The sequence below is a fragment of the Catharus ustulatus genome, chromosome 5 (genome assembly GCF_009819885.2).
Source record: "Catharus ustulatus isolate bCatUst1 chromosome 5, bCatUst1.pri.v2, whole genome shotgun sequence".
In the NCBI taxonomy this organism is placed as follows: domain Eukaryota; kingdom Metazoa; phylum Chordata; class Aves; order Passeriformes; family Turdidae; genus Catharus; species Catharus ustulatus.
Window position 1 is genome coordinate 69,501,762 of NC_046225.1, and position 70,072 is coordinate 69,571,833.

The 70,072-nt window shown below is 41.7% G+C and overlaps 4 protein-coding genes across 7 annotated transcripts; 3 read left to right on the plus strand and 1 right to left on the minus strand.

The window, feature by feature from the left end:
• Positions 1-7,416: 7,416 nt before the first annotated feature.
• Positions 7,417-26,944, minus strand: TACC3 (transforming acidic coiled-coil containing protein 3). Of its 2 annotated transcripts, XM_033061279.1 has the most exons (16): positions 26,890-26,944; positions 23,169-23,349; positions 22,884-23,029; positions 19,461-20,540; positions 18,255-18,354; positions 17,625-17,817; positions 16,614-16,660; positions 15,639-15,772; positions 14,920-15,031; positions 14,093-14,245; positions 11,768-11,844; positions 11,634-11,677; positions 10,544-10,704; positions 9,116-9,222; positions 8,812-8,932; positions 7,417-7,585 (listed from the first exon to the last, which is right to left on the minus strand). In XM_033061279.1, exons 2-16 carry the CDS (start codon positions 23,346-23,348, stop codon positions 7,520-7,522), a joined length of 2,721 nt encoding a protein of 906 aa, XP_032917170.1. In that variant the 5' UTR covers position 23,349; positions 26,890-26,944; the 3' UTR covers positions 7,417-7,519. The 2 variants fall into 2 exon arrangements, with proteins under 2 accessions (XP_032917170.1, XP_042635270.1); XM_042779336.1 differs by lacking the exons at positions 22,884-23,029; positions 23,169-23,349; positions 26,890-26,944 and adding an exon at positions 21,478-21,567.
• A 1,433-nt stretch (positions 26,945-28,377) lies between these two features.
• Positions 28,378-35,913, plus strand: TMEM129 (transmembrane protein 129, E3 ubiquitin ligase). The gene is made up of 4 exons (XM_033061130.2): positions 28,378-28,878; positions 29,878-30,352; positions 32,615-32,774; positions 35,280-35,913. Exons 1-4 carry the CDS (start codon positions 28,674-28,676, stop codon positions 35,526-35,528), a joined length of 1,089 nt encoding a protein of 362 aa, XP_032917021.1. The 5' UTR covers positions 28,378-28,673; the 3' UTR covers positions 35,529-35,913.
• A 5,247-nt stretch (positions 35,914-41,160) lies between these two features.
• LOC116997005 (histone RNA hairpin-binding protein-like) lies at positions 41,161-52,391 on the plus strand. 3 transcript variants are annotated; one of them, XM_033061185.1, is made up of 12 exons: positions 41,161-41,219; positions 42,762-42,878; positions 44,064-44,168; positions 44,523-44,654; positions 45,394-45,543; positions 46,357-46,494; positions 47,095-47,211; positions 47,607-47,714; positions 48,789-48,902; positions 49,213-49,326; positions 50,070-50,253; positions 51,103-52,391. In XM_033061185.1, exons 1-10 carry the CDS (start codon positions 41,167-41,169, stop codon positions 49,316-49,318), a joined length of 1,140 nt encoding a protein of 379 aa, XP_032917076.1. In that variant the 5' UTR covers positions 41,161-41,166; the 3' UTR covers positions 49,319-49,326; positions 50,070-50,253; positions 51,103-52,391. The 3 variants fall into 3 exon arrangements, with proteins under 3 accessions (XP_032917076.1, XP_032917077.1, XP_032917078.1); XM_033061186.1 differs by having other exon boundaries at positions 50,087-50,253; XM_033061187.1 differs by having other exon boundaries at positions 44,535-44,654.
• A 2,767-nt stretch (positions 52,392-55,158) lies between these two features.
• LOC116996646 (histone RNA hairpin-binding protein-like) lies at positions 55,159-62,410 on the plus strand. The gene is made up of 8 exons (XM_033060520.1): positions 55,159-55,223; positions 55,434-55,565; positions 57,670-57,774; positions 58,300-58,359; positions 58,610-58,741; positions 59,268-59,417; positions 60,648-60,732; positions 61,441-62,410. Exons 1-8 carry the CDS (start codon positions 55,180-55,182, stop codon positions 61,555-61,557), a joined length of 825 nt encoding a protein of 274 aa, XP_032916411.1. The 5' UTR covers positions 55,159-55,179; the 3' UTR covers positions 61,558-62,410.
• The last annotated feature ends 7,662 nt before the right edge of the window (positions 62,411-70,072 follow it).

Below are 70,072 nucleotides of genomic sequence, written 5' to 3' on the forward strand. Positions count from 1 at the left end.
CCCTTAGTGTGATGGAGCCTGGCTGTCCTGGGGATGGCTGAACACCTGCCTGGGGAAGGGGTGAATTTATTCCTTGTGCTGCTTTGTTTGTTTGGAGCTTTTGCTTTACCCATTAAACTGGCAGCATCCCAGCCATGAATTGTCTCTCTTTCACTCTTCTGAATCTGAGGGAACAGCTGCACAGGGCAGAGTAGCCAGTTGGGGTTAAACATCACATCAGGATTTCTGGGAGCTGGTGAGCCCCAGTGGGGCTGTGAGGGACACTTCACATCCCTGCAATGCAGGGTGAGAGCAGCCTGCCTGCCAAGACCACTGCTGGTTTGTAGTGGGATCTCTGAGATAAACTTGTCATCACCTGTCTGTGAACTGCTCCACAGCACATGGAGATTTTGGGATATCACTTGTAGGGTCAAGAACCTTGGCTATTTGTACTCAGGAGACAGTTAGACCCTGACTAAAAGTTGCACACCTAGTTTTTGCAGAGGGCTGTGAAGCTCTCCTCTTGTGGAAGTGGGGAGTAGTGAATTCTCTGCAGCCAGACTCACCCTCAGAGATCCCCCAATAACACCACCAGAGAGCAGCAGCTCCAGCTCTGATTACACTCACCACAAGTGGCATCTTGCCCAGCCAGTGCTGGGATAAAAATTAATAGATGGATTTTGAAAACATGCTTAACTTCCTAGTAGACAGATGCACACATCATCAGCTTCTGATGCCCTAGGAAGCTTTGGTAAAACAGTAAGGAGTGACACCTAGATACAAGTGTGCACATAGGGACATATATACATGTATATGTGTACATAGATGAGCAGAAAAAAAAGGCAAATATGCTGCCAATATTTCCAGCTGCAGTTCTTTTCCTGACCAGATTATCATAGATGCTCAGATTAGATCTAATCCTGGAAATTAGGATGAAGTACTCCTAACTCCAAAGTTCTCTGGGAGACTTGTGTCTTTCCAGATGGGACTCTTCCTCTCTCAGGAGCCAGCCAAACACAACCAATGTTTACTCTCCAGTGTACACAGATACTTCCTAATTTATTTTTGTGTGTGTGTGTGTGTGGTCTGAATGGACACAATCCTCTCAGTCCATACCAAGGACAGCTCATGGTATGTTCACACCTGGTACAGCTATTTATCAGCCACACACATTTCTTTGTCACCTCATCCCCAGCACCAGCTGCTGTCACCACCAGTGTCCTCCTTCCGCCTCTGAGCTCTGTCATTATCCAAGTGCTTTCCCCAGGCTCCTCGAATGGTCTTTATGGTAAAACAGGACAACAGCACTTGGAAGAATGAATTACAGATCCCTGCCAGACAAACAGACTCCAGGCTGCACTTTGCATAATTGTCACTGCAGGGACCAGAAGGAGGTTAATAACTCTCACTGCTTGTGAAGAGTCACTCCAAGCACTGAAATATCCTGAGCTGGATTTGTCAGTGCCAGCAGCTCTGGGCTCTGCAAAGGGATGTCCATGAGATTATTCTGCCTAGCTTGGGGTCCTAACAGCAGCCACACCTCACAAACTCCTCAAAAGCAAGCAGATTACAGAAAACATGGAGCTGTTTCCACTTTTATTTTGAAACATCACATTTTGCTCATTATAAATATGTGATATTTTACCACATGCTCTAAGAACAGACACAGCTCCTACACTGCTTGGCACAGGTAATGCAAAAATTTAGATCAGGTGTCTCTTTGGAAGGGGGAGTTCTGGGCATCACCTACATTAAAGAGTTACATCCACAGCAAATCAACAGCCCTGCTGTCCCAGATTCCAGTGATACCAGATCTGGTCTGGAGACTTCAGATTTAGGACCCAGATATGAGTTCTATTGTTTGGAAACCAAGTGCTGATCAAAACACTGTTTTGGAAAGGATTTTATTTATTTACAGAAATCACCATAGAAACTACAGCAGCGATTTTTCAACCAGATGTGGTTTCATTGTTAATTAGTTCATCTATTGGAGCAACAGCTTTCCTATTGTGAGATCTGGGCAGCTAAAATTTGAAGTGTTAGCTCCAGGCTGCCCCTCAGATGGAAAATATTAGCAACACACTCAGCTTTTGGGACTGAAAACCTCAGGTGTGTGGTGTAAAAGCAGCAGCATTGTTAATCTCCAGACACCTCCATGGAAAAGAGAGGTGCAGAGCACCAAAGTGGTTTCTCCAAGAGCATGTTACTACTCAGCCCTCAGATCCCTATGCTCAAATTCACCTCATAGCACCTAGGTCATTACACCCTAAAATGAACTAAACCCCATCTCTACTGGAACATCCAATAAACAACATTATTTACTGATATTATGGATTATACCCAGTGACTTTTTGCATCTAAACTCAGGGGGCCAGGGTGAATACCAGGAAAAAAATCAGAGCAGCAGCAGATGATGCTGTGACTGGGAAAACAAAGCAGTCAGTGCATCCCAGTCTCCTCAGTTTAGGAGCCAGGCTGGATGTATTTTTAGACCTCTCTTCCAACCCAAGCATAATTCTCCCCTGTAACACCAACAATGCCTCCAAACAGAACAGTGAAGCGTGATGCCACGATCATAAATATAACTATCAACTGTCAGGCACAGGCTCTCACAAAACTCCTCAGAGTAAGCCAGGGTAGCACTTGTCACTTGGTCCCCAAGCACAGGCCAGTTGGCTTTGCTAATGGAAAGAAAGGGAGGAATGGTCTTTAAAATAACAAGACAGGTAACCAATGGAACTTCCTGCATATTGAAATGTTGCATAAGTAACTTTCCCAGAAGTGTTCAATTCCTGGATCTGCCATCAATTATTGGTTTGCTCCATTGTTTTTGTTTCTTTAATGCTACCTGTCCATTAGATTGTAGACAAATCTCAGACACAAAATTCATAGGAAACATTTGGATTTGCCCTCCACCTGAGCTTGACTGGCACCTTCCTGAACTCCAGGAAGCACAGCCTGTTCTCACTGCCTAATATGGGCTCCTTGATCCCCAGTTAGCTTTATTCTCTTTTTAGCTGGTGCATTCCTCAGAGGAAATAATAGATAACTGATTTGAAGAACTTATTCAAAAGGAAATGAATTCATTGAATTTGACACACACATTTACTTGTGTTGGGAGGGGGTGATGTAGGCTCTTGATTTAGAGAAAAAAATTATATATGGCACTGAAGAAAAGGTATTGGAAGAAATGAAAAAGTAAAAAGTAATTAATTGGGCTCCAGGATGCAATGTTGCTTAGCAGGTTTGGAAACAGAGATAAAAGAAAAAGATTAAATTACTCATTAGCTAATTCTGTGCCATCCTGCACTGTTTCCTCCAGAAGAATCTGAGGCTGACCCTGGCATTATACACAATCAAGATTGGGACTGAGGTGATACAGGAGTTAATACTGGAAGGGCTTGAAGTTCTTCCCCACACAGTCTTGTGCTGCAAGTCTAAGTGGATATAAAGAGAAGGAGGGAGGAAGATGCACCACATTTGTGTCCCCAGTGGCTCTTTCCTCCAGCCAAACAACACTGGTGAGCACACTTGGTGCCACAACAGGTGTCAGGCACTGAACAGCCCCAGCTGCTCCTGGGCCACTGGGACCTGTCACACACAGGTCAGGCAAGCTGGTCCCCAGCTCCAGCAGCTCCTGCAGTGCTCTGATGGGGGGGCACTACCCTGGGATTGTCCCCTTACGCACCCAGAGCCAGCAGAGACTCCAGGGAGATGAATAAAGTTACACCACAAACCTCTGGAGGGCAGCAGAACTTCATTGTGAAACTCTCAGAAAACAAATCAGAGTTTGACACAGGTTCTGTCTGCAAACAATGAAGACATCACCATCAAAAACCTGCCAGCAGGAGCTGAAGAGCAAACAGCTGATGTAAATTGCTGTTAATTTTACATGTATTATCATCAAAAATAGAATAAAACTCATAAGGAACTTCCTTCCCCATGACCAGTACAGAGGATTTAGTTTGTCTGTATTAGATGTGCTGGACAGGAAAAGAAATCTGTAAGAAAGGAGATGCTGTGACTGATCCATTTGTCAAAGTCAAACCACACAGATCTCTCAAAACCATAAAATTATTAGTCATGTCATGATCTAATGACTTTTAAAGAGATGGAGAGCTCATACAGCCAAAAACAGCACGCTGAAATTAAATGCTTTTACTGTTTGTTTTCTAATGGAAAACTAGTACCAATTTCCCTTTTATGCTTTAAGATATTCTGTTGGTTTTGTTCAGGTAATAAATCCATCCTCCAAAATGAGTAAAAAAAGGAGACTGATCATTATTTCTCTGGTTTTCTTCTGTATTTCAATTTTTACAACAGGGAGGAGAAAAATACTTGCTTTAGAGGTGTAACTTGCAACCTAAGAAGTAAAGCTGTATGTCTAGAAGCCCAGCTGAAGTCAGAGTTTGATTCAGCCCTTGCCTGGCTTCAGAGTCACACCAAGGTGACTCCTGAAATTCCCTCACATGACACAGTGTCATTTCCTTACATACTCTGTTCTGCCAGAGCAGCACAATAGGACTGGGAAATTGGTCAACATACAACCCACTGACTCTAGAATCAGTCTGGAGAGACTCCCTGACTCCAAAGAGGTTTAAGCCACAATTTCTGAACAGCAGTTCAGAATTTAATTGAATTTTAACTCTTCAATTGTGCAAGAAACTAAAGTCTTTGCTTAGACTATGATGAACGTTCTGTTGAAAATTGGTTTTGGTGGAACAGGAGTGGAAATGGCTGGGAAGAAAGTTCAGCACCTTTGCTCCACTTCAAATACATCCTCCCAAGTACTTCAGCTGGAAACAGGTTGTCTGGAAAAGGAACTGTCATCCTCTGTACAGCACCTGACAATTTTTCATACAAATAATAAATAAAATTAAGTGGGCAGAGGCACCAAGTAATATCACTTTTCTGTCCCAGGCAGCTCACATCAGTAAGTAAATTACAATAATGCAAAAAACAAGACAGCTTAATTCTTATCTTAGTAAGCAAACATGAACTAATCCTACTGAAACCCATGTGTATTTTCCACACAACAGTTCACACAAATTGACTAATAAGTACTTAGGCACCTCCATTGTATACTGGAGAGGTGAGTTCTGAGGGGACTGTCCAGCACTAGGATAGTAATAAGAACAATTCTTTAAATAAGAAAGGTAACACTTAAATTATGCTTTCAGGTAGGAATTACAAAATACCAAATTCTTACAAATGGTGTGAGTTAAGTTGGAAGTGCACATTGCACCTGCAGAGAAAAATCAACATCCTTTCTGAGCAGTTTAAAATGCAGAGGTTTTCCCAGCCTTTGGCAAGGAAAATAGTTATCCAAGGCAATGCACTGAAGTTAAGCCTCAGGGACTCAGCCAAAAGCTGCTCACCCACCCTGCTCAGTGCCCTAGCATTTTGTAGCCATCTCCTTTCAAGTATTGGTTCCCATATACTGCCAGTTTTCTTGCAGGTACTGACACAAGCAGCAAACAAGAGAGCCCCAGGCAGGAGTCACAGATCCCAGCAGGAATGTGGCAATTTCCAGTATTTAATATCAACAGACAGTAACTGGACATATAAGGTGTAATTCTTATTAAAACTTTTGATACCAGATGAGAATTTTCATGCACCAACACAACCCTTGCACCTGTATCTGGCATGCTGGTCTCCACTGGCCTTCTGTATTCACCTCCATCAACACACCAGGGGTGGTGGTGTCTGTACAGCTGTTACCTTCAACAACAAAATATGGTTTAAGTCCCTCCTCACTTCACCCAGAAAACTGGACCAGAGGTATTCTGCATAAATAACAGAAAAACAGGGGAAAGAGTAAAAAGTAATTTTACCCTGAAAGAACACAGGAAGGCAAGGAGGAGCCCAGTGCTCCCTGATGCAGCAGTTTCCTAAAAGTGCACGCAGAGGTGTAATGCTTTGGCATCTGTAACACAAAACCTCCAGAGAGCATTGTCACTATTTACATTTCACTGTTTATCATACATTGCTGTGCAGCTCTTTATCCATTCCAACAGAAATCCATAAAAACAATTGTCCTTTAACATTAAGTACAACTTGAAAAGAGGGACAACCTCCAGCTCCGAAATGTGCTGAAGGAACACCCCATAAAGCCCCTATTCCAAAGAGCAGCAGCTACATCTTGTGGAAATATTTAGGATTGCAGGTTTACCCTTAATAAATATCCCTTTACTCCCAAAAACCTCTGCCCTTTGTTGCCCCTCTTTTTATGCACAATGTACAAAGTGAACCTGCACAACACATTCTATTCTAGAACAGCAGCTTCCCAAATTAAACCAATTACAAGATTTCTCCTCAGTATGGTTGTCCATTTACAAATGAACAGCCCAAGAGATTCTACAAGCTGAAGTTGAGGCAGGAGATAATGACCTGTGGGTTTGTACATTCTTGTATGGTTATTTCTCCTTTTACATCTGCCACTTTCCTAAACTATAAATTAAGAAGTACACTACTACTTCTACCAGAGCCAGGCATTTAATATCAGTGCCACTGCTGTCACCTTCTGACATTAGTGCAGAAATCACAAAGAAAACCCCACAAATCACAAACCTGAAGCATATTAACTAGCTTTGATCTACAGGGTGTTCCTGCTACCTACACTGAGCAGTAGCTGCCTCACAGAGTGGACTCTGGAGTTCAAGTGCAGCTCAGCACACTCAGCAGCAACACCCTTCTGAGGAAGATGCATCTACAAGTCAGGGTAGTGAGGGAGTAGCCTCCCAAGTAATTTTAGAAATCAAAAGTTGTAGCTTGCACTGAGACAATCCTGCTGCTGTCAGGTAATAACAGCTTATCCAAGTGTCTGCCATTGCATAGGGCTGACTGCAACATAACCTGTGACCTGCAGCCCACAGCTCCCAGGGATCTCCATTACAGGCAGGGCCAGGGAGACTGGCTGAAGATTTTAAAGTCAATAGTGTCAGACAGACTAATGACATGGAAAACCCCAGAGCAGGAGAGCAGCAATCAGTCCCTGCCATTAACCTCTCTGCTTAGCTTACCTGCAAAAGCAAAATCACTCCAGCTCCTCATAATAAATAATAATAATAATCCAAACCCACAAACCAAAGCCAAAGTTAAGTCCCAAAACTTTTTACATTACTAAATACTTTATAGCATTTGTGCAGGTTCAGTTTTACAGCATTCTTGTAACTCTGGAACGTCCTGAGTTAAGTGAGAGAGCAGCAAGTGTAAAACACAGAATGCCCATGGCAACCCTCCCCAGCAAAGCCAGGTCAGGAGTACAGAACTTTGAAGTTCTGACACATGGAACAGACTGAAGGTACACTGATTAAAAGTTTTTCCTTTGAGTAATGTGTGAAAATGTTAGGAAAGACATTGTTACTTTCTGGAAGCAGCAATTGAACTTAATAGATGTTTCATATAAAAGATACAACAAATAATGTGGAAGACAAGTGTGAATCAAGAATTTTATTTTTTCCCCACATACATAAAAAAGTGATTGAAGACACAAGACAGAAAGTCAGAAAATAAACATATTTACAAGACAGTTAAGATATCAATTTTTTTCCATCTTCAAGATCAAGTCATCACAGATTTTCGTTAATTCATCATTTTCTTTAGTCTGTGGAAGAAAAAAAAAAAAAACCAGCGAGTTTCAGGTATGTCCCCAACTAGGTTACAACCTTGCAGCAAGCTAAGTTGCAATTCAGTCCTGTTTGCCAGTATATGCAACATAAAGTCCATTAACATAGTGGTTCATGCAAATTTAATGTAAAGGACAGTCTACTATGCCAAAGGTCACATGGCATCCTTAGGAGCCTCAGGACATGAGCTAGAATCCACTACACTGTTTAGCTTTTCCACAGACATTCCCAGAACACATGAAAGACCAATTGATCCAGGGAAACAAGACTTTCAGGGCTCAGCCTTTGCTAAGTACATCAAAATTCAAGACATGGAAGTTTAGATTTTAACCTTCACAAGACAGACTCTGTAAAGTGATGCCTTGATACTGTTACTGACATGTGACCATTTCCAGTTTGTAGAATTCCTTATGGAACAGTTAAACAATTTTAATAAAAACTCAAAGTGTTACTGTCTTTATGACAAGACCAAACCTAGTTCTATGTTAAATGGCTTCTCTCATCTCTCCAGGTACAGCCTACTGCTATGCAAACTTCAGCCATAAACCTGAAGACTCACAAACAAGGTTTTTTCCATAGTAGGAAATATCAATTTTTGAGTCTTCAATACTGGCAGCCACAACAATGATGCAGTAAAACTAACAGCATGGACTTCCAGCAGTGACCTCTAATCTTCAAAAAACTCATTCCTTTGAAGGGTTCCAACAAAGGATATGCCTTTAACAAAACATTCTAGGAATTTACCTAGGCAAATATGAAACAATATGAAGTACAAGGATTAATGGCATGAACAATACTGAAAACTTGAGTTACACACAGTTAAATGTATATTTGTGCTAACAGCTTACAAGTTATATTCATGAACAAGCTGAGCCAGACAGTCACTCAAAATTTACTCCTAGATTCTGTTCTGGATCATGTCTAACTGCTAATCACCACCTCCTTCAGTAATTCTGGTAACCTCCTAACACAGGAGCCCAGACTGGTTTGGAAACAAACCTTGTGCTCAAAAAAAAAATCTAAATATACAGACAAGTCCTGACATGACAGCTGTGCCTTAGGTGTCAAGGCCAATTTGCTAAAGCCTGCCAGGACAGCAGCCATCACAACCAGCACAGGTAGCAAGGTTCCTTCCAGCCCTGGTACAAGGGAGCTCTTGACCAAGTCTAAGGCAACAGAACTCACCCATGGCATTGTGACTGACCTTTTGTTCAAGGCTCCTCTCTAAAGACTGGATCCTCATCTGTTCTTTGCGCAGAGTGGCTTGAAGTGCTGCAGTCTCTGATTTTGCTTTGCTGCGAACCTGGGCAATTTCCTCATTGGCTCTGAAATAGGTGCAAGATGGTGTTTACATCCCCCTCAGACAGCACAGCAAAACTCACAGAATCCCACTAGATACCTGTACTTTGGATTAACCACCAAATGAAATATATTTAAGCCAAGTTTTGGCACTATTGCCACAGCTGTGAAAACATTCCTGGTACCTGGCTTCTTGACATGGTACTTACTGTTGCAGCTTTTCTTCAGCATGTGCTTTGAGTGCCTGATATCTCTGCTCCTCTTTTTTAATTCTAGCCAAGTAATCTTCTGCACATTTCTTCAGAACTTCTTCATTCTGTCCCAAAACCCAAAGAAGTTCAGTTAACCGTTTAAGCTAGTAGATGGAACAGTCTCCCCACTTGACAAATGGGCTATCTGACTACACCCCAGTGGCAGCATTTACTCACTGGAGTAACAGGAACAACTATGAAATCCCACAGGCCTATATGAACTAAACTGCCACCTTTCAGCTATCTTAACTCTACAAACATTTATTCACTACCTTTCCCCCCAATGCATTATTTAGTAGCAAACTCTAGATTTAGTGACTTTCTTTACTACAGTCACTAATTGGTTTTGCTTTGCTCTGGCTCTTTTAAAAATCAGCTGTGTATTAAGTTCCACTGCCACAAGAACAGCTAGAAATCCAACTTCTCCAAAGAATCCACAAAAAGACTCAGGTTTTGGACCCTTATGTAAACAAATCCAAACACTAACAGGAAGAAAATTACCTTGGTAGTCACACTATGAACAAATTTTATTACCTATTGTAGGAAGTTGGAGTTGTTGGAAACAATTGCTAAGACTCTACTAGTTGTAGGTCTTGAATTTAGTAACTGTGTTTCCAAGTGATGTTTATCTCTGCGCTAAGGAAAAGTCTTCTAAATTTAGGGTGGAGATGGAAGGGACACAAGATGAAGGAAGCCTGACATGTTAGCAGAGAAGAAGCTGAAGTTTAACAGACACTGTGTCTGTTTTTAAAACCTAGACTACCATGAAACTTCTAACAGGCTAGTTTCTGAGTTTTGGTAAACAGGGATATTAAAGGATAACTGAAAAAATCTGAAGGCACTTTTTTAAAGCACCAACTGAATCAATTTTAATGCATTTCATGGAATAAGAACCCATAGTTTATATTCTTCATTAGCTTCCTTCCTCCAGCCTCTGAAGAAGCTGCAGAACAAAGGCTTGACTTCAGCTTTAGAGAAAAGCCACAAGCATCTTAGTAGGGAGCACCTAATAACTCATTGTTCTGGCTTGAGATAGAACATTCTCTTCAGCATCCATTCAATATGATGGAGGGGAAACAAGCTGCTCTCTCATGCAGCAGTTGCCACATGAGTGCCTCTATGATTAAAAAAGATGTGTTGCAGCAAGAAACAGCTCACTTCTGTTTGAAGAAACTTTGCCTTCTAAGATATTATCTTACTTGAAGTCAGTCACTAAATACAACAAATTAGTAGTTTTTTATAATTTTTAAATAAGCAACTTACCACCTCTTTTTACAGGTAGTCCCTGTACTACCTAATTAATGGCAGCTCTAGAAATTTCACCATTTCTTCTCCACTAAATCTCATTGACTTTGGAAGGGTATTATTTGCATTAAATCATCTTACTCTGTGGTAACCCTCTAATGCATCTTTCTGTTTTTCAAGTCGTTTGAAGAGATCAGAGAAGGACTTCTCCATAGAGTTCAGATCTGAAAGAGCTTGCTGCTTCTCTTCCACCAGCTTCTGTATTTCTTTCCTTGAGATTTCCTTCTGCTTCTGAGCATCCTCTAGAGAAAGTGGAATTAACCCATGATAGTTATTGCTTTAGCATAAAGCCAGTCCCATAGTACAGACAGCTAACCCCCCCACACCTTCAATTCTTCCTTTTGCACAAGTTTCATAACATAGCCTATCACCTTTAAAGACACCATGTCTGTGCTTTTAAGTCTCTCTATCTTTGTTACATATTATCTCACACCAAACTTAAGGCCATTAAACATCATGACAACATGCTTGCCAAAAGCATTTTTTTCTCCTGCACTGTAGTCAAAATACTCCATTCAAGTTTACCATAACAGGAGCCTTGAATGTTGTGATAGAAGCAAGGAACACAAAAATGTTTTTCATTAAACATAAACAGCTGGAAGATCTGGAGGAGACAGGGATAACAAGTCAGACCAGCACAGCAGACTTTCAGAAGAGGTTTGGATTAGCACACCCAAGCTGTGTTTCCCATGGCCTCAAGAGGAGAACTGGCACAGATGTGCCTAATTCAGCTTTGAGCTAAGAAAGTAACTATGCAACAAGAGCACTGGATGGCTGCTAGTTTTGAAGCCACAAACTTGACTACAGCAGAAGACCAGGTCTGTCCAGCAAGAACTTCTAGTGATACCTTGCCATTTAAATTATACCAGATAATAAACAATTAAACACAAAGTGCTGACAACTGGATCTGCCAGTTTTAATAAACCAACAGTTCACACTCCAGTGGAGAATAAGAAAAAATTGTGTTCATGCCTGATTGAAAAAGTCATTCATCAAGTGATATCATGTCTATATGAATATGCATGAAATTGTTAGTCTATCCTGTCTTAACCTTACAGTTATCCTGGAAGCACCTGAAATATTGATGTCAGAGGTGAAAAAGTACTAACCCCATTTAAGGTTAGCATGCCCCAGCCCCCCAAGGCACTCAACATGTAAATACAGAACTTACCCATAATTTGTGTTATTGTCTGTTCAAATTCAGCAACTATTTTTCTAAAAACCATGAAAAAGAAAAGTTAAGCATAAGTTAGAAAAAGCATCTGGAATAATTAGGTAGATATAGAAGTGAGGACATATTCATACCCCATTTCCTTGTATTCCATATGAAGCTTATTATACTTCTCATTCCACTTCTGAATCTCCAGTTCTTTCTCTTGAACCTTTGAGGGTGAAAAGGTAAGCCTTTACTTTTTGCACAAAAAGAGACAAAAGATTTGTTACTAAAAACAGTCTGAAGGGCAGCTTGGGTATACTTTTAACTTAATACAGAGAGAGAAATAAGTTCTAATTGCTTATCAAAATTGTTTAATTACAAACTTGACTCAAAATTCAGACTCATTTTGCATGTATGGTTCTCAGCACATTGCCAGCATCTCTTCAAGTGGCAAGATCAGAGCCAACTCAGCCAACCAACCTCTTGGCTGTTCTCACTCAGTGTCTGTGTTGATAACTAACCTCTGAGAGAACACAATGGGCCAGGGAACATTCTCTCAAGTGACACACATTTCCCTCTTATTTACAGGGCAGAACAAAAAAAAAACCACTTCACACATCTGCTAATATTAACACACAAGAGAAAAAATACCAGAAGCCTGTTCAAGACCAAATTGCTGTTTGCAGTAACTTATATTCAGCACTAACTAAGGGAACATGGAAGGGGGATGATTAAAAGATGCCTCAATTCATTTGAGACTAATGATACCTATTTCACAGCAGCTAAACTACAGCAGAGCTCACAGTAACAGAATTAAGCAGCACAAATACTCTTTGTTAAACACTTTGTGCAAATCCCATAACAAAGACCTCAGGACAAAGTTATGTTTAAGAACTGTAACACCTGACCACACTGTGGGAGGTCTTCAAAGACAAGAGGTTCAAAGCACATAAAATAATCTAGACTTCAAAAAACAAGAAAGTAAAAGCACATGATTACTGCTAGTTTTGTCACAAAACTACATAGTAAACTGCAGTAAGGAGATTTTTCAGCATTTATTGTTGAGCAATCTAATACACTGCAATATTTCAGGTGACAGGAATCAGGACATTGGTGAAAAAAACATACAAACTACTAAGTAATGACAGCTAAACTAGAAAAAATGTTACAACAGCAAAAGTATGTGAAAATGGAAACAAGTTAGAAACTTGCACTTACAAACTCAAAAAAGGGTTCAGTAGAGAGGAAAGCTCGCTTTTTTGGGGTCTAAGGGCTGTATTTGCTCAGAAGGAAGACAGGTTTTCACTTTCTTCCTACTACTAAGCAGTTTCACAGACAAAAAAAAATTTAAAAATGAAGATTTAGTCTGCCTTCCTTTCAGGTTGTTATTGTAACTCCAGGCCTTTTTATTTGTGGCACAGCTGGAGTCAGTGTTTGCTCGTTTAAAATAGTTCTTTCCAACATGAAAGAGCAGCACTTTTAAGATATTAAAAGCCTTACCCCCTGCTATTATATAGATTTAGCTTTACATCAATGCAGTAAAAGCTGCCCCCTGTTAAAGCCACATTTGTTTTCCTGTCCTAGACAATATGCTGGGTGAAAGTCACCTCCTAAATGACAGAAAGTAAAGCTTATTCCCAGAAAAGCCACTATCTCTGTACTCTAAAACAAAATATCTTAAGCAGCAAATAATCATAGGTCATCTTTGTTTGGTGTCCCTAGTGCTTGCAGTGCAGCAGTCTGGGATTTTTAAAGTTCCATTTTTTGAAGTGATATTATTTGCTTTAAGGCATTTATACTCCTCTTAAATTATTTAGTGTTTGTAAGCTTACATAACTCAGCAGTCATAATAAGCCAAGCACTCAAGTTTTTGAGATAAGTGCATATATAAGTCTTCTTGCATCAGTCAGAAGATGGGCTTTTAAAGGCAATTTCTGCAATTACAGAACAGGCTTAAAATCTTACCAACTACTTCTTCCCTCCTTCACTAATGTCCTTCTCCTCTGGAGTGAGCACAGATGTCACCTTCATTTTATGAGCTGGACACACTGTTGTGCATTCACATCCCACAAGAACTGATCCTAGCACTGAACTGGCACTACAGTTTTATCTTGTTTTAGGGAAATTACACAAGTCACTCTCTTCCATTGGCATGACAATGCATTTCCTGCCTGTTGAATTAACTATCCAGATCACAGATATTAAGCCTAACCATAACATGTGCCTTTTAATAGTGATCAAATCTAAGGCAGAACCTGACTAATAATGAAGTTTATCCTATTCCCTTAAGTGTTAGCTCTAAGGAGTTCTATACCTACAGCACCTATCAAATCCACAGTTGGCCTTTTATAAAAGATACTTATGTCAAGTCTGATCAAAAAAACCTGCCAAGTAGAGATTTATCCCAGATAATCCAAAAAAAAGGACATTTCAAGGCTATGCCAAGTTCCACTTTGGAAGTGGTTCCACCATACCTCTCTCTTCGCCACTTCAACAGCTGCATCCATGTCTTTTTGGCTATATTTTAGCACATCTATAATAGCATCCACTGCAGTGGTTGTAGAAGTGTCAAAAGGGACTGGAGGAACATCACTGCTCAGGGTGTCTGGAATCAGGGGACCAGCATCCTGTAAAGAAAAACAAAGTTTAAAGATTCCTGTCGTCATACCATTGATTAGGTGTACACACATTCAATGCCAAGTTTGGTACCTCAAACAAGATACCTCCAGAACTCTTACTTTGAATTTTCTTACTTTACATAGCTCTAAGAAATACCTACAAGGTAGAACCAGAACTGCTATCCACCAATTACAGCTGTCAGAAACAAAGCAGGTGACACCATGCTGCTCCTCACAAATGAAAGAGACCATTTCAGGATGAGTTGCTGTGGACAGATCTGTTCAAACTATAAACCATAGCTGCAAGAGCATCCAGTTTAACCTTTCATCCAGCTTTTCATCCCATCAATGCAGTTACAGTACAAAGCTTGCCTTTTGTAGCTTGACTTGCATAAAAAAAGACTGCTTGACTAGAGCATTCTTAAAGACAGCTCAAATTCCCTTCAACCATGTGCAATAGCATCACCTTCCACAAAATATACTTTTAATATTTAAGAATGTTCAAAGCTGATCTTTGATGTAAATTTATGAGTATCCAACCTGGTTTATAACAGCTGTTTAAATAAACATTCATCACATTCTGCAATCCCTAAAATATCTGCATAAGTCTTAAATCCAGAACCCAGGCTACCCCCTTGCCAAACAATCAACATGAAACCTGACAGCATTCAAGACACCCTTACAGAAGTTGTAAATGTCCCCAGAAGATCTAGTCCTTTTGGTTTTTCTTCACTCTCAAGACTCACTAGAGGCTTTCCAGCTTCCTCAAGTAAGTTACTTAAATCAGCAACAGGACTAAAAATGAACAAACATAATATTAAATTCAAGTGCTGTCTTTCCTTGCAAAGCTATTGTACCAGCAACAGTCTGTCCAGCAAGGCCAGGGCAGTGATTGTCCCCCTGTACCCAGTACTGGTGAAGCCACACCTTGAATCCTGTGCTCCATTTCAGGCATCTCATTATAAGGACATTAAGGGGCTGGAGCATGTCCAGAGAAGGGAAGGAGCTGGGGAAGGGTCTGGAGCACAAATCTGATGAGGGGCAACTGAGGGGCTCAGCCTGGAAAAAAGGAGGCTCAGGGGCCTTCTCACTCCCTACAGCTTCCTGAGAGGAGTTTGTAGTGACATGGGGGCTGGTCTCCCAAGGAACAGGTCTGGATGAAGCAGTCTCAAATTGCACCAGGGAGGTTTAGATTGGATATTAGGGGAAATTTCTTCACTGAAAGGGTGGTCAAGCATTGGAACAGGGAAGTCACCAGACCTGGAGGTATTTAAAAAATGTGTGGATGTGGCACTTAGGGACATGGTTTAGTGGTGGACTCCTCAGTGCTGGGTAACTTACAATCTGAAAGGTCTTTTCCAAACTAAGCAACTCTGATTTTATGTACTAAGTCAATACCTACCCAGGCTGAGATGGAGCTGCCGTGATACTCTCACTTGATTCAATAGTAACACAAACTGGTCTTCTTGGACTGTCTCTCAACAGAGGGTCAAACTTCAAATACAGTGACTGTTTTCTCAAGGCTGATTCTTTGAACTGAAGGGAAAGAGGCATAAACTGGCAGATCTGCTTCAGAGCACAACACACATCCCACCCACACACAAATAATCCTCTGAAGAGTGGGTGATCCTATTCTTCAGTGGCCAGAGCACTGTTCTCAGGAGGAAAATTACATAAGAGAACTCTGTGCCCACATGCTTGTGTCCTTATGTAATATGAAGTGGTCTCAATCTGGTCACAGACAGAATCAAAAGGAAAAACATTAATGAACTACTCCAAACCAGAAGACACTGAGAAGGAAGGATGGTATTATAAGCAGAAAAAGCAGTGTATGCCATTTTCTCTTTGGTCATAAAAGAAGGACAAACACAGCATGACCAAAATAGTTTCAATACAGTGCATTCACTGAGATACTCATTCTGAACCCAAGCAGGAGAAAGACTAACTAAGATGAAGTGATTAAAACATGACAAGCCCCACTTAGAGACAGATTTCCTGAAACTAGTCACAAAAGCAAAAGAGCTTAGAAAAAAAATGGTTTTGAAACAATGATCCTGCAACTTTAAGGCATTGCATTCTAGCAGTTCTGGCCAGAAGTGAAACATCATTCACCTCAGTTTCACTGCTATTAAAGAAAAAGGCACCTCTGCACACTGACAGCCAGAGACTTTTGATTTTCAGTTGAATTGCTTATTTTACATTTCCTACCATCATCCCCCATCCAGCCTCATCATCACATTCCTTTGGAATGGATGACAATTTCTGTGGACAATTCTAAGTGAAGGTAATTCATGAAAACATTTAAGGCTTGACACTTTAATCTTTGCTTTCCTCTCCACACTGCTAAGGCAAACAAAAAACTTAATGTCCTACTTACTGAGGAAGACCCAAACTGTTCCAGATAGTCTATGCCCATTCCAAAAACTGGAAAAAGAGGAAACAATATAATGAGGACGCAATACTGTCAGATTGTCCCACCACAGACAGAAACAAACGCGCATAAAGCAAGTAAATCCCTGCTCTCATTCTCATGACTTCTAGCTCTTCTTTTGTTCAAAATACTGTCTTTCTATCCAGACCTGAAAAAAAAGCAAGATTTCTAAGCTACACAAACTCACAACTTCCATTTGCTCCCAAATACTTGTAAGAATACATAGGATTTAACACACAGTTGAACTTCTGTTGTTCTGTGATTAAAGCAACAAGCACACTCAGATGTTCTGTTACAACAGGGGCCCATGAAAGAGCAAGATTATCAATCTGACCATTAAAATTAGCACAGCTCAGATGTGAAGAATGAAGTTAGAATGATTTCACTCCAGTATGAAGTTAAGTGACAGGCTGTACTACAGCCAAACCATTTGCTCATCCCTCCACACAACACTAACCAGGAATAACCTTCCCAAGTGGTTAAGTTCACAGCTACGTAGGAAGTTCTCAAACAAGCAGGCTCGTCAGGAAGGTCACTCACACTGCAGTATGAAATCACTAGGGCTAAGGCCTGCAGTACCTACAGGACTCAAACAGCTGTACAAGTCTCAATTCACAAAGTCTTTAACACCAGAAACTATTTTAAGGGAGCAATTTTTTAGCACAGAAACTGCCACTGAAACTCTAAAAAGATAGTTTCGGTACCAGCCCAAATTCCATCCTCACAGGCTGCTGAATTCTAATAGCCAGCTTTCTGAGCTTAACTTAAACCAGAGGAAGTTAGAAACAGGTTTAGATACATTTCCCAGCACTGCTAGTCATTGCAGGCTTTGGAGGCCTTTCAGAAGGGCAGAATGAGAGAAAAAAACCTAGAATCCATAATAAAACTTAAGTAGAAAAATATATATACATTATTGAAACAATACATTTTTAGCCTGTTGAAAAGAAACACCTTTACCTTCTGATGATGGTCTGAAGAACTCTTCAGGTTCAGCATTAGCTGGTTCATCTGCTGTTACTTCAGTTCTGGGGGAACTAGGTTTAACTTCTTCTGCAGACATTGACTTTTTTACACTGTCAGTGGAAACCAAATTATCTTGAGAAGGGGCAACATCAGCTGGAGACACTTTAGGTGGGCTCATTTGCTTCTCCTGAAGAGAAAAACAAAATCCTTTTAATTGTTAAAATTCTTTAGAAATGAAATGAAAATAATTTTAATGATCAAACTAGTTTGACATTAACTGGACAGCCAATATAATAAAATAAGAATTCACAGGTATAAAAATTAAAATACCAACACTGAGCACAGCTCAGGAACTACTCTTTTAGAGTTCACACCCTTATGTCTGTCCTTAGATGGAATTGCTGATCAAAAAAGATACTAGGTACCAATTTGGCTGTCTCTGATGTTACCTTCAAAACACAGGTCTGCATAGTTGACATTCCTTCTAGAGCTGCTGAAGATGCATAAACCCACTAATTCTTAGACAAAATATCAAAAATAGGTTTCACAAGATTAAGCCATTAAGTCAGAGAGCTGTCTCATGGAACAACTTGGCAAGAACTGGCTATTTTTGCTATACTTTACCACGTCACTTTTTCCTGGAAGTTCAGCTTCTGCTTGAACTCCTGGTTTCTCTTCTTGAGCTTTTGGCATGTCTTCTACCACACTCTGCTCAACAATTTCCCTAAAGAAAACAAACAGAATAAAAAAGGAAAACAAAAAAATCAGTATTTACATCACACAGTTCAGATTCTGTATTATCAGATGAACTGAACAAAGGCAGCTTCTTTGAGAGATTCTACAGCCATAGCACAAGAAGCTTTACAGAGGGTGGGGATGTAAATTTACTGTCTCGCCTGGTGACAACTTATGTGACAGAAAGCTCTCCCTCCATTGGAAGCAATGTTTCCTGGGAAGCAGAAAGTCACAACAGCATCACTTCTTTCTATACCCTTAACACTGCTCTCTTATTTCCATTTGTTAGGTACATTGCTTTTTTAAAGATAGGCTCTTTTTTAATTAAGAACAGAATTACAAGCAGTCTGCCCCTCTTTCCAAGGCAGTGCTGTGATTATTGGTGTGAATTTCATTAGAGAAGTCCTGTACTCCACTTGTGTTGTCAGCAGTAAGTAAATTTTCACCTTGGTATCACAGTAACTGATCATGTTACACAGGGAGTGCAAACATTTCTGTCAAATGAACAATTTGCACCAGGCTAGTTCTGGCAAGCACCTGACATTAATAACTAGACTTTCTAGGAAAGGTAACAACATATTCCATCCTCAAATAAAAAGTCTGTGTGCTGCCAAAAAAACAAAAGAAAACCAGTGGCTTCAGAGCCAGGTCTTTTTATTGGAGATGGCATTTAGATATCAAGGACATGCAGGGAAGAACCAGCACCTCAGAGTTAAGCAGAGAGCAAAACTGCCTGATCCCTTCCCATGCTGCACTCTGTGCAACACTGCTGCCTACTTCCCTGTTTTATTTAAAGACAGCAGCAGTCACCTGATTCTCCCCACTTTCATCTTGGAGGAGTGGGGAAAGCACCACTTGAACAATGCTCTTTCCATCTAAGCCTGTATTCTCCCAGACTTAAGAGCACCTTTGCCTAAAGTTAGACATCTCAGGAGTTTCCCCAATGAAGATCTTGGCTGTTGTGTTATAGGTTACAACAGCTGTGCCAGCCTGGGAGGGATGTAGTCTAAGAAGTAGGAATGGATTACTTTGGGATGCTATCTAACTCTCATATGAATTCAAAGTGCTTCTGCATTCAGCTACAGATTCACTTACAGACTTTTGGGTTCTTCTTTCTCAAGAGTTTCACTGGTACTTGGCCTGTTATCTTGCTCCATGGAAAGAGGTTCCCTTCTTGGTGAGGAACTCTCCTGTTCCTCTGGCAGGTGAGCTTTCTGAGGGCTGGCTTTAGAACGCTTGGGTGACGTGGAAATTTTAGAGCCTCCTCCAAATGGATTAAAGTTCGGATCATCAAGTTTGTCCCAGTCAACCTTATAAGATGCTTTAGGAAGAGGGATTTCATCTTCCACATTACTTTTATTTTGCACTTCAGTGTTCTCCGGTTTTGTTTTGGTAATAGGAATTTTTTTGGAAGGTGGTTTAAGTCCAGGTCTTTTACCTAGTTTCTTAGGAGGTGGTTTTCTAGCAGTGGCATTATCAAAGTCAAATTCCAGTTTTACTGCTCCAGCCTTGGTGACATCTGGCTTTTCTGCAGGTTTCCCTTTGGAGACACTCAGCTCTTCATCAGGCTTTGACTCTTGTGCAGAGACTTCTACTACTGAAACATTCTGAAGCTTTGATTCCTCAGTTTTAAAAGAGTTACTTACACCAGAACTACCGGGACCTAAGCTGCCAGGTGACTGTACAGGAGGTGTAGGTGCCTCTGCTGATACCACTGCATTATCAGTTTGGCTTGCATCTGGGGAAGCAGACTGCACACCCTGCTCAGAGTCACCAATTGCTTGCTTAGGGGACAGCTTGGATTTGTTAGACTCCAGCTCACTCAGTGCTGATTCTTTTTCAGAGATGAGAGCCTTGTCTTCACTTAAACACTCTGTACTTGCTGTGGTTGGAGCGAAAGGAACTGCATGATCGCACAGAAGTAAATCATTACTCTTTTCAATAGTTTTCTCAGGGCTGCTGGATACTTTTACAGGAGATTTCTGCAGATTTTCAGGAGAATGAGGCAACTGAACTGAACTTTGAAAAGGATTGATGTCATTTAAGTTGTCAAAATCAAGATTGTAGGAACCTCGACTCTTCACTGGCATCTCATCATCTGGGTAAGGAGCCACGCTGACCTTCTCTGGCATTTGTGTATTGTTTGTTTCAGCTTCAGTCTTTTGTTGACATGTGCTGCATTTTAAAAAAAGAAAAAAGATGACATAGTTACTTTGCAGGCATAGTTTGAGATTACCTTTAGAAATATTTGCACAAGTAGTTTTGCATAATTAGAATAAGCTGATTTTTTTTTTTTGCAATAAGACAGTTGACAACAAATATAACAGCAAGAATTCAGTTGTCACCTAAACAGCCAAGGCTTATGAGCTCTGGTACACATGAAACATAGATCAACCCTTGAAGTTAGTCAATGCTCTACACATCCTTGCTACCTTATGCCAGTCATCCCTGGAGACTGTTCTATTCACCACAGCATTTGGACATGGCCATTTGAACACTGCCCTTTCACTAGGCAGTGAAACACATTGCTTAGGAGGAGTTACTGACAGCCAGCAGCTCAAACACAAGCACAGCTTGTGGTACCATCTTTATGCAGATTCATCTGAGTCATGACAGACTCAAGTCTGGGACCAAACCAAGTCATGATTCAGGTTCTCCCACACTAGTCATTACTTTGTCCGGGAATTCCAGCAAATATTTCTCCCTCCACTGAAAGTATGTACCAGCATTTTATTTTTGAGGGCTCACATACGAAAATAGAACCTAGACTTCAGGCACTAGATCTAAATTCTGTACAAAAGCAGATCTGAGGAGCAGAGTGATACACAAGAAAACACTTCTCCAGCAAGAGAAAGGTAAGATTTTCTAGCAAAAGACACAGTTAAAGAGTTTGTGTACTTGCTACTGCTGTGCATTCTACAAGTTATTGCTCTCCACTTTATTTCCCCAAACTCTACACAACTTCTGAAAGCTTAGCCTCAGACCACAGAGAGTTAAGCCATTACTTCCTGAAAGAGGATTTCCTCCCATTGTTTTGTCCCTCTATAAAGTTATTATTTCTGTGTGCCCTCCTTATCTGCTGCAGAACACAACATGATTAAAAGCCACTCACTAAAAACGCCACTTTGATCAACTGGAAAGCAGAGGCGGGAGATAAGAGCTGAAGAAGTTCTTCTCACCCGGTTTGAGCGCCTCTTCCCAGCAATAGCTCAGCCCCAGGCTGCGACTACTCGGGTCCCTCCCACTCTCCTTCCGTGTTTAACCTAATAAATGCCAGTCGAGAGCGAGACACCTGCTTGGAACCTCAACCACTTGAGACGAGTCAAAAGTGACCCTGCTCAGCAACACGGAGCCCTTCCACTTATTTGCTACAAACAAATCCTCACTTTTAAAACTAGAGAGGACATGTTCAGCAGAAGCAGTGCATTGATACAATCACACTTTAACTAAAACAATTCAGCACTGATCCTTTAAACTCACTTGAACTTTATAAATACTAAATCTTTGTTCATCTGTGCAAGCAATGAGTTTGGGGCATAAATACCATTATATTATTAAATTGTGGTTGTTAGTTCAGTTTTCAGAACTAGACTCTACATGGAAATAAACAGCTGAAGAAAATTCATACACTTAAAGAACATTTAAGTATTGCCACCTTTTTCCCTTTCTTCCTCTCCAACAACAAAAAAGAGGGATCAAATGAAAGTAGTGAGTAGTTAAAAACAAGCAAAAGGGTGTATTTGCTTGCAGAAGACAAAGCTAAGACCTGAGACCTCTTGCTGGCAGGAATTACAGGTGTCAGATGTCTGTGCCAGTTTAAAGGGGGGACTAAAAGTCAGTAACAAAAACTTGCATTTAATATTGTCACAACACCCACAAACTGAAACATTACAGATTTTATGCTCTTCTCCAAGCAGTTACTGTGAGCCACTTTGAGACTCAGGCTGCTAGACTATAAAGGCACATAAACATGTTTACACTTGTGACTGATGTTATATTCACTTTGTGTTGCTAGATTAAAGAAAACTTTAATACTCCCTGACTCAAGGTGTCAACTCAAGCTAACCCTTCAGAAGACTTAGCTCTTTAGATTTTACTCCTGAAGATACAACAGTACTTAACACACAAGGTAAGATATTTTAAGGTTTAGCTTCAGAACAGCTGCATTCTCACACAAAAACCTTACACCTTACATTAAGTAGAGAATACAAAACTGTTTCTTACACAGTATCTCTTCAAGCTATTTATCCATACCATAAATTATCTTAATGAAATCAGTTGCAGAGGAGTTAGCAATAAAGTTCAATAATTAATATTACAATCAAGATAACATTACTTTTGAGAAAATTGTATCTTTGAAAAAGTTCATACATCAGACAGTATTAATTTTGGTCCTCTGGCACAGTTTACATCTTGTTATAGAAAATTATATTCTCACTATACAGGTTAAAAATAGGAAAAGTCAGCTTGAGCATGTCCCACACGGGTAACACAGCAAGTGGTGGATTCACTACTCACTCAGCATCAGAGGGTGCAAGTAAAACATCATCCGCCACACCTTCACGGCAATCGTCAAGCGCAAAAGCAGTCTGAAGTTTGTCTGTCATAGCAGGACTCAGGATTTTTCGAGTGTGAGGATCTCTTTGAGGAGTTTGAAAGGTGACCTTTAAGAAAGGGGTAGGGGTGGAAAAAAAAAGGAAGAACATGAGCACAGTATCTTTCAAGCACCAAGTAGAACATGCATTCAGTAGCAGAGATAATAAAAGGAGAAAGAACAAAAATAATACAAAACCAAAAGTTTACCTTCATGGCTTTGCCCACATTTTTTGGTGGCAAGTTTTCTTTCTGGGACAGGCGAAGAATAGAAGGTCTCCCTGTAGGTTCCGGCAGCGCAAAGAAAAAGCCACAGTCTTCCGCTGCTAAATCATCCTTAATGCTTCCTCCATTTTCTCCATTTTCTGCATTTAAAATCTGCAGACTCATTCTAGAACATCAACACACACAGCACCGCAGCATGAATGAGAGGGTGTGGTCAGCCAGATGCACTTTGAGATAATGGAAGAAGTTGGCAGCCTGGCACTGGTAAGCCAAGACTAACAGCTTCACAGGGAAAGTTGGAAGCATGGAAAGCCTTCACAGAGAAAAGTCCATCTCAGAAGTACCTAAAAGCAGCAGTGCACAGCCCCTCTGCTTTTGGTAGGGGATTGAGAAGCCAGTTGTTGATATTATGCCTTCCACAGCTCACATTCTAGCCTTACTAACCAAGCTGCCTGTCCTTAAAGGGAGCTCAGTCACCTGCAGTCTCCTCATTCCCACCCCTTTCGGCAGGGAGGTGGAGCCGTGTCTCTGGTAGCAGGACATCCAGCTAAGCAACACAACTGCTTCTGCGGGCAGATGAGACAGATGACAATCATCTGTTTACTCACATGGTCTCATGACTACACTGCACACCAGCAAACAGCAGAAACAAATTTGGTTAGTTAGGGTGTGTTTGGGATCAGAGTCCTGGATCAAATTAACCTTTTCCTGCCCTGTCTGAGTACATGCTGCTCTTGTAAAGCACAGAGTACTAAGGATTCCTTTGCAGCATAGACATTACTGGTATGGAAATCTGAGAAAAATCATCATTACAAAGCTATTTCTGAAATACTGTTCTTACACTGGACACATACAAGCTTTAATAAAAGTGTGAAGGACTTTAAACTAAAGCCTGGGCTGTAACTAAGATCAAGGATTAAAATAAATTAGAGAAAAAGCACTTTTAAAATACACCAGGTAAGGCACCATGCTGTATGTATTGGAGCTCTGCCTGCTTTATATTCCCATTGGAGCCTCTTCTGTTCTTAAAGAAGAACACTCAGTGATGCACAGCTGCTTAAAAAACAAAAAAGAAAAAGAAAAAAGAAGGTAAGGCAAGGAAGAGCTAAGCATAACCTCTGTCCATGAAGGATGACACCTGGGAAGCACAGTTATTTTATCTAAAAAACTGCTATCAAAGCAATTTATTTCATAAGAGCTGGTGCATTATCTTTTATCACCTGTACAAGATAAACAGTATCAATCAGGAGACTGCCTTTCTGCCACGTGTAACCATTCTAAGTGATCTCAAATGCTTGATTTGACCAAACATGTAATCCTTAGCCTGTTTTTCCATCATATATTCAGGATTAATCTAGAAAATCAGCTGAGGAAGATATACATGATTGTTTTCAATGTCAAAGAGGCAACAAGAAATTTTCAGTCATGTTTTCAATCTCCTAACCCCTAATGTATTTAGATTTCTGTACATAAACATGCTAGCATTTCTCGACTCCTACATTAATCCTTATGGGAAAATTTGCTTCCTGCTCTCCACAGAACTCAGCTGCTTTGTCTGCAAGCCTGACAGCAGCACTTTTAATCAGCAATGGAATGCAAACAATAGCTGCAGAAGCAGTGGTATGCAAAGCATGCCAGTATTAGCTATTTCTTCATTCCTTCATATTAATATTGCAGTTCAGGTTATTTTTTGTATTAAGTATTGTTACATTAACCACTTGTAGAACTTGAAGTTAACTTCTTTGCTTTCCTTTATTCCAAACTAAAATTGAGACAATGGATTAAGTGAATCTTTACAAACTGTATTTTTGACTGTTATTACTTTAGAAACAAGCCTGGGACAAGCCAAAGTTGTCAACACCTTCTAAAACAAGCTCTATAAGCAGGGAGGTTTGTTTGGAGACTTTTTCAGCTTTTCACCACTGCTAAGCCAAATCTAAACCAAATAAACTGACACCATACACATATACCACTTAATATATTAAATCTAAAAGTCATATCTTTCCTAGGATTAAAATATAAAAAGTAATTAATAATTTTATTTTAAAGATTTGCAGTCAAGATTTGATCTAAATTATATTCCATACGTTCATTAGCTAGTAGCTGTAATAAAGTGAAAGGGAAAGGGCAGCCTTATTCATATCTTTGTTTAAAGTGGTCAGCATCCAAGGCACACAAGTATTTGATTTTCCACTACAGCAAAACAAAGCTCAAGGCCAGGCTGGATGGGGCTTGGAACAATCTGGTCTATTGGAAGGTGTCCATGTCCCTGGGAGGGAGGTTGGAACTAGATGGTATTCAAGGTCCCTTTCAACCCAAACTTTTTCATGGATCTATCAAAGTTCACAAAAATTAAAATGCTCCTTGTTTTAGAAGAATATTTATGTTGGCACATGCAGGAACCTGTCATTCTGCAGTTAAGAATAAACTTAAATTCAATGGCATGACATCAGATAATTAATCCTCAGTTACCCATAATTTGTAAAGTGCTTCAGGTAACCTGTTTAACAAATACTGGGACATGGTATCCAAAACACCAACATGGTCTCAAATGCCTGAAAAGCCACTGAACATGCAGGGCAGAGATGGAATTTTTCTACTTAATTATCCTTCTATTCTTTCTGCTTAATTATCCTTCTGTTTTTCTACTTCATTATCCTTCTGAACTCCAGCAGCAGAGAAGCAGAGCACTTGTTCATGGCAAAGCAAGCTGGTACGTGCTGTGAATATTTCCATACAAACTGACACATAGCTGACTGATACATACTTATTTATTTCAGTGCAAATATCTCACTTCAGAACAACTAAACACTCTCCAGAGACGCAACTCTCTCATAATTATCTTCTCCTGACTGCAGGGGAGCAGCAGCAAGGCCAGGGAAGGCTTTTCATGAACTCATCCCTGCCCACAAAAACTCCAAAAAAAAAAAAAAAAAAGCCAACTCCAACTCTGCCTCAGTCTCTCTTTATTCCTGACTCATCCCAGGATCCCCATTAACCCCACATCCTCCTCAAAACACAGAGATGCTCCCAAGAGCCTCACCTCACCCCCGACTTCAGTGGGGCCGAGCACCTGAGCTGCTGCCATTACCCCCACGTTCCTGCCTTCTCTTCATCCTTAAACTGACAGAAATAACCCCCAAGTGTATTAATCTAAAGCTCACAGAAGTGCCCCTGACACCCCTAAACAAAGAGGCACCCCCGGTCCCACAGCACCCCAAGCACGAATTTCACAAAGGGCTCGCTAAAATCCCCGAGCACCACCCCACCCCGAGCTTACAGGGGGTCCTCCAGCTGTCCCACCCAGTGCCCCATCAAACTCAAACCATCTTAAGCTCAGAGAGATCCCCAAGGCTCCCCCCAAGCTCACAGAACAGCCCCAGAGCTCCCCTGCCCCAGCAGCCGAGCGCTACAGAAAGGCCCCCAAACCCAAGCTCCCTAAGGGCCCCTCAGCTCACCCCGCAGCACCCCAAGCTCCCAGGGCGGCCCCCGAGCCCTCCAATCTCACAAAGAGCTCCCGACACAGCCCCGCCCAGCCCCGCACCCTCAACCCTACAGAGCCCGAACTTCCCTGAACCTGTCCCCTCCCCCCTCGCTCACAGAGAGGCCACCAAGCCCACCGCAGCACCCAATCTCACAAAGGGACACCTAAACACTCCGCCCCAGCCCCACACCTCCTTGCAGGGGGTCCCCAAGCCCCCCGTACCTGCCGGACAAGCCCTGAGGGCGCTCAGCTGAGGCGGCGCGCGCTGCTCCCAGCACCGGCCACAGCCCCTCCTCCGCCGCCACACGATTTCAAACCCAACGGAAGCCCCGGCCCGCCAATCAGCGAGCGGCGTTCGGGGCGCGCCCGCCAATCAGAAGGGCGCCCTGCGGGAGGGGGGCGGGGACAGAGCCGCGCGTGACCGTTGCGCACCCTCGCCCCCGAGTGCGCCCCCGCGCGGGGCAGAGCGGGCAGTGCAGGGCTGCACAAATGTCCCCGTGTCCCCAGCAATGTCCCCAACAATGTCCCCGTGTCCCCAGCAATGTCCCCAGCAATGTCGCCGTGTCCCCCAGTACAGCCGCGACTGCGGTGGCTGCCCCATCCCTGGCCGCGTTCCGGATGGGGCTCTGAGCCATCTGGGCTAGTGGAAGGTGTCGCTGCCCATGACGGGGATTGGAATGAGATGAGATTTAAGGTTCGTTCCAACCCAAATGTTTCTACGATTCTACAGTCCCAGCTGTTCTGCTCCAACATGGTTCTGCATGAAATCACAGAAATAAAACTTGCTGCTTCACAACCCGGTTTTTATTACTGAACTTCACAGTTCATTCAGCACATTAAAACAGTCCGTACTGTTGAGTCACCAGACAGCAACAGCGAAATGATTGTTAAACAATAAACTTGCTAACAAGGGTGTCTTTCAGAATGAAGTAAGATGCGTGATTTTACTGACGTAACCATCCTCAAGAGTCACTCAACAACCATGAATTCCCGATCTCCACCACAGCAGGAACACATCAGCCACCTGCCAGCGTTAGGATGTCACATTCCACGGGTGGCATTTACTATTGACTTGGTTTCCCATCAGTAGTACAATTACAACACCGCATGCAGCTTTCTCTGCCGTGCTTTTCCCAGTTATACAATCTCCCCTTTCTCCAAAAGAGGTTTTCCTACATTCCCTGAGAAACAGCAAATCTTGCGGCTATTAGCTATTATTTGCACTTCAAGAGTAACAAGATATTCCAGTCAGGCCTCTCCCTTTACTCTGTTCGGGAGTGTGCGAAGATACTTCAAAATATACCTCACTTCAAGGCATTTTAAGATCCTATATCCCCGTCTTATTAGAAAATATAAGAAAACATTACATAAAATACACAAGGAGAAACAAAGAGAAGCTTTTCCCGACGTTTAACAGGCCATTTCCCTGCTTCAGAAAAACGCTGCCCTCATCCAACAGAGCTCTTTTTAACGTTCATAAAGAACTGGAATCGGTTTTTTTCTGCCAAGCCTGCGGAGCGTGACCTGGAGCGCGGACAGTGCCGGGGCCGGGCGGGAGCGGGGAGCGAGCCAGGCTCCCGCTGGAGCGGGGACGTGGCTCGGGACTCACGGACAGGAGGGCGGGGATGGACGGAGGGGAGGGAGGAGATGGATGGAGGGGAGGGAGGAGATGGATGGAGGGGCGGGGACCGTCAGCGCCCGGGGAGGCGGATCGCGCATCCGGGGGTGCGGCGGGAACTGCCGCCGGAGCGGGGGGAATTGCTGCTGGAACATCCGGGGGGAACTGCCGCTGGAATATCCGGGGGGAACAGCTGCTGGAACACGGAGAACTGCCGCTGGAGCGGGGGGAACTGCTGCTGGAACATCCGGAGGGAATTACCGCTGGAGCGGGGGGTACTGCTGCTGGAACACCGAGGGGAGCTGCCACTGCCGGAGCGGCGGGAGGCGCCGCTCCCCGCTGGAGCATCCGGGGGTGCGGCGCTGCCCCGGCGCCCACGGGGCGCAGCATGGAGAGCCCCGCGGTCACCTTCACGCTGGCCTACCTGGTGTTCGCCGTGTGCTTCGTGTTCCCTCCCGACGAGGTGCGCTCGGCGGGGCTGACGGTGCAGAGCCTGCTGTCCGCCTGGCTGGGCAGCGAGGACGCGGCCTTCGTGCAGTACCACCTGCGGCGCAGCACCGGCACGCTGCTGGCGCACTCCCTGCTGCCCCTGGGTGAGTGCGAGCACCCCGAGCTGTGTGACCAGCCGGACCTGGGCTCCTGTCAGTGGCAAGCTGAACATGAGCCAGCAGTGCCCTGGCAGCCAGGAGGGACAGCCCTGTCCTGGGGACATCAGGGACAGCAGCACAGCCGGGCAAGGGAGGGATTGTCCCGCTCTGCTCGGGGCTGGGGCGGCCTCACCTCAGTGCTGGGACAGCTCTGGACACCACAGCATAAAAATGACATTAAACAGTTCGAGAGTGCCCAAAGGAGGGCACAAAGATGGGGAAGGGCCTGGAGGAGAAGCTGTGTGGGGACAGGCTGAGGGCACTTGGCCTGTTCAGCCTGGAGGAGGCTGAGGGGAGACCTCAGTGCAGTTACAAATTCCTGCTGAGGGGAAGAGGAGGGACAGGCCCTGATCTCTGCTCTGTGCTGACAGGGACAGCACTGAGGGAATGGCCTGAGGGGTCAGGGCAGGTTTGGGTTGGAGATCAGAAAAGGTTCTTCCCCCAGAGGGTGGCTGGGCACTGACCAGGCTCCCCAGGGCAGTGCTCACAGCCCAGCCTGGCAGAGCTCCAGGAGTGTTTGGACAATGATCTCACGCCATGGTGTGACCCAAGGGTGTCCTGTGCAGGGCTAAGCGTTTCATTTGTTGATTCTTGTGAGTCCCATCCAGCTCATCATCTTCTGTGATTCTGTGATTTAACCAAGGAATGCAAATTGGCTTCCTTTAGCCATATAATTGTCCTAAAACTAAGCAGCATCTCGCAGATAATTTTATTCAACAACGAAATCCAGATCACTTTCCTTTAGGTATATAATTTCGATAAAAATCAGTGATGCCTAAGAATTTACCTCAGCTTGCTTAAGATGAAAGGCTTGAATTTGAAGTCATCCAGAAGTACAGTACATCTCTTGGGGGTGAACTCACTGGTTAGATAACCATATGATTCTGGGGTTTTTTGCAGGTATTTAATTGTTTTGTGACAGTAAGTTTTTTTTTTTCCTTGCAGGTTATTACCTTGGTATGTGCTTTGCTGCACCTGAAAAACATCTTTGTTTTTTCTACCTGGCTTCAAAAGAGTGGAAAACTTTCTTCTTCTTTGCCGTTCTCCTCCCGGCAATCACCAGTGCCCTGGCATATTACTGGTCACGGAAAGGTTGGAATAATCACCCGCTAGCCCGGACACTCGCTGTTCACGCTCTCCCACAGTCAGGTTGGAGGGCAGTAGCTTCTTCCATCAACACAGAATTTAGGAGAATTGACAAATTCGCTACGGGAGCGCCAGGAGCCAGGGTGATCGTTACGGACACGTGGGTGATTAAAGTGACCACCTACTGTTTACATGTTGCCCAGCAGCAGGACATTCACTTGACGGTGACAGACTCCAGACAGCACGAGCTCACACCAGACTCCAACGTGCCTGTGCAGTTCCTCACCATCCGAGTTGCCAGCGTTAATCCCTACGTCAAGGCGTTCGATATCCGGTAAAACAACTGCTAAACCTGTTATGTTACATGTGTGCTGTTTGATGGTGCTGAGGGAGCACGTTTGTGCCCAACCTGGAGACTCCCTGGTCTCATCCCTTCCTTTCTGGTCCCTGCCTGGTGCTCAGGGCTGCTGTGGGTGCAGTTCTGCCATGCAGTGCAGGGAAGGTTGTTTGGAATGCTTCATACATGTGCAACACTGAATACACAATGGATAAACAAAGGGATTTGCCTCTTTGATCCATTCTTAGGGAGAGGATTGTGCTGGATGCAGAAAGAAATAACTGGATAAAATTAGGTGAGAGATGGAGAACAGAAATGAAAGGTAGAATTTTTGGTCTTCTAAATTTTGGGTGAGGAGAAATAGCTATTTGTCTAAAACTGTTGTTCATCCACTACTTTGGATTTTTTCCTTTTTGCTTAAGGCTCATAATTTCGTCACTGCTCAGAAGAGTTCTCACTGAACTACTTCAAGCCTAAAACAAGGAAGAAATTTTGGTCCCTTTCTGATTAATGTTCTCATAGCAGTAAATCATAACAATTGTGAACTGTTAGGGCTTGTTTTGCGAGGGCCCATGCTGTTTATCTCAGCAGTCTGTGTAACCAGGCTAAAGTACAAGTTCAGCAGAAACCTCTCAGTAGAAGGGTGCTGAAGTCTTTGTTGTTGTGTTATTAAGAGCTATTGCAGTGCTCCTAAAACTGTATTTATAAAGGTATTTGAGTGTCTTTTTGCTGTAAATTTGCATGTTAGGAGCATTTATTAGGTAATCAATTAATTAAAAGCAGGCAGATCCCCAGACTTGTAGGTCTGCAGTGGGGCAAGCACGAGAAAGGCAAAGAGGTGATTATAGTGAAAAAACAGGTGAACAGAACTCAGAACAAGAGGTTAGTTAAGGTAAGCATGACAATGCTAACAAAATGGTCTTTTATAGACCTGTGACAGTGGTGACCAAATTAGTATTAAACAACTAATTTTCTTTTGCAAGCACTTCAGTGCCAGAGTGGTAAAACTACATCCCCAGCTGAGAAAATCATGACTTGTTTGACAATTCCTTTTAGGGAAAAAAGTCCTAGGCCCAAACTGTATTTTGTGACTAAATAGAACAGCATGAAGAAGTGTGTTTAAAAGCTGTTCTAATAAGATGTCAGTAATAGTAAATCTCTGCTAGAATGTAGCAGAATCATACAGGATCATTGTATATATCCAGAATCAGAATTAAGTACAGTGAGATGTTTCTGGAGAAAAAATGCTTTTGTGCAGGTGGGCCACATTTCCCTGCGTTCAGTGTGAATTGTTCCTCTGGATATAAATGTCTCAGCGTCTGTTAAATTGCATTATCCTGTAGCAGTAAAAACATTGGAGACCACTGAGAGCTAGAGCTCAGCCAGCCTTGCATTGTGCTGGGCTCTGGGAGCTCAGTGAACGATAGGAAAACTAGGGCAGTCTTCCCAGGACTTCTTCATGAAAGCTGTTTAATGAGTGGAAGCATTGAGCTGGACAGTTCTGACACTACAATTCAGAACTCTTACGGTAAAAAGGGATGACAACAGGGATGTGTCACTGTAGGATCTGTGTGAGGTCTCAGGTGCCACTTGAGTGCTGTGGGCATCACTAAAATTTAATTTACAGAAGCAGCTGGTGTGAAACACAGCTTGCTGCAGCCTTAAATCAGCAGTGGTTTGTCACCTTTGTGAAATTTCTGGGATTATGTTATGATACGATCTAAAATTGTATCATAAAATCACAGAACCTGACAGATTGACATTCTTCTGCTACTTATGTAGTACTACATCACCTTGTGATGCCCACTGCATGATGTAACTGATTTTCCTAACTAAACTCCTCAGGAGTTTATAATTAAGGATTTAGATATCATCTAGGTAAATAGGCATGAAAAAGATGACAGAAATGGTGCCAGCAGCACTTTGCAGATAAATGCATGATTTATGTACCTGTGTTGCTTTTGTTCATGCTGATTACTTCAAAAGCCTTTATTTTTGTATGATGTTTTAGCTGATCTCTGACATACCCTGCAGCAATCTTACACAGATATGAATGAGGACAGCATGTTCTGTTGACCAAGTTGTGCCAAAACCAATAACTAAACTGCAGAAGAAAACAAGAAAACACAATGCTGTGTATTTATTCTGACTAATAAGCACCAGCTTTTCTGTGGATTCACTTCCTTGATGTTAATCTCTGCAAGGTGCTATTTGGGTGGATAATCATGGTAATATTTTGCTCCATCTTTTCTTCTTCAGGTTGAACTCCACAGAGTATGGGGAGCTCCGGGAGAAGCTCCGTGCTCCTATCAGCAATGCAGCTAATGTTGTGATCCATCAAAGCCTTAGTGATTTATTTTTAGAAACCTTTACATCTCTGGTGGAAATAAACCAGACATACCATGTTCCAAGCACTCAGGTGAAATTTTCTATCTATGTGAGACTGTAATAATTATACTTTCAATATAGATGAGTCTGTGATTACTGTGTAAATGATAAATGTTTACCTAGGGCTATCTCTGGTGAATTATTAAGAGAATTAATTGTTGTGGGGTTAACAAAAAGGTTTTATTAAAAATATGGATTAAATTATAAATTAGGATTAAATTATAACTATTGTGTGATTACTGCTTAATAATCCCCATTTAATAATTAAGCAGTATTCAGTCAGTAATTAAATGGTAATTGCACAGCAGTTAAATGCTCTACTACTTTTAATAATTCAGCTATCTTGCATACAATATGTTTTAGCTCTAATACAAACTGTTACTTACCTTGCTGTAGATAACAGAGACCAAGTAAGGGATCTCTTGATCTCAAGAAATCCTTTGGGAGTTCTCCTGCCTACCTGAGGCTGCCCTGCAGGAGAGCTCCATGGGCTTGGGGGCTGCAGTCACTTACTGCGAGAGTGACTGGTGGTTAAAGTGCCCCTCCATGTGGGTGTACAGCTGTAGGATTTACAGTTTCATCTCATTGGCCCCTGATAAGACATGGCCTAGATTCCTTAACTTCCTGAGAAGATACAGCCAAGCACAATTTCTTAGGGTCTGCACAGCCAAGGCTGACTCCAGTCAGTAATGCCAGAAACTCAAGTGCTCTTTGCTCAGTCAGGGTGATGCTTCCCTCACAAATACTCACCTGCTGTGTCAGTAAACTCAGCATAAACATAACTCTGGCTGCTGCTTCTGTTCCTGCTATGAGGAACAAACTATTGAGAGCATTAGTGTTTTGAGACATGAGAAATAACATAGTGAAATAAAGTCTCCTGTAATAACTGCTACGAAAATGTTACGTGGACACATTTGGAAATAATGATGTTGCACTTGCAGAAAGTTTATGGGGAGCCAGAGCCACAGCTGTTGTTGCTGTCCTTTAGGCAGTTTGTTCCAATACAGCTTGCTTTTCTAGACAGCCAGGTTTTGCTGGATCTTCTGCTGAAATAAACTAATGATTCTTAATTGGGGTTTGCTTTAGTTATAATGATTATGGCTATTACTATATGGTGTTAATTATAACAGCACAGAGTCCTACCTCCAGTAATACTCACAGAGACCTGATCATTAATATACTTGTGCAGCAGTTGGAAGTGTGACTGGAGCACTGTCCAGAGGGAACCAATTAAACCAGTTCTTGTGACCCTGCAGGGAGTCCTTGTCCAGTGGTTCAGCTAATGGAGTGAAGGGTTGATATCTTTGGTAGTGCTGTGCAGCTAATATAGTTTGTGAGCTAGCTAAAATAAAACTGGATCAGCTGTGTCTGCACATTATTTTGTGTTCTGATTGCACTGCTAGTGAAAAGAGACGGCCATAATAAAGAGAAGACATTAAAGCTGCTTTCTTGCAGAGCATTTAATTTGTGACACATTTAAGTGGCAGCTGAGCTACTGAACTTGGGTGATAAATGAGTGATAAATGATAAATGACATCATAGATGATGATAAGGATGTTAAAAATGCAACATTGAATCTTTTCCAATTCTGAAGCTCCATTAATATGTTAAAAAATGTTAGTTAATCTTTCTATGCTAGAATTTTTCTTGCTTAAAAGTCAAGACCTAATTTCACAAGTTAAAGCTGAGTATAGCTTGTGTTCATCTGGATCTGCTCTGCAGCCCAGCTGACAGTGCAGCTGAGCAGACACTTGAGCTGACAAGGAAAGAGTCACTGGAGTTGGGAATTAGAGACCACAGAGAGAGCTGGGTTTTGTTCCACCAGGTGCATTTTGAACAGATTCAGGTCTCTGTGCCTATTCCATGTGCTGTCTTTTGAGCTTTGTCAAGTTCTTAGACAGTTGGAAATGTGGGAAATACTAATTATTATTTACTAATTGTAAAACACTTCATAACAAGATGTTGTCCCCATATGCAAGTTCAGGTGGCATAATTAACTATGGGCAAAATCAGTTATTTCAATTTTATCCTAGAAAAATTAAGTAAGTTTCTGGACCCTCAGGATGAGCATCCTTGTGTTCAGTACAGCCCTGGTTTCCTCATTTATATCTCTTACTTAGAAAGATGGAAGATAAAAACAGCCATTTTCTATTTTAAGTGGTAAGAACTGTTTGCTTGGTTTGTTTTCCTTACTTTATACTGGTATGTTTTATGAAAAATAGTTTGAATGAAAAAGCTGGCTGCTTGCTTACCTTGCTGTGGCTGCTGGAAGCTCTTCAGAGAGTGAAGGAACATTTATTTTTCAGTCATTTTTGTTTAATCATTAGTCTCATGCAGCAGTTCTGGGTTTTCTGTTCAAAGAGAAGCTTTGCTGTCATTTGTTAGAGAGTGTTCTAATACAACCATTTGATATCCTTTGGTGGGGCACTTTTGCCTTGATTATTCTGGCATAGATGATTTTCTAAAAGCCTTTGAGGAGCAATAACAGCAACATTCTGTGCAGTTCACAGTTCTGATGGTTTTTCTCCTCCCTCAGGAGCTGGAGCCATGCATAGGGTGTATGCAGACCATTGCCAACATCAAGCTCATCAAGAACTGCCAGGAGCCCAACGAGGGGGAATGCCAGCAGTGCTACTGCCGGCCCATGTGGTGCCTCACCTGCATGGGCAAGTGGTTTGCCAGCAGACAGGACCAGCAGCACCCAGAGACCTGGCTGTCGAGCCAAGTGCCTTGCCCAACTTGCCGAGCCAAATTTTGCATTCTAGATGTTTGCCTAATACGATGAGTAGTAACTGGGGTATGTTTGAACTTTTTAAATTTGACTGTGTTTCATAGTGGGTTCGGTTAAAGACCTGCTAGATCTGCTTCTGAGACTGCATATTCTACCAGGGTACAAACTCTAAAGGTTTCTTTTACAGTGTTGAAAACAGATGTAAATATTTTCAGTTCCTTTCCACTTCTACCTGTATCTGGATTTTACTCACCTGATGTCAGCTTCTGGATTTTAATTTTGTTTAAACTCCTGTTTTCCTTTCTTACATTTTGGATTGGAATAAGGTTATCGTTCTATATTTGAAGTACTGTTGTTTTTTCAAGTTTTAATGTAGGTTAAATTCTTTACATTTTTAAATTTAACTTGGGTTTTGATTGTTTAATAAAGGGCTAAGTGACAAAATTGCTTTGGTTAGACTTCATTGATACTTCTGTTATTCTGTAATCCAGTTGTAAAGTTACTATTCATCTTTGCAGTTCTCAGACAAATGCACCAGTTGTGTTTCTTCATTTGGAAGGAGCTACTTCCACTACAGCTACTCACAAATGGTTGCAGTAGGCTAAGAAATGTAATCCCTGAAGATTTACAAGGCCTGTAAGGACATTCTATTCCATTAATTTGCCTCTAGCATACTTTTTGATGGATGTCTTTATTTCCACCAACAGAAGGATTTGTCAACCCATTTACCTACATAGTTAGATGCTGTTGGTTTCTAGGAACTACATTGCTTAGTGTTTCAATGTTCTTTAGGAGATGGGACATTTTTACATACATTTGAAGAGAATGTAGCAAATATCTGAGCTTTAATTTGTAATTAAAATTAATTCACAGGTGGGTGAAATAGAGAAAAGAATACTTTAAAGCTTTGGTCTACAAGAATAAAAGCTCTTTAATACCTCCCACATAAACAATCAAAAGGATCTTACCAGTAAATTATGAGTAGAGGTGGCATGCCAGTGATTATATGACAAGCCCTTGATTACCATGACAGGCAACTGGTTTGAGCAGGAACAGGTGGCAGGATGTAAAAATGGTACAATTTTGGAAGCACAACCATGGAACATTTCATAAGTCCCAGCTGACCTACAGTGAATGGGTGTGAGTGGGTGAATACACCCATCTGCACTTGCAGCCAGCCAGGAAATGGTTGTAAGTGTGGTGCAAGCAAGAATTCATAGAGGGGTAAGGAACTGAAGTCAGATCTGACAGCATTGCTAGAAAATTAACATTTAGGTGTTGGTGTTGGATTTTAACATTGGAATTTTAAAATAATAGTCATTTGTAAAATTCAGACTGGTTGAGTTTAAGAACATTTATTGCTCCAGCATATCTCAGCTGCTTTATATACATCTACTATGCAGTTGAGTAAACTACCTGTTAATAACAGTGATTTCTCTGTTTTCCATTACCTGCTGTTTTGGATTGTACAGAGTGAAAATGTGACACTAAGACAGGTTGTGTGGATTTATCTCTTTTTCCCAGAGAGATCTTCAGTGGCATGTCACTCTTCATCTGAAGAGAATTAAACTGAGTTCTGGAGTTTCGAACAGATTTGTTGGCAGGTCTGAAAACTAATAAAAAAATCTAGGAGCCAATCAGCAATTGAATTTAAAATATTTTCTAGTACTTCTGTGGGAAAGTTACTTCCAAATTTAAAATGGTCTCTGTAGGATTTTTTAACTTTTGGAAGGTTCTTACAGGACCCAGTGGTGTTGTCTGACATGCACCTATCACTACACAGCAGCCTTTACAAAAAAGCATTTTGTAACATTTGCTTCTGAAAAGTTTACATAATGTGGCATGGATACAAAGGATGTGGCCTTTGAAATACTTGCAGAAGAGAGGTTGGATTTGGAAGCTGTGTTTTTGCTACTGCCAGTCATTCACTTCCTACAGCACTTTGCCTGTTTGGAATAAAAATATTTATTGTAAAGATTGTGAAGCTAAAATCATAAAGGCCTTGAGAGTCTTAGATGCAAGAAGTTGCAGATGATTTACAGATTAAAACCAGGTCAGTTGCCAATAGTATTTCATGTAATACAAGCTTTAAATTCCTCATTGCTCTTGCAGTGGAATCTACTCTGAGTTAACAGGAAGTTTTCACTTCAGTGGAACTTTTTGTTCATCCTACCTCTTTTGTCAGTATAAAAGTACAACAGAGTAACAGTCATAAATGTTTTATACTCTTGCATCTTTTAATGCTCTATCCACAGAAGTGCCTCTTAGAAAACTTAGTAATAATTACCAAAACAAAACCACAGTTTATGTTAATGACAGCATCTGACTTACATTCCTTAAAACAAGTAATTTTCCCTAAGTTTAAATTCTCAAAGTAATTGGACATTCCTCCAACATCTGTGAGCTTCTTAAAGGCTATGTTAGAGAAACAACTTGTTAAAAATCCTATGAACATGAAAATAATACAGTACAAAAATAGGCATTTGTCTTTGTGATAGCTTCATGTTGTCATCCAAAGAGCCACATGTACATACAGGCCAATTTCTAGGGAAGATCCTCTCTGTTTGCAGTAAAGAACACACCACTGCCTCCCACACAATCTTGATACATTTAAATATGAGGATTGAGTTTAGAATCGATTTTCTTACAGCATTTTGTAAAAAAACACAAAAAAACCTCAAAAAAAATTAAAAACCCTAAGTAATGCAAGTGGCTAAAATATTTCCTGAAATAATTTTCTTTTTTATTACTGTGAGTAAATTACTAATAGTGATTTAGTTTTGCATTTCCAGCTGTATGCTTTTCCACATCACTGACTTGTGGGTGGGCAGTGTAGTAATCTGAAGTATATTATATAAATGAGATGTCATTAAACCAACAACAGCCTCTTGGTAGACTGTGTCAGTACAAATATGAGTGTATCACGTGTAGCCCAAATTTCCTGGCATGCTGCACCTCAACAGGTCTTTCTCAAAACATGGGTCATGCCTATATTATTTATTTCCACAGTTGTATTACTTTGGTAATTGTAGTGTTCCAGAGCACATTGGGAAATATGTTACCTATTGGTTTTTTTGCTCAACATAAAAAGTCAACCCAAAAAACTTTTTTTTTTTTCCAAGCAGGAGATATTTTTAATCCATTGTATGAGTACAGTTTTTCTACCATGAGGTTTGCCATAGCTTGAAACCAAAATACCAAGTTACCATGTGATGTCTTCAGTATGAGTATTTTTATTGTGTTGAAACTGGACCAAGTTGCCCAGAGAAGTTGTGGCTGCCCCATTCTTGGAAGCACTAAAGGGATTGAGCAGGACTTTGAGCAGCCTGCCCTAGTGGAAGGTGTTCCCTGCAGCGGGGTGGAATTAGATGACCTTGAAGGTCCCTTCCAACTCAAACCTTTCTCTGATATTGTAAAACTTGCTAAACTGCAGCTAAGCACCATCCAGTCAGGACAAACCTCAGTAAGACTGAAGTTCTCAGTGCCATTTTTAAAGAAATGTTTTTAGCTGTTTAAGGAGTTGAGATACAAATTCTCAAGCTCTTACATGGATTACAAGACATTTTCTTCCAAAGACATACTGCAGGATTTATTTGTGGGTTTTGGGGCTGGTGGGGTTTTTTTTCTAGATAGACTACCTGTTTAAAATGAACAGTATTATTTGGATAGCCTTCAAGGAAAAGGCTAAATACATGAAGTTAATCTTAAAACTCTCTGAAGAGCTCAATAAAAATGTAGTCAATTCTTTGTAAGACTTCTGGTTTTAATTTTAACGTTATGTTTACCACATAAAACTTTATATGGGTAGAAACAGCTTATCTGTATGCAGTGCCTTACCTGAGAACATGGGAATAAATACAAATAGGGTTTAAATTATCCTGAAGGTACACATGGTAAGTCCTTGGATGCATTTTCCTACTACAGCCTGAATGCAGAGGGTTGCATAAATGGAAGAAGGTTTGTATGAAATCTCTGTAAGAACTTCAGGAAACAAAAAGCCTCCCAATACTTTTCACAACTAGCAGATGGGAAGGAGCGACACAGGATATCATGAAATCAGCAGGGGCAATGACTAAAAATTTGTCTTTCCAAGGAAGCACTGCCATGACCAATGGTGTGTCCTATATAAAACATTTATTTCATCCTGACCTTGCTGAGATTTGTTACCGAGCACCAGCAATAAAGAATCTATCACATTACAGTATCACATTACTGTAAGAGGACTTATTGGAGTGTGTCCAGAGGAGAACCATGAAGATGTTCAGAGGGCTGGAGCAGCTCTGCTATGGAGACAGGGTGAGAGCAGGAGGTGTTCAGCCTGGAGAACAGAAGGCTCCAGAGAGATCTTGGAGCACCTTCCAGTACCTAAAGGGCCTCCAGGAAAGCTGGAGAGGGACTTTTGACAAGGCCATGGCATGATAGGACAAGGGGAAGTGACTTTAAACTGAAAGGGAGTATGTTTAGATTAGATATAGGGGAAGAAATTCTTTACTGTGAGGGTGGCTGAGGCTGACCAGAGAAGCTGTGGATGCTCCATCCCTGCAGGGATCCTGTCCAAGCCCAGGCTGGATGGGTCTGAGCCTCCTGCTCCAGGGGAAGGGGCCCCGACCATGACAGGGGAGTTGTAACCAGAAGGTCTTCAGGATCCCTTCCAACCCAAACCATTCTGTGATTTTATGAAGCTGGCTAGCCTGCAGCCAAGTACCATTCCAGCCAGGATAACCCCAGTAAGACTAAAGTTCTGAATGCCTTTCTTAAGAAATGCTTGTTGACTTTGAGCTATTTAAGGAGTTGAGATATAAATATTGGAGCAAGTTATCTCTCAGGTCCTTTTCAAGCCAAACGGTTCTGTGATTCCATTAATGGTATGAAATGTGGGACACATTCCTGTAGCTTGGACAGCTTGTGGTGGCCACTAATCCCTCACGACATCTAGGAGAAAAATAACTTGTCCCAAAACGAATCCTTGGCTTTGCTATTGGCTACGCCGTGATGTGGGAGCTAGTTTTAATTTTAAAGTTATCTTTATCAGGTTAAACTTTAAAAGGGCTTTCCCTGCATTTGCGAGCGGAGTGGGCCGGGGGATGCAGCTCGAGGGGGGACGGTGTGAGGGCAATGGTGCCCTCGGTGTGAGGGAGCTGCGCCCGGGCCCTCACAGGGGAGCAGGGCGCTTTTCTGCCCTCCCGTCACACCGAGCAGCCCCTGTCCTCACAGGGGAGCAGGGCGCTTTTCTCCCGTCCCGTCACACCGACCAGCCCCTGCCCTCACAGGGGGGCAGGGGGCCTTTCCCTCTTCCCGTCACACCGACCAGCCCCTGCCCTCACAGGGGAGCAGGGCGCTTTTCTGCTCTCCCGTCACACCGACCAGCCCCTGCCCTCACAGGGGCGCAGGGCGCTTTTCTCCCCTCCCGTCACACCGACCAGCCCCTGCCCTCACAGGGGAGCAGGGCGCTTTTCTGCTCTCCCGTCACACCGACCAGCCCCTGCCCTCACAGGGGAGCAGGGCGCTTTTCTCCCCTCCCGTCACACCGACCGGCCCTCCCGCAGGAACACCACAGCCCCGGGCTCTCCCGGCTCTGGCACCGCCCGGGCCGCGCCTGCGCTCCCCGCGGGAGGACGGGCCGCGCCTGCGCTGCCGCCGCAGCCGGGCCGGGCCGGGGCCATGTTCGGCCGGGCCGCCGCCCGCCTCAGCCATGTCCGGCGGGCCGCGCCGCCCGGGCGCAGCGGGGCCGGGCGGGCTGCGCAGGTGGGAGCGGCCGCGGGGGGACGGGGAGCGGGGCGGGCAGCGCCGCGCTGGGCGGGCGGGGTGCGGCGCTGCCTGTCCCGGGGTGGCTCCGGAGGCAGTGCTGGCTGTGCAGCCCCTGCTCCTCTAGCGAGCCTTATCCTGCAGGCTCGCCCCCGTGCAGGGGCTGCTTCGGGCACTGTGTCGGTGTTGAGTGAGGGACCAGCAGCCCCGGGCAGGGCGTGCGAGCTCGGCGAGACGCCCCAGCCCGGCTGGGAGCGCTGGGGCTGGGTATGAGACCGGAGCGGGCGGGCAGTGCAAGGCAAATACTGGAATGTTTCTAAAAGACGTAATTTGTGATTATCATTTCTCCTTGCATATTCAAGCAATGTCGTACTTATGGCATGTGTCATAGTATACCTAAAATGGCTTAATTTTTTTTTTCTTTCAAGTCGTTAAACCGAATAATTGTTTAAGGTGGTTAGAGCAGGGTTTTATTGGTGCATTGTCTTTGCGAAAACTGACCGGGTTTGGAAGCGACCTTTTTGCCGGGTCTGTGACTCTGAGGAAGCTTTTGTGCTGTGTGTTGTTGGTAACTCGGAGCCCTCTGGGAGCAGGAAACTCCCAAGCCAGGCAGGGTGGAGGAGGAAGGGAAAGAAAACAGCAAACATGGGTGGTTAGCACAAAGTAAAATATCAAAAATCCTTCTTCTCCCTTGTTGAACTAAGGGCAGCGACCTGGCACGTCCAGGGCAGTGAGTTTGCTGTTACTCACACATACAGAAACACGATTTATTTACAGAGCACAGGCTACAGTACCACATCGTTCTCTCGGACAGGTGTGCCGGCAGATCTGCTGCCGTGGTCCTTAGCCAGACACCAGGTCTGGTGTTTGTAGATGATACAATTGTGTTTTGTTTAGTGACCTGTCATTTAAGATGTCAAAGCCGCCAGAGCCGAGGAGGAGACTGTAGAGAAATCACCCCTTAAGCAGTTCCTGGCTGAGCCGCCAGTGTGTCGTAAGCACTACAGTCAGCTCTTGTCCCAGGCTTCCTTGTGAGGGCTCTGCAGCCGCATCTGGTGAGGAATTTCCTGTGTAAAAGTGCTCCCACATAAACATTTGACCTCCTTCTCCTTAACCATTGCGTGGAAGTGTAGTTTCTGGAGTTGCCTTTTCTATGAGTTTGCTACCGGATGGGGCAGTAAATAAATGTCAAATAATGCACTGCTGACAGAGGATGGTCTGTGGATGTTGGCATATGTCCACAAGTCCATAAATGCTGGTAGCTGTCCTCAGTTAGGTTTTTCTTCCTCACCATTTTGTTTGCAAAAAGAGTATGCTTTTGGTTATCTAAATATTATCTATTTATTAGAAAATTTTGGGTGTCTTAATTGCATTAGTCAAAGATATTTTCTCAGCAATTGTGCTAACACCTTTGTGAAGTATGTGTTGCCTGAATAAGTGGATACAAATCACATAGCTGTATGCCAAATCAGATTGCCCATATTTGATTTTTATAGGCCATGTTCAGTGAGCTGATTTCAGATGAAAATTCTTGTTTTTTAGTTCTGTGCAACATCCACACTGCTGGCATCAAGAACAGGAACGTAGAAGCTACAATGATTCAGATTCTCAGGTGTTCGAGGAATATCAATGTGACCATTCAGACCACTGGCTGGAGAGGTAAGGAATAAATGTAATTTTTTTTAAATCTCCACTTTGCTGCACTCTTCTTTAGGACTCCAAGAAAAGTTTGGGCATGTTTAGATTGAGTGTTTTCTTATAGTAGAGTAGCACAGAATTAGGAGATGAAACCTGCATCATGCCTAAGGAAGACCATCCAGTTTGTCTCATTGCAATACATTCCATAGTATTAGCAAGTATTCAGAATGAAAGGGAGAAAAGCTATGTACTGAAGCAGTAGTTTAAGCCCTTTATTGCTGAAGTCTTCAATATTAGTATAAAACTCCCAAAGAAGCCCTTTCTGTTATTTTCATACTTTGCTTATGCATCTTTATGTGTAAATGTGGGCAGACCATTTTGTCTCTTCACAGTCCACTTGGTGTATTTAACTGTACTGCAGTTTTTAGTGAGCACATTTTTTTTCCCCTACAGTCCATTTTATATTTAGGTAATTATATTATTATTTTCTTTGGCTTTTGGATAATCTAGACTAAAAACCCAAGGTGGAAGAAGTGGTTGAGTCTGATAGCAAGGGTGAAAAGTGGTGAGTGGTGAGATATGTGCAGAAAACAGAATGTAGGAGGAAATGTTTTACTAAGGGTACATGAAAGTATATTTTAATGTAATTCATACATTCCTACATTCCACTGTATGAAGGTGATTTTAATTTTTGATGACATGTTTAATACTGCTTGGTTAATGAATGAATCTTTTGAAGAGCTTAGGAGAGGCCTTGTATTCAGGGGCATTTTCTATGTCTTTCATGTGGTCATAAAAAATACTAACAGTATGGCATGAGTGTGAGACTTCAGAGGATGTGCCAGCAATGTTTTGTGTTTCTCTTTTGCTGAGTAGATATGTTCCTTTTCAGTGTGGAATCTTTGTCCTGTCCTAAAATGACATTGTCAGCTTGGATGGTAATTTCATCTGTTGATGTGAAACCATTTAGGCAAAGCAAGACTATCAGCTAAATCTGCTTCTGTATCACTTACATGACTTGTTAAATGTTGAGGCATTAAAATTGGCAGAAGAGGGCAGGCTGAAGGTGATTTAGAATTGAAATGGAGAAGGAACATACCCATGGTTATACGGTTGTGGAGCTGGTTTTGTCCATTATTGATGTTTCTGTTGATTAAATGTGTTACAAGCAGCAAATATTCACGTTGAATTCCCATTATTTTCTAGCTCTACAACATCAGAACATTCTAGGCCACTTTCCAGTTGTCCCAGCTGGAAAGGTAGCACTGAAGAAGGCAAAACAATGAGGACATCAAATAAAAAAATGACAAAGTAGGTGTTGAACTATTACTGCTTATTGTTGTATTGGTTTTAGCAATAACTCTCTGATGATCTCTGACTATTTCACATGCATTAATGAAGAATTGAAACCGCAGACATATCAAGCCTGAAGGAAGCCTTAAGGAGGGAGTAGCACTGAAAAGTTTTATCTCAAAAGCTACTTGTGTGATTATTTGAGATTCAGATTTGATTAGCACAGCTTTCACTTCTGTGAATTAGTGATGTAAGAGTTGTGCTCACTGTCTGTCATTAAGAATACAGGGCAGTTCTAGAATATGTGTTTATGTAACTTCTTATATAGCTATTAAAGTTCTTTTCAACTTAATTCTTATTTTTATTTTCAAATTCTGTTTCAAGTGACTCTGCTAATCCAGCTGTATGGGAAACTGATGAAGTGGTCCTGAGGAGAAGACAAAAACAGATCAATTTTGGAAAGAATACCCTCGCATATGACAGATACATTAAAGAAGTTCCAAAGTAAGTTGCACCGTGTTGCAGATTTCCAAATGAGTTCTTATTTGTTCCTGCTGTGTGTGTAGAGTAGCACACAGTCTTAGTTCTCTTCAAATTGTTTCTGGGTTTTTTATTGCTGAGTGTGACATTATATGATGTGTGATATCTCTGGGTGATTTGAGTCAGCTGTCCCAGCTCTTTTCCCTCTCAACTTAGTGTTCACTCTCACCTTAGTGTCTGTGGGGTGGGGAAAGGAGAAGGCCTTGAAGCAATGTCCAAAAATCAGTGTGTTTATCAGCACTGTTTTAGTGATCTGTGCAGAACACAACCCTGCAGGGACTGCTGTGAAGGAAGGTAACTCCATCCTCAACAGACTCAGTACAACACTAAATAAGAGAAGCTGCACTTAACTCTGGAAAAGTGAAGTAGAAGGAGCTGGATTTTTTAGGATAATATTGAAGAGTATGACTTATGCTTCTGTTTCATCGTTGTTCATGGGCAGTAGGGATCTGCTTTTGGCAGCTGTCAGAGTGCTGGACTGGATGAGCCTCCAGTCTGACTCAGCACATTATGGTTGGTTGTTGCTTTTGTGATCTATTTTTGATAATATCTTATAATACACACATTTCAGTTAAGTGTTTAAAAATACAAACATTTTATTTAATAGACTGCTGATGCTTGTGAGACCTGAAGGACTAAGGATTCTTTTTAAGGAAAAAACTCCTTATGTTCTGAAATAATAAATGTTACTGTGTATTTACAGGAAAGAGAGAATCCCAGGAGTTCACCCCAGAACTCCCAACAAGTTCAAGAAGTACAGCCGTAGGTCCTGGGACAAGCAGATCAGGCTGTGGAAGATAGCACTGCATGCCTGGGATCCTCCTGCTGAAGAAACCTGGGATCTGAGGCCTGTGTATGTTATATGAGTGAATTAAGTCAGGGCTTAAGGAATTAGAGGAGGGCTATGTAGTTCCTTTAGAGCATTCCTGACTGGGGGAAAAAAGATCAGGCTCAAAATTGGGGGTCTTCTTGGATGCATTGTTGGCCATTTGAATTCTGTTAGTCTTCAAGATATTCCGGTTATTTGGTTTAAGTTAATCTGCAGTCAGGTGTTATGGGGAGAATGGCATTTGGTCTGTCTGCAGTAGTACATTCCCTTCCCCTTTGTATTTACACTGGTGGGCACAAGGTAACATTACTTTCCTGGAAAGCAAGAGACATAAGCAGAAATTTGGTGATTATTGTTCCTTGACTTTGATAACTTTCCATCTTTTCTTTTCCTGATGTCAGTGGAACCACATGTCTCCTACAGTGCCAATATGTTAGAGGATTTGAGATGTTTAAGTAGATGGGAAAGAGATTTCTGTGTTCTTTGCAGGATGGTGGCAACTGTGTTCAAGAAGGAAATATTTTTGTCTTTTCACAGCTTTGAATTTCTGTAACAAGGCTAGCTCTACTACTTAATACCACCTCATATTTTACAGGATTTGGAGTAGTAAATTGGGAGGAGAAGAGTGAATGGAATTATCTTAGCTGTGTATTGCCCTGTGTAAATAGTTTTACCTTTGTTATATTTGACCTGTGGTAAAAGTTGCAGTTTTTGCACCATTTGGGTGTCATAGGAGATGTTAGTTATTACTGCAGCTTAACTGTTTTCTGTTTGGAGCAGTAAGCTGAATGGGTAGATTTTTAAAGGTTGTTTTATTTTTTTTCCTCCTGTGTGTAGTAGTACAGAACCTTCAGGTAGTTCCCAGGAATGGTTCTGCAAAGATGAGGATGTTTCTAGCTCCTTTGTGTTTGATGAAAAGCAGAAGAGGAATGATTGTGAAGATGAGTGCACACAGACTGCCTACACGCCTGAGAGGTATGGGGAAAACTTCTGTGCTTAACTTAGGGAAATAATTCAGTACATGTCAGTGCTGTCAGGTTTTTGTAGGAAATGTTTAGTATGGAAGGGCAGTTAATACTCACCTTTGGAGTTTGACACTTTTGCTGTTTGAATGTAATCTATCAGTGGAGAGAACATTGAAAATGGAAAAATTACCAGCATTGTGGAATTGCATGATTTAACAGAAGAAAATGCCGTGGTTTGTTCAGCTTCTCAGTTTATACAGTGGAATACTGAGGTTTCTTTAACCACTGCTGGAATGTTTGGAAAGTAGGGGAGCTTTTTCAGAAGCAGGAGTCCTCATCCTAAATAATATTGTGCCTGTCTGCAGGGAGAGTGACTGTGACATGCACTTCCCTTTTTACTGAAATATCTTGTCCTGGGTTGATGTGTGTGGAGCTCAGAATGGTTTTGCTTCCAAGATGTGAGTGATTTGCTCAGTGTTACTCTGTGTGACTGAAGAATCATACCTCAAAAGAAAACTTCCTCTGTAGCATATGCTGTTATTTAGCAGAACACTGATAAATGTTTAAACACAGATAAAAAATGTTACATGTGTAAAATCTATTTTTGTAGTTCCCGTTCTCCTGATTCTTCTCCAGTATGGAAACGCAGAAAAAGAAACAATTCTGACTCCTCTGTGGTTTCAGAGAGCAAAAGCCATTATCTGCAGATGTACCACACACTGGAAAGGTATGAAATGATTCTCCATGTGGGAATTCATTGATGATATGAGCTGAGTTTTAGAATATGTTTGGAATTTTCCCTTTGTTAATAGCTTTAATTTTATCTAAATGTGTGTGATTTAATGAAGAAGGGAAATCATGTCAGAATAATTGTGCTGTATGATAGCAAATATTTACAGTGTTCCATTGCAAAGTGTCAGAAGACACAGCACAGGTTGTATTTCATGTGTAGATTTAGGCAACACTGAGGGTTTTGGCAGTTTAGTAGACATTTCATGCTAACCTTAGTAAAAATGTTCATACAGGTATGGTTTCTTCTCTCTACTTATACCCCTTCTGAAATATTAAGAGGAACTGTGTTACCACAGTGCATGGATTCAGACATTTTCATTTTCTTCCCAGCCTTGCTGGCTCAGGACATCAGGAGGCTTTTTCAAAGTGCTCAGAGTGGGAAGCCTTTGGTGAGAGAGATGAAGTAATGACAGTACACCAAAGCATAGGAATAACAAGGTAAATACTCTAGTGAATATGTTATTTCTGTTTATTGCTTATGCTGTAAAGGTATCTTTTTAATCTTTACCTTCACTGGTTACTACTAGGGGGTTTTTTTAGTCTGTTTTTTGGTTTTGGTTGGTTTTTTTTTTTTTTTTGCCTTACCTTTTCTTCCAGCACATGGTATGTTCAGTTGTTATTTCTGTTCTTTGAGTGTCTTGGTTTGAAACTCAGGTGTCTACTAAGGAAGGCAGGAGCCTCTCTTGAAATGGAGAATGTAAACCATCTAAACCATCTCCCTTCAAATTATCATAATTTTGAAATTAAGGGAGCTCTCAGACAAAGATAGGGGAATAGGAATAACAGTTCTTTACTAGAAAAATTAAAATAAAAATACTGTAATGCAAAAAAACCAAAACACTGACAGAGTCAGAATGCAACCTGACACCCTGTCAGGCAGGGTGTTGGCAGCAGTCCCATTAAATGGTGGCTGCATCCTCCTGCAGTGACAGATGTGGTTCAGTTGGAGCAGTGCTCCTGTAGAAGGGTGCAGCTTTCCTCCGAAGGTCCAGTGATGATCTGGAAAGGTCTGGTTTTCCTCTGGAATCCAGTGGAAAAAGGCTGCTCTGATGTTACAAATCTCAGTTTTTGTCTAGGTAGGGAATGCTTGGCTCCTCCCCCTGGGTGGAGCATCTCCCAGTGGGATGATGTAGTTTTATCAGTCATGCAGTGGGGCTCAATGGGCCATTAAAAGAAGATAACTGCTTGGAGGAAGTGGAAAAGTTAAAGAACCCTGCCCCACCTGGTTTTAACAGATGGTGGTAGAATACATACTTTTGGTTACATCCTGCATTGCAGTCCAAGACATTGAGTTTACTTGGCTTTTTCCAGTCCAACTCTCCATCTGTTGCTTTCTGCTAACTCTGCTAGGTATGCTGGAAAATGAAAGCCCCTTTCACACTGCCTTGTGCAAAAAAATTGGAAGTTTGCCTCTCACTTCCTCAGCCTAAGAGCTGGAAGCTTCTTCTCTGTCTCCCTAGAGATTAATTTGTTTTGTAATGACAGCAATGATAATTGCTTGTTTTTATGCAGTGACCCAATTCCAGCAAGCTGTTCTTCAGGATGGAACACTCCAAAACACAAGAAATCCAGCTTCTTTCTGCCTGACAGCAAGACTTGCAGAGATGCAGACTGCAGGCTGGAGAGGTATCAAATGCAGCTCATCAGCTGGGGTTTGAGGGGTATTTTGCATATTATTTTAGAATCTTAGTTGCTTTCTTGCTGTAATTCAATCCTAGCATTTATTATAAACATTTGATTTTAAATTTTTATTTAGCTGTTGTTTGCTATTTGTTTTAGGGATGCATTGATCAATATTTATATGTTGTGTGGTAAAATTCTGTCCTTATGTTTTCATGGTATAGTCTGTGTTAATGTAAATGGATTGTAGCTGTATTTAGTATTTAAAAGTTACCATAATAAAGCCATTTAGTCTTTGAGTTGTTTCTATTTGTAGGCTTAAACTTTGTAGCAACCTATTGGAAGGACATCAGTCAGAATACCCTGACAGAGGATGGGAAAGTGCAAATGCTGAAGATACAATATTGAGGAAAAAATTTTAAATACCGAGGTGAGTTTGTGGTGACAACTTACTTGATCTGTTCTGTTTCAGTATCCACAGTATCATTCCACAGAATCCAGCTGTTCAGTTCAGGCAGATCAGTTTCTCTTTTATTTTATTAGTGTTTTATCCCATCCTCTTGCACTTAATACAGCATCTTAATCAAAAGCTCTAATGCTTCAGACTTACCAAACTGAAATTTTTACCTGTCAGCCAGAAAATGTGTTTTTATCTCTCAAATGAAAAGTGCCAGCTTTTTAAAGTACTTCAGTAGTACCTTTTCTATCTCTCAATATTTTTGTGATGAAGTCACTACTTGGCATTTGCCTCAGTAGACTTTAGTGAAAATTTTTTCTTGACCTGTAGATTCCTGTGATGCATTAATAGGATGGGTGATAATCTGGGTCAAACAGATTTTATTAGCAGTCAGTCTTTTGTGTCATTTGATTGTCTTTGATCTGCTACATTTGATGCAGGCTCTGAAACATGGACTAGGATATAAATGTTAAATAGTGGTCTTTGAATATTTTGCCTTTTAAAACTCTATAAGAATATGGCAAAAATTAGTTTTACACTTAGATTTTTGGATTATAGCAATGTGAGGAAAAGGCAGCTAGAGATTTTTAAAAATTACGATGATGACATTTTTGTTTTGTCTTTATTGATTTTTAATATAAATTCTTTGAACATGAATAAGATTTGACATGCCTTCACTTTTCTAAAGTGCTAATTCAATATTTGAAAATATCTAGTCTCTCTTTGTATATAGAAGTATTGAAGAAGGAATTTCCCCTGTGACAGAAAAAAACAGGGATGAAGTCTGATATCAGCAGATCAAGTCTTGGAAAACTGGTGCTGTCATGTTGGATCTGCACTGAAAGAGGAAGAGATTTACAGTCAGCATACGTGCAATCAACATAAGGTGAAATTATTCAGGTAAAAGAAGCATCTCTGTGTCACAGTTAAGAGCCTTTCTGGTTTCCACATAGTTGATATTTAGCTTTTTTTGCAGTGGTCTTTGTTGTAAATAAGGCTGTATTAAGGAGTGTGTAGATTCAGTAGGTTTGTAATCACTTGTTCTAATTGAAAAAAAATGCTCTGTTAGATGCAGAATGTATAAAGTGAATTAATACCTTCTCTGTGGAGCAACACATCGGTTTTCTGGGATGGAAAGATCAGTATTTAGAGCAACATTGCCTTTAACCTTGGCTTTTGGATGTGATGAGCTCTAACTCAAGGGTCAGGAACTTTATCTGTGGAATTGTGATCTTGCTTAAAAACCAGATAATGGTTTACATGGTAGAATTCCACACTACCTTCCCTTTTGCTAGAAGAAAATTTCTCTCTTAAATAGGAATAAATGTGAATGCATCTGGCTGCTTTCTAGGGCAAAAACTTAGTCAATAGGATACTTAAGATGTGGTGGAAATTTGTTAATAAAAACCTGTTTTATGAATTAATAATGACATTTAGATGAAAATGATGCAAGGGGAGGGAAAAATAAGCTCAGCTGCTTCCTTTTCTCTCTCACAACTACTTCAGGAATGTAGGCTGTCTAGTACTGTATTTTTTCAGTAATTTCTGTTCTTAAAATGTTCCTACCAGCTGTAACACTTTCTTTAGTGTGGACATGGGTTTCTCCTTTGTACTGTGCTATAAGCTCACCATATGCAGTGCTCTCTTCCATTAACTGCTACTGTAACATAGAGATTAAAAGAGGAAATGTTTTGTTGTTGATGCCTGGATATAGCATTTATAAAATACTGTTACCTGTTTTTTGTTTAGATTTCTCCAGATCTTTATAAGGATAGATTGTTTCCTGCAAGCTGTGCCTCAAGTGTAAAACTTCAGATTTCATGAAGCCTGTGCTGCAATGACAATGGATGTTCCTCAAAGCTTTTATGAGGACATTTCTGCTGTGCCTGTGTTGGCAGGTGACATGTGCATTATCTTTCAAAGGCTGCTTCAGGTGATGGATCCTGCCATTCCCTCTGGAGAACTTGTTCCTCAGAGTGTGCTGATGTGTCACCAGTGAATTGGTCCAGTGTTGAGTCAGACTGAAAAATGCAACCCCTCCAAGCAAGGATCCCCCTCTGCTCCACTGGACCAGAACTGGACATCCAGCCTGAAGAACTGCTTCAGAAGAATGTAGATGATTTCAGCTTTCCTCCAGTCATTAAAGACAGGCTGTTCATAACTTTGGGATTGGGTGATCACCCATTTGGCCTATTCACTGTTCTCTGAAATGTATTAAGCTGGCATTTTCCTAAGCCAAGTGAGAGAAGAGAAAGGAAGAGAAAGGAAAGGTAGATGGTTTATTAAAATCAGATCCTTTTCTTGAAGGGGCTGAGTGACTGTTAACAGCAGCACAGTTTAAATACCTGGATTTTGCTTTTATGTGTGTTGCAGCCTGACCCAAAGAGCCAGTGTACAGTTAAAGAGTAGTGCCTGTTGTTCCTACAACTATTGGGGATGAATAGCAGTATTTGCAGGTGTGGAGCTGCTCTTGTCCAGGCTGAGGGTTGTGATGGTGTTGGGATAGGCTCTCCTTTTATTTTACTCTGCTAGCACTGTGTGCAGAAGTTTTAAGTGAGAGCTGTGGTACAGTGGTTTAGACTAAATTCATGTGCCAGTTACAAGAATTTAACAGTCCTTGTGTAGCATGTGCTGGGATACCAGTGAATGCTAGAGCTGGGAGTTGTCTTTCTGCAGGAATTTGGTTTTGCTTTCCCATACTGTGGGGCTGGCAATGCCAAGGGCCAAGAGCCCTTTGGGCTGCTGATTTGGGGGTAAGCTGCTTCCTCAGAAACTACTCTCACTCCTAAAATGTTGTTTCCAGGCAGGCTCACACATTTTTCCCAACACAAGATTGTATCAGTCACACACCACAGAGCACAGAGCGTGTGTGTACAAGGGACACATCTGTACAGCACTTTTCTAAGAAGTAATATTTAGAATCTTGTCCAGTGTGCATGTTTACTTGTAATTTATGGTGATTGTAAATAAGGGAATGTGTTACATTTTTGGCAATTTGCCTTTATGCAGAAGAATTAAAGACTTTAACTTTAAAAATCCTTGTTGGTCTGCTTTTGCAGTTGTGTTGTCAGTTTGATTATAAAACGAATATGTGACTTCAGTAGTCCTTTCTTCTTTGTTTTAGGGTGTTTTGTTTGGTTTTGGTAGTGATTTTGGATTTTTAGTCCTTGCTAAAAGGAGAAAAGAGGAGTCTTCAGAGATTAAGATTAGACTCTTGAAGGCAGTTTACAATTCTGGTTTTGTCCAGCCCCTCACTTTGTTTAGGGCATTGTAACTTAGTGGAAGGGAGCAGCTGAAGTCCCAGCACCCATTCTGCCAAGGAAAGGTGTCCTGCTGGAGAAGATGGAACTGCTAGGTGAAAGTAATAGGCTGTTGAGAAATACTTAAACTCATGTTAAGTATTTTGTGAGTATTGAGAGCCGTTAAACTTTTGCCTATAGTGGACAGGGGCTGCAGTGGATTTAGGGACACATCCATAGGATTTGCAGTTCAGCAGTCCTTAAAAGATCTTTTTATTTCTTGGTTGAAGATATTAGACTAGACATGGCATAACCAATCTGGCTGTGGCAGTTAAATTATGGACAGATTTATTCCCTAATCCAGATTCTGTGTGCTTGAACAAGCTGTGGTAGCACAAGGGAAGGAATGAAACTGCAGATGAAGTCTGAGGTCTGCTGAAGTCATTCCATGCAGTGCTGCCACTGGTGGTAGAATCATGCTGTGTTCTAATTAGTAACCTCATTAGTCAGAACAGAGCAGTCAAAACTGGAATGCAGCCTGTCCATGCACTTGTTTACCTACCCAAGGCTGGCTGGCACAGTTTACAACTGAGGTAAGTGAAGCAGAAGTCTGGCACTCCACCCCCAGTTTTTCCTTTAATTTTACCCAACTTAATTAAATCTCCTCTGCATAGATCTGTGCTCAGTTTGTAATTAAGCCAAAATATACTCTGAACTTCATCAGACAAGTTTCAATTTCTCCCTAGAAGTGACAAGTATGTTCTGTTGGCATGCTTCCACTGGGAGAATCTCCTTACAGATGATACATTATCTGTGCTTGTGGAAGCCATCCTTCACTGCCAGTTCTGAAATGCCAGGTTGTGTGTACTTGGTTTTGTTTGTAAAACTCCTTTAAGGTCACAGCTGAGGATATCTCCTCCCCTTAAGTTCCCACCATGGTGTAAAACTGCTTTTCTATAGGATTTTTGCTGACAAGGACAGAAAGATGCAGTGCAGAGGTAAACCCTGAGCTGTGTCCCAGCAGATAGTTCTGCTGGATAAACTGAATTTAATTTGTAGATAGTGTTGTGCTAAAAGTACTGTGTGGCTTCCAGGCTGTAGCTGTTCTGTCTGCCTTGCTTGGGTGTGTTCTGGTAAACATGCTGTTCTAGCTGAAGTCAGAGCCAGGCTGAAGGGAGGGGAGTTTCTTTGTTCATGTTTTGAACCTCTGCTGTACTTCAAGCATGACCTTGGTTCAAGAACACAGTTCTGTTTTCACAGTAGTGTGTGGGAAATGAGAGGTGCCAGCAGAGCAGAATTTTCTGCAGAAAAGTGGATGTTCGTGCAGATGCCACATAGGAGATGTATGAGTTTGTACAAAATTTCCTACAGTAAAGCTAGGCAACAGGAATGGAATTTTCAAAGTGAATCCCTTCATGAATAGCAAGGCTGAGGTGTATCTTTATTTAAAAAAAACCCAAAAACCAAACACTGCCTGTTATTGTGTGCTCAGAAAGTTTCTCCGAAAACATTTTATAGTTGCTTTTGTGTTTTAAGCTGATTAGAAAAACCCACCAAAGAAATTTTTGTTTGCTACTTCTACCAGCTGTTTTACCAGATGGGGGGATGTGGTTCAGCAATGGACTTAGCAGTGCCTCGTTAATAATGGTTGTATTTTATCATCTTAGAGGGCTCTTCCAACCTAATGAACCTGTTACTGTAAGGCTTTTTCCACCTTAGTGATCTTGTGATTGGAAGGCCAGAAGAAAAAACCATCTGTCTGAAGTGCCCCACCAGTCTTCAGGCTGCAAATGGATTATTGTTTAAAGCTGTTTGTGTTCTGCTGGAGTACTTCAGGTTATTTCTAAATTGCTGCTCTAAAATGTGAGTGTATGCCCAATAGCAGGACGAATAGGATCTCACTGTGCATGCATGTGCAACTAAAAACTCCAGAAAGGTCCACGAACCAAGGCATAGCCACCTCGTGTCATTACCCAACCTTCTTCACTATTGATAGAAAATTAAATGCCGTGTCATTGTGAAATTTGTGTGGTAACCGTCTGGCGTGGGGCTTGAATTGGCTCTTGAAATACCCCGTGCGTTTCACCGACTGTAGATCCGTGCCGGGGACCGTCATCTTTAATATTTAAATCGCGGGAATTTGTATTTTCCTTTTTGTTTGGGCTGGGTTTTTTTCCTGTTGTCTCGCGCGAGTCCCGCCACCACATCGCGCCAAAAGCGCGCGCCGCCGCGCTCGATTCTCCCGCCAACACGCCCCGGGGGCGGGGCCGGGCGGAGCGGGCTGAACCATTTCCCTGGCGGGGGGGTGAGGGATGTGTGAGAGCGTGCAAGGGCGCGGGGCGGCCGCTGCTCTTTGCCGCTCGCCCCCCCTCCGCACCTGTCCCCGTGGAGACGCCCGCGGGGAGGCGGAGCGGGCGGTGTCGCTCAGCGCCGGCGGGAGATGCGAAGGGGCTGAGCGGGAAGGCGGCAGCGCTTCCTCGGCTCTGCCTCACCGCTCACCTCGGCTGTCCTCGGCTGCCAGTCCCTCACCGCCCAGCTCTCCTTCACCGCAGCCCTCCCTCCCTCCCTCCCGAGGATACCCCGCGCCATGTCTTTCCGCCAGAGGAGCCCTCACGGCAGCACCACCAGCAGGTAGGGCCGGCGGGCTGAGGGCGGTGGCGGCGCCTCGCTCCCCTCGCTCCCCCCCGTCCCGCGCGCGGGGCTCTCTGAGGGAGTTGGGGGGGGGGCAGAGGGCCCGCAGAGCCCCTCAGGGGTTAAATCGGGGAATCAGCGCGGTCTCCGAAGGAGCTCGAAGTGCCCAAGCCCACCTGGGTGTCCGTGTGTCGCTGTGCTTGTCCCCAGCCCGCAGCACCCCCCGCGCTGGGCCCAGGCTCGGAAACGCGGCGCCGATGGGAGGCGGCGGAGGCAGAACGAGCCCGAATCGTCCGTGTTTGAGGAGAGCAAGGCCAGGCCTGAGGACAGCCGGCTGGACAGGTGAGCGGCGGTGACAATGGCAGCGGCTTCCTGCTCTTTGTTCACCGGGAGCTGTTCAGCTCACCCTTCTCAGTTTTCCAAGCCCTGCCTGTTGATCAATTGCTCATCAGGTCTAAAAGGAGGGAAAAGGATCGAGTGCAGCGCTCTTTATCTTGGAGTCAGTTCTTAAGAGTCAAGATTTTTCATTCTTACCTCCTGAAATATGTTCTTGATAATTTATTTCCTATTTCATGCTGGTTTACTGCCATTTATCAAAAACTGTACAGGCCCATTATGTTTGTAAATACAGGCTGTGCAAAGAGTTGTGGTAAAATTAAAAGCAATTACGAAAATTCAAATCTTAGAAATCATCAATTTTATGTTTCTTAAGGGAGTACAGACCACTCTGAGAAGCTGTGTTATATTTCAGCACATTTATGGGGGAATCCAGGTTTGCAGTCACCTCACAATGCTGCCTTCCATGTTTCCCATCACTGCTAGATAAAGTATCTTATTTTATATCACATTTACAATCTGAGCTATTAATGCCACAGTCTCTTTAGTCACTTTGATCTGTGGATGGCAGTTGTGGCCACAGCCCAGTTGATTACATCAAGGATTCTAATCTAAATGGGTATGTTGTGCCCACCCATTTTCCTTTGCTGATAAGCAGGGAACACGTTGGTCAGTGGCTCAAGTTACACTATCCAGGGTAGCTTAGGCTATTTGCAGATAGTTTCAATAAAACAGCAACACTTCTGTGTCTTCCAACACTGAATTGTGCAGGCATGCTTCCTGATTTCAGTTTCGATTGAGCTCTGAGTGAAGTTGTTTTCCTTCCTCTGCCGAAACTACCTCTTGTTTATGCCAGTCCAACCATGTCAAAATTCTCAAAAATAAAGATCAGGATGAGGCTGGGATTACCCAGCATAGGTGCAGAATCAAACAAATATAAAAAGCTGCATCACAGTGTTGAGGAAAAAGGTCAGTTGGGACCAACTGGGATTCTGTTTGTTCTCTATCACAGGAGAGCAATAATTTATTATGGCTGGTATTCTCTTCAAATCTAGAAATTGGTATAAGCAAAAGTTAAAAATCCTTGGGGCTTGAACAAATCTTTGCAGAGGGAGCTGTACTGTTTGCTATGGGTGTTCAGTATTGTCAAATTGGTAACTGGGTTTCATCTAAAAGGAACTTTCAGTTTGAATTTAACAAAACATTCAAAATCCTGCAAACCAGTTTGGGAGCAGGAGTTGGAGCTGGTTTTAGTGCAGATGGATTGAATTCCACAGCTCCAAGGGACATTTTTGCACAGAATCCTGGAAAGTCTCCAGAGCATTTCCAGATATACTGAAAAAGCTCTGATCTGTAGGGTACAGCTTTGAGTTTTACTTAGGGAAAACTGGTCATCAGGAAAACAGGGGAAACATTGAATAATCTGAATGCAGGCAGCAGTAGATGGTTGGATAGAGACATGAGTTTATTCCCCTGTAAAAGCCTCAACCTGCTTGTGATGCTGATGGGCTGCAGTGAAATTGTTAAACCACTTTGCAAAGTCATAGTAAATCTCAGTTTCCTAGGTAAAATACAAAGTTTTTTTACCTTCTCTGCTAGGCATATATTTACATGGAGCAGCTCCTGATGCTATAATGTAATTTTAATTAATTAGCCTTTACAACTTAATTCTGTGTTCCAGCTTTTATCTCTTATATAGCTAATGAGTCTGCAGTCATCAAAGAATAAATAATTGCTAAGTCATTTAGTGGAGTGAAAACAAGTGAGTAAATTTATAAAGTTGGGTATTTCATGCACCATTTTCTGAAGAACACAGGCTGGAAGTTACTGAAAGCATGGGCTGGGTTATCAAGCTGCAGTGGTATGTTTCTGTAAATACATAAGATTTAAGAAAACCCAGCACAAACCACACAACTTGTGGTTGTGAGTTGTGGAACTCACAACTGATGCTTTATTTTACAGTGATTTTAATTTTAATAGAACACAAGGTTTTCACAGCCATTTGGAGTACTGTAAATGATTATGTTTAAGGGATCAGGCTGTGAGTGGGGCAGGTAAATACAGTAACCCAAACTTTTAACACAGAGCCTTAATTTGTTTTTCTTTCTAGTTTTACAACACCAGAAGGTCCTGGACCCCTTTCCCGATGTTCAGACTGGGGAACTGCAGTGGAAGAAGATGAAATGAGGACCAACATTAGCAAAGAAATTGCAAGGTACCCCTGGGTGTTTAATATGAAGTGGTGAAAGGAAGGAAATGGAAGTTGTCTTGTAGAATCTGTTTCAACTTGTATTTTTAACATCACCATTGTAGTAAAATCAGGCCAACCTTAGCCTCTTGTCTGCTGCTTTTAGATCAGCTTTGGGTTCAGTCCTGCAGGAATGTCATGGAATGCTCTCTGGAGGTTGGATGTGTATCCCTAAATATCTCCCTTTTGGAAGAAGTTTTCCTGAGTCTCTTAGATTGAAATACTTAAAATACCCTCTCACTGACTGTTGTTTTGTGTCATTGCTGTAAGAAGTTGCTTTAGGGAAGATAGTCAGGAAAAGAAAGTCCTTGTATTTTTATTGTTTTTTAAGGGAAAACTGAAACATCCATTTCATAGCATATAAAGGCCTTTGCAGTGTCTGGGGTGCTCCTGCTTTTCTGAGAAGTTAATTCAACTGTGAGCTGTGACAGTGCAGGCTTCATGTTTCTCTTTGTGTATATAATTTCTTAAAACTGGTTTGAATTCTTACAGACACAGAAGAAAACTCCTGATAAATGAATTTTCAAGAGAAAGGAAGTCCTCTTCAGGAAGGTAGGTTAAATTTCTAGCTGAGCTGAGGAAAATCTTGAAAATAGAATTTTCATTGTACAATGTTGTTTCTTAAAACACAGTTTAAAATAGTTCATATAAAGTCTATTCCAACACCATGGTTTAGTAACACCCTGAGCATTTATTTGAAAAGTTTTAACATGTTTATTTGTAGCCTTTTACAAGTGGGCTTGGGTGTCACTGCTTTTCTAGTAGTCCAAGCCTACAATGGTTTTGTTTTTTTTTTCTTCAGTTCTGATTCAAAGGAGTCCACGGCAACAGTAGAATTTGAGACAGATGAAGTGGTTTTGATGAGAAGACAAAAACAGATAAATTATGGAAAAAACATGATTGCATATGATAGATACATTAAAGAAGTTCCTAGGTAAGCTACCTGACTTTCTAGAAAAGTAAATGTCCACCTGCAAGTCATACCTGTTCTTATAAGCACATTAATTTACTGAACTTGGTATCCAATGCACAGAAGGCGTCTACAAATTAAACTTCTAAGGCATTTTTGAACTGTTAGATCACACTAACAATCAACTGAGATGTGGTTTGGGGTTTTATTTTAATGAGCCCATATATAAGAAATACCTCATGCTACTGAAATGAAAATGAAAGTTCTCTCATGAGTTAACTACAAGACAAAATGGGATATGGTTGTTATTGAGTTTGGAATGAGGTTTTCAGACCTTTGAATGTTGTTGTTATTGTTATTATTATTATTTCATTTGACTTGAAGTCAGAAAAACTGAGAAGTTTGTATGGAACTGGCAAATCTTTGCTTGAGTGCTGGAACTGCACATTGGTCTTTTCTCATAAATACTACACTCAGTAAACATTTAAAGCTATGTTATGTATGTGTGAATAAAACACTGATAGATTTTTCATGTCTAATATCTGAATAGATGCCACCGTGTACCAGGAGTTCATCCCAGAACTCCAAACAAATTTAAGAAGTACAGCCGTAGGTCGTGGGACCAGCAGATTAAACTGTGGAAAGTTGCACTGCATTCCTGGGATCCTCCAGCTGAAGAAGGATGTGATCTGCAGGAAATGTATGTACAGATATTCAAGATGCTTTTATAGAGATTATGATGTGAAGTTTGATGTTTAAGAAATAAGCATCACCTCCAGCATTGTTCTGTTTGAGGCAAGTCAGTGAGTGCTGAATGTTTTCAGTAATTATTTATCCACACTTAGTGCTGTTCAGTTCCTTTCCAATCAAAACACCCCCAGTTTCCTGGTCCTTGCCCAGTGCCTCACAAGGGCATACATACATATCCCTCACTGTTTTGATGGTAAAAGCAGAGCCAGTTCTGCAGTGCTCTGTAAAATAATCACCACACCATTGACATGAACCAGTTCTTTCAGAGCAGTCTTCAAATTATCTGTTAGGAGCAGTGCTGGAGAGTTCACACTAATGGCAGGTCTCCTGAATCTTGAGCTTAGACCAATCCAGTGCACAAGAGCCTCCCTCACCCTTCTCACTTGCTAGTTCAAGAATAGTGGGATAAAATTCCAGACCAGAGAGGGAGAATTGTGAACTCATCCCAAGGTACCACCAAAGCTCAAAGCATGGCCACACGTGTTCAGTCCAAGCCTCTAAAGATGTAGAGTGATGCCCTAGTTATTTTCCTCTGTAGAAAGCAATACACAGCAGTATGTGACATAAAACTAGCAGTACAGACTGAAGGGGACAAAGATGGAACTTAATTCCTCAGCAAGCAGCTTTGTGTTAATAAAGCAGTGTTTTTCCTTAATTGAATGCTGATTTTAAAACTAGTGCTGAGCAACAGGATCTAAAAGCAAAGCTTCCTTTTAGCTTTCCTTGCCATCAGTGTGAGAGGAGATGGTACTTCAGCCAGAGCCCTGCTGTGTGCATTGGTGTTGAAATACTGCCTTCAGATGCTGGGGTCTAGGTCTGTGTGTAGTGCATATTAAATCTTTGCAAAACAGATGGATGAAAACCTTGTCTGGGGAAAAAAAAAATTCCTTCCTCTCCTGTAACATTTGTGTTGAGGCATTGCTTGAGCACTGGGTTTTTGTCTTTGACAAGTTGCAGTATTCAGTCTCAAGGCTCCTAATTTAGTCCTTTGCTATCTTGGCAGTACTGAGCTGTCCTGCAGTTCTGTTTGCTCTCCCAGTTTGCCACCACTGTCCCTGTGATCTCTCTAGTTCTCTTTGCTCTCCTGGCCAGGTTTTTTTCAGAGCTACACAACCAAGTGCATCTTAACTTTAAAAAAATCAATTTGTTTTATGGTATATTCTTCTAAACAATTTTGCAGTTTTCCTGTTGACCTTGGTGAGATGGAGACAGAATCTGTTGGAAGCAATTCTACTGAATCTCAAACGAGCTGTCAAGATAACGATGTAAGCATATCTGTCATTTGCATAATTATTTGTTGATAATTGGTTCATTGCTTAGAATTATATCCAGAGTAGCCTGAATATCCCACAGATCCCATCATCTACTTTGTTTAGGGACTGTCTATAAAGCTGAGCAATCCTGAAATTCAGTTATTTTCCAGCTATAACCATTATCTGTCTGTAATCTTGGGTTTAGAGAATTATAACTGAAATGATCAACTCAAATTAAAAATACTACATTTTTTCATAGCCTACGAAATAAAATCTATCTGTTGAAGCAAATCAGTTTTGAACTGTAATGTACAGTTGAAACACTACTTTAGATTGCAATATCTAATGTTAAAATAGGGTGGAATTTCCTTGTCACACAGAAGTTGGCTCCTTTTATGTCCAGAAAGCACTTGGTACAGCTGAGCAGTAAAGATCTAGGAATGCTTTTCTTACTGGATTTGTTTTTCTAATATTAGATCTGCATAATGTTTTAATGTTTGCCTATGTAGGTTCTTAGAACACTTGCAAGGTATCTTCAAATGTGGCTGGATGGGCAGAAGCCTACATCTCTTTAATCTTAAGACTAGCCATGAGTTTTTATGGCCTTTAAAACATTTGTAAGCCTTTGTTATAGGGTGTTCTAAATAGATTACCCAAGTTAATTGAATTACCTGTGCTGTTAATTCCAACTAATAATTATTAATTACCTTTCCCTTCCAGGATACCTGTTCTGGCACTCCCACCAAAGTTAGACATGCTGACTATCAAGCAGAAGGAGAATTTGAGTTGGAAGTGTGTTCAAGTGAACCACTGGATGAGTTTGATACTGTGAGTTAAATAGTCTTGTGCAAACTGTTTTAGGAAAACTTTCTTTGAAATTTGAGAGGTTAGCTTGATCCATAACCTGTTAATAGTAAGAAAGCTTAAGCAAAGTTGAAGACTGTTCTCAAACTGTGATTGGTCTAGATACTCTCCAGACCTGACTTATGTAAAATTGCAATTAAGTTGTGACTTCTTGTTAACTTTTAATTTATGTATATCAGATTTTTTTTTATAAAGATATCCTTAGAAAAACTAGCCAAGGGCAGTGCTTTCCTATAGTAATTATAAATAGCACAGCAAGATCTTACCCATTTCCCCCATTCCCTCCCCGACTGTGAACATGATTTCAGTTGTCCACCTGCAGATCAAGAGCCAAGTAGAGAGATTTTTTTTTTGGTACCTTGCTTTTGCATCTGGCTCTTGTAAAACACCTGGAGTAATGCATGTGGAACTGAACCCCATGTGACTGATTGGTACCAGTAAACCCATTTACTGCAGTTACTGTGAGATTAACTACCCTAAAAAAAACCAAAACACTTTTTTTGCAAAAATGTTTCAGAAACAATTGGAAGTTTAATACCCTCAAGAAACTGGAGATCAACATGGTAAAGTCTATGCAACAATGTTTGAGGTTTTTTTAGAAGCAGTAGCCTTAATTTGAGATTTGTAAATAGTCATCAGTCATTTATTATTGCAGTCAAGAAAACAATGTCTAAGGAAAGTGCTTGATTTTTCAATTTTCTGGTTTTAAACGTAAAACTGTTGTAAATGTTGACAACTGTACAGATTTTCTGTTGAGCGCAGTTTGTGTTTCTGTTGCTTTTGTGTGGGATGTTGCTGGAAAATAAACAGAACTGCGTTTACTTTTCCAAATGACTCTTCATTTACTGCTCACAGTGCTCTGTGGAAAATGGAATGCAGGGAAATACTGGAAACCAAGTGTCTGGTATTGGTACTAAACCAGGATATATCTGGATTAGCACCATCCTCTTTGAGGAAACCTTAAAATCTCTTCACTTGGCCACCAGAGTGAATTTGAGACAATTTAGTAAATGTCCACTAGCTGGTTACCAAGTTCTGTTCTCTAGGAAAAATTGCTAGAAGAGCTGGGTGAACACTTCAATCTTCTTTACTAATAGGACATCTTTTACAGTCACCTCACCTGGTTTTCTCTCTTCACATGGAATTTCTGGGTATTGATGTTACACCCCTTAAACTCATCAACTCAGGGGAGTAAACTCTCAAGAAGAAGCAGTGGCATTGGGATAAGGTTGGTGCTAAGCTCTGTTAAGGAGACAGCCTTCCTAACAGGTATTTTTTCCAGAGAAGGCAACAAAATAATAATTGCTTTCTACCTGGACTGAGCACTCTGTCCTTCACAGATTGCTTTTCTCATGTCACATTTTCTGGCCATGCTGTTCCTGGTTGTTCTTAAGCATTTTTGGTGTGTCAGTCTGTAGGTGAGTATCAGAACTGCCAGCAAGATTGTTTTTTTTTTTTAAAGAAGTTTTTCTACCTTACTGTAGCTACCCAAACAGGTTGGATCAGTGGGATATTCAGGAGATTGTTAGAGGCTTCTGGGGGATAAGGTTACTTACACCTGGTTTTGAAGTAAGGAAGCACATGGATTGGGGCAATTTCTAGAGCACAAATTCAGGCTGGGGGATGAACAGATGGAGAGCAGCCCTGAGGGGAAGGACTTGAAGATGTTGGTGGGTGGATGAGAAATTTGAAGTGACTCAGCCATGTGCACTCACAGCTCAGAAAGCCAACTGTGTCCTGGGCTGCACCAAGAGCAGCGTGGCCACCAGGGCAAGGGAGGGGACTCTGCCCCTCTGTTCTGCTTTTGTGAGACCCCACCTTGAGTGCTGCATCCATCTCTGGAGTGGAATGTGGGGGAAACACTGTGAAGAGCACTAGTCCCTGGGCAGTGTTCAGGCAAACAGCTGGGATGCACCTCTCTGTTAAAAGGGAGCACACAACAAGTAATTCTCCTTTGGTAAATGTTTTGAGATGCTTTTAAGTTTCTGCAGAGTGATTTCTCAGTGGTTAGTCCATAATCTGTTATATAATTTGAGATTATTCCAAATAACAAGCTACTACTCAGACAAGGCATCAGCACAGGCCTTGAGATGTGACCCTCTTGCATTGCCTGTGCCCTCTTGTTCATGACCCTGCCTTGCTGAGGTGGGTGCTGCTTCCCACTGTGCTCATCACTCTGTTCCATCTCTGCTCTATCCTGTCACCTTTCAGTGTGCTCTATCACTCCTGCTTCAGACTGTAAGGTTCTATGTCACTGTTTTTTGGGGGCTTTTTGGTTAGTTTATCCCTTATTTTCCTTTCCTGTGGTGTGTTCCAGCTTGTTTCCAATATCATAATTCTGTTGATCTCATTAAAAGCAATCTGAGGTTCTTTCAGTTCTGTGCTGCACACTCACCCAGGAACCAGGTGGGTATGACCCAGACTAGAAATGTAGCTGGTCTGTGTTCTGTTTGTGGAACAGGCTCAGGTTTGTTACTTTTTCCTGAAGGAACTGGCCATCCACAGTAATGTCTTCACTACAGCAATTCCCCTTTGTCTCAGTTACTTAGATCACTTAGTTTTTATGGTTGGTATTTAAAGAGAGCACTCAGCTTGGATGTTTTTCCAAAGGTACTGAACACCAAGTTGGAGTTTTTTGCAATAGAATCAAGCCCTCTAGTGGTTAAATGTGGGCTAACCTCATCCATTAAGGGCAGTGTCTGGTAATAGAAGAATCTTATGGAAAAACAATATCCATATGTTCAGCTGTGTGTAGTTGCATGCAGTGGAGTTTGCTTCAGATGGGGAACAAGCAAATACTGCTGTCAAATTTTAGCCTTATTAGGTTAAATTCCTCTAAAAATAAAACTAAGCAGGTTGTTCTGTAGGCAGCAGAACCTGTCAACCCTGCTTTTTATAGACCTGTGCCTTCTGCTTTGTGTTTCTCTTACTCCCTTCACACCAAGCCCTGTCCCCTTTCAGCATCCTCATGCCATGCCTGGCTGACAGCACTCATGGCTGTGGCTAATTTAAAGCTCCATCTGTTTTGGCTGGGCCATTGGTACACGTGTGTGGGTGGGGTGGCAAGCAGAACATTAAAGAGCTGAGCTGTCCCAGCTTGTCCTTCACTTGGGCATTATTAGCTGGGTCTTCCTTATGTGACAACTCAGTGTTGTCACATAAACCCTAAGGGAACATATTTACCTTTCTGTTCAGTACCTGGACAACCAGTTCAAAAATTAGAAATTACAGAGATTTTGGAAAAGACTTACCAGTACAATAATTTAATGTTCCAAGGAAGCCAAGCTAAAACCAACTTTCTTCCATTCATCCATTTTAAAGTCCAAAATACCATTCAAACAACTTTTTGTTTATGCAAGTATTTACTGAAGTTATTTTTTGGAATATCTGTTTTATTGTGTTCCTAATGTAAATAAGAGAATGTAAATAAAGGAGAACAACTGTGTATGCCTGAGGATGGATCTGTGTGGAAACCTGGGGGGTCAGGCACTTCTTTATCAAAGCTGGGCTAGTAAAAGACCCCTTTTAAAAAACTTTTGACCTTACAAGAAGTTCTTGCTCTTCTGTGTTTTCTTCTGTATTGGTTTCTCATAATGTGAGAAGACTGGTTGCTAGCTGTTGGTTGAATACTAAGTTTGAGTGCTTCCTGACAACTAGGGGTGAATTTGCCAAAGTATTATGTAAATAGTTAAGAGATTGAAATTACTTTGTGAAGTGTCGAAAATCCATTTTACTTTCAAGGAAAACAGTGTAGTTAGAATGTAATACATACATTTTAGTTAGAGAAAGTGGTAATGCTGAGCAGAATTCACTCCAGAATTCACTGTTCAGTTTTGTGGGTAATACCTAAACACAAAACATTCAAGGAACCAAGATTTAGCATCTGCCACTGCTGGCCCCACTGTACATTTTGATTACCAGTCCTGTTCACTCTGAGCTTGTCACCTCTTGGATTGTGTTCAAGCACAAGAGAAAACTAATTTATCCAAAAAATTGATGATTCATATATTCAAGAAATAACTTCACTTTGAATGAAAATTTGGAATTGGTTTTGTGGGTTAAAGTGGGGCCCAGCTGTCTGTGTTGGGACCTTTCCATCTATCCAAGTGCCTATTGAGAAAGTTTCTGGGAGGTACAGGAGTGCTCTAATTATTAACAAAAACAATGTTCCCTTTTGTGTTTCTTTAGAAAAGGGCTATTCCATTTCTGCTGAGAAATACTTTGTTTTCAGAAATATGAGTGCCATATAGAGATGAAGATTTGGGTCTGCTCTTTCATTCCACTTTCATGTGCTGGAATCAAAGATACTTTGGAGCACTGCAGAGGGCAGTAAAAGTGCATGTTTAATTACAGGCACACAAAAGGGAGCTCTGAGTTGCTTTACATTTGTTGTAAATGCCAGGAATCTAATTATACTTACTGATTCTGACCTCAGGAGCAACCCACAGTCCCAATAAAGCCCCTTCAAGTCTGTCATCTTTCACTGTTCTTTCCATTTCCAGTTTCACTTGATCTTAAGCCCATTATTACAAAGAATGGAAGATAATAGTAACTTAACAGCAGACAGAGGAAAAATGGACTTCAGGGGGGAGAAAAAGTCCTCCTGACAGACAGTACAAGCCTGCTTGCATTTAAAATCCTTAGTGATCTGCAGTGGCAGTATCTGAAAATGCTTATTAAATTGTTTGAATTTCATTTTTGTGAAGAACAGAAAACTATTTTTTCCTGAGGAGTTGAGTTTTCCCAGGAAAAATTAATTCCAGGATTTTATCCACAGCTGACTAGTTCCAGAATATTCCTGGCTATCAAATCCATATTCTTTGACTTGGGTTAGAAAGTGTTTGTCTCATACACCTACCAAACCCTCCCTGCTCTGAAAGTATTGCTGTCTGGGCTAAAATTGCACCTTGTAGTTGGAGTGTTGGGTGTGAAACTGTAGCAGGGAATTAGCAGCAGCTGAAAGGAACGTGTTGGTGAGGTTACCACGTGTGTGCACAGGGGAAAGAACATCAGAAAAAGGAATAGAGAGAGAGTCAGTCCCACCTAGAGACTGCTCACAGCCTGAGCAGCTGAATATTGAATTTCAAGGATATGGCCAAGCTGGAATTGATAGTTATATCAGGAATAAAATGTCATTTTGGTGGGCCCCTGCACTAGAGCACTTATCTTGAAATAAAAAAGACCAAAAATTAAGCCAGCCAGGCTTATCTGGAAGCAGACTTATGCCTCAGTATGCTGCTAGAATTTCTGGAACAATGTACTCCAATGATAAGACTAGTAAGAAATGTGCAGTATTGATTAACAAAGAATGGCCTGATAATGCTCAGAAGAATTTGATACTAAGTCTAGTGACCTGTCAATTTACCAAAATAATAATTATTTTTCTGATATTTGAGATCCAAACTCCTTCCTCTCATTCTTACTGGAGAAACTGAACTGGCAGCAACTATCTTGATGCCATACTATGTGTAAGAGGTGAGGTGAGGCTTTACCTGATCCTTCATCTATTTTTAGTGGATTCTGATCATACCTTAGAATGCTTGCAAAGAAACATTCTGATTTGATCATGTTCTCCTCCCAATAGTAAATTGAGATACATCAATTATTGGAATTTATATATATATACATGTATAATATTTAAAAAATATTCTGAATTGTTGACAAATGCTTACAGTATGAGTGGATCCCATTATTTCTCTGAATTATAATAATGCCATAGACTAAGGGAGACCTAGAGTAGTTTTGCTGTTGGGAACTAAATGGCTGGATGGATGGAATTGCAGGTTTTGCAAATCATAATCCAGTCTGGTTGAAGTAGTGCGCAAGCAGATGATGAGTCCCTCAGGAAATGTCTACAAGTGGGCAGGAACAAGCTTCTCATGGTGTAAAAAATATCTACAGACAAAACTTTTGTTTTTAATGAAAAAAGCAAAAGTATAACTGGGGAAGTTGGATTCAGATCCTTGGGAAGGCAGCTAAACCAGGGACTCACTTCCCTGCAGGCTCTTAGCTGAGAACCAGAGTCTCCTCATGGTCACAAAACAGTCCCAAAGAACCTGCCTATAAAAACATCCCAAAGTCTATGCTTTTACATCAGTTAACAAATTATTTCTGCTAAGATATTGCCTCAAAAAAACTCTACAGCAAATCTGAGATGAATTTTCAAACTCTGATTCAAAGAGGTGAAGTAAATTGGGTAGTGTGGAAGAAGATACACTTTTTCTGCCAGCACAAATCTGTATCACTGGATCCACAGTTAGAATTTAGGCTGTTTGCTGGAATTCAGCATAAAGTTGTTTGTTTGTTTAATATTAATGCAGTATTTTAAAAAGTTATTAAAACTCCTGTCTCTAAGAACACCAAGAAAATGTGACTTTTTTCATTGAGGAATTTCTTGGTATCGTAGCCTTTCTTGGTTTGGCTGTGATGCATTCATAGGGGAACAATACCAGCAACTTTGGAAAAAATGTGTTTTGCAAATTAAAATGGGTATTGATGAGGGGAATAAACCCCACATTCTTGCTGGTGAAATAAGTATGTCTGACTATTAACAACAAAGTAGCGTCCCTGCATGAACTTTGTTATAAATGAGCTAACAATATATTAAAGTTGAGAACAGTGTTTCTCTTTCAGAGTCCTGCTGCTGTGAGTTCTGCTTTTCATGAGGATGCAGATGAAAAAGGGATGATCCCTTTAAGAGTTTGATAGGTTAAGTCACGAAATTCATATCTCACACACCAGGCAAAAAAAATATGCCAGCAACTGCTGGGAAAATGACAACTGCAGTGTCTGATCGCTTGTCAAATCAATGAGGCTTTTCTCTCCTTTTGGTGAGAATTTATTTGCAGGGGTTGGTGAGCTGAGAAAATAAGATTCCTGACCTAATGGTCACCCCCATTGGTATCTCATTGTGGAAAATACTCTCTGCTGCAGTCCATTCAAGTGATTGGCAATGACAGCTTGGATGGATATTGTCAGTTGACAGGGCTTTGCACTCTCTCTGTTTTAAAAATGATGCGAAAGATCCCTTCCCCAGCATGCTGTGCCACAAGTTGGGTTTATGAATGAATGGATGAATGCATGCTTCTCTCCTGTCATCTGCAACAAAAAAAAAAAATATTCCAATCCCATCCCTGAAATGATATGCTAAGTAAATTCACACACATGCATTTAACAGGCAAATGGTGCCCGAAGGCAAGCTGAGCAAGCCCTTCCAAACACTGGGGCTGTATTTTTTTTGTAGTCATTAGGAATTTCATGGAAAATGTGAAACTGCCCATTTGATATGGAAAATCTCCATGAAAAATGTGAAATTCCAGTGTTTCCAGCAAGGTTTTGCTGACAGCTCATGCATGGAGAATAGCCTGAAAGACATGCATGCAATTAAGGGATCCATATAGGCGAGCTGGAGAGAACAACGCAGGCAGTGGGGGATGTGGCCTTTGCTAGGGCCAGCTGGTGTCTGCTCCTGGACTCTGAGGGCACCAGACCATTGAGAGAAGTGGGGCGAAAGGGGAAAAAAGAAAACACAGAAGCTTCAGAGAAAATGAACCAAGTCTCTCGGAGAAAATCCCGGAGCTCCTTGGTAACACTGTCCCTCCTGCGCCCCCCGCTCCGCCGCGCTCCGAGCTGCAGCTCGGGGTGTGACACAAGTTTGTTATTTTCACAGGCATGAGAGGAACTATGCAAATAGCAGAGGTGGTGGGGAGCTCAGCCAGGGAGCCAGGTGCTGGGCTGGGAGGATGAGGATGAATGGTTTGGGAGGGAGGGTGTCCAGCTTGTGCTCTGTGATCGTGTCAGGCCTGTCTGCAGCTGAGGAGATCCTTGTGTGTCCTCTCCTTTCTTTGCTCTTTCTGAATGGTTTAGCCCTTCTGATGCCTTTTCCTGGTCTTAAAAATTGAGAGCTGGTTAAGGGATAAGGGGTTTTCACCTCAGTATTTCAATAAGGCTCCTTATTGGTGCACCACTTTGCCAAGGTGGGACGCACCACAATGCACACACACGATAGATCGTCGTGTATACAATTTACAGACCTTACAAACAGCATATCTAACAAGGATGCCCCAGTGGGAGGCCTGGATGTGATATTCCCCCATTTGAGGAATTCCCCCCTGGATGGGCCAAATCTCTATTTTACAGGATATGTTCTAGAGAAGACCTTGGTTTCCCAAAATAGCCCAGGGTTTTCCAGCCTCCTCCTATGAGGCCTTTAGGATGTTTGGTCTCTTCCTATAAGACACTTAGGGCCATGCTAAGTTATCAGACTTAATGAAATACAAGTATGCATGCTAAGAATACTGAGGATACACAAAAGTTATATAAAAGGTATATAAAAGAAAAGGAAACAAACACATCTTGGCATCACTTCCAGGAAAGGCTTAGCTGTGCTATTTATTCTGGAAGAGGGATTGAAAAGCCTTCAATGTGTGTTGTTGAACGTGGAGGGTAAAACAGAATTCCCTGCCTCCCCTGCTGCTGCTGCAGTAAA

Coding starts and splice junctions, on each gene's coding strand:
- TACC3 (XM_033061279.1), bottom strand. CDS start 23,348: ATGAGTCTGCAGATTTTAAATGCAGAAAATGGAGAAAATGGAGGAAGC. Junction 15,773..16,613: donor AACAGTTTGGGTCTTCCTCA/GTAAGTAGGACA, acceptor CTTTCCCTTCAG/TTCAAAGAATCAGCCTTGAG. Junction 11,678..11,767: donor ATGGAATACAAGGAAATGGG/GTATGAATATGT, acceptor CATGGTTTTTAG/AAAAATAGTTGCTGAATTTG.
- TMEM129 (XM_033061130.2), top strand. CDS start 28,674: ATGGAGAGCCCCGCGGTCACCTTCACGCTGGCCTACCTGGTGTTCGCC. Junction 28,879..29,877: donor GCACTCCCTGCTGCCCCTGG/GTGAGTGCGAGC, acceptor TTTTCCTTGCAG/GTTATTACCTTGGTATGTGC. Junction 30,353..32,614: donor GTCAAGGCGTTCGATATCCG/GTAAAACAACTG, acceptor TTTCTTCTTCAG/GTTGAACTCCACAGAGTATG.
- LOC116997005 (XM_033061185.1), top strand. CDS start 41,167: ATGTCCGGCGGGCCGCGCCGCCCGGGCGCAGCGGGGCCGGGCGGGCTG. Junction 44,169..44,522: donor TCAAATAAAAAAATGACAAA/GTAGGTGTTGAA, acceptor TTTATTTTCAAA/TTCTGTTTCAAGTGACTCTG. Junction 45,544..46,356: donor ACCTGGGATCTGAGGCCTGT/GTATGTTATATG, acceptor TCCTGTGTGTAG/TAGTACAGAACCTTCAGGTA.
- LOC116996646 (XM_033060520.1), top strand. CDS start 55,180: ATGTCTTTCCGCCAGAGGAGCCCTCACGGCAGCACCACCAGCAG. Junction 55,566..57,669: donor GAGGACAGCCGGCTGGACAG/GTGAGCGGCGGT, acceptor TTTTCTTTCTAG/TTTTACAACACCAGAAGGTC. Junction 59,418..60,647: donor GGATGTGATCTGCAGGAAAT/GTATGTACAGAT, acceptor ACAATTTTGCAG/TTTTCCTGTTGACCTTGGTG.